The sequence below is a fragment of the Rhipicephalus microplus genome, chromosome 5 (genome assembly GCF_043290135.1).
Source record: "Rhipicephalus microplus isolate Deutch F79 chromosome 5, USDA_Rmic, whole genome shotgun sequence".
Taxonomy (NCBI): domain Eukaryota; kingdom Metazoa; phylum Arthropoda; class Arachnida; order Ixodida; family Ixodidae; genus Rhipicephalus; species Rhipicephalus microplus.
Window position 1 is genome coordinate 174,769,249 of NC_134704.1, and position 72,089 is coordinate 174,841,337.

Here is a 72,089-nt window from a genome sequence, read left to right on the forward strand (position 1 = left end):
AAATACTGCAAACACCCGATGTAATTTTTGCACATTGACCCGGGAACAGTACAGCACTTGCTTCACATACCACAGCTTAGACACAAAAAACCAGTTGCATGCAGTAGCCCTAGCAAACATGGACAGATAGGTTGCATTCCACCTATTCACTTTCTCTTTAATTTCTTTCGTTTGCTGTGTCCAATACTCATCAGTACTTTTGTATGACTCGAGCGGTACTCCAAGATATTTAACTGGCGTTCTTGTCCATTTAATGGCTGCAAAAATTCTGGTGTTGAAAGCCAATATCCATGCCAGAATCCTAGGCATTTACCCCAGTTTATATGGCTTCCTGTAACTTCGGCGAAAGATTTAGAAACTCTGATTGATTCTTCGATACCGTCATAGGAAGTGCTACAAATCGCAGCATCATCAGCGTATGTGAGTAATTTGACCTCTGATGATTGTACTCTAAATCCATTAATGATTTCATTCTGCAATATCGACTGACATAAAGTTTCAATATAGATGCAAAACAAAAGTGGACTAACAGGGCAACCTTGACGCACTGAGCGCTCGATTCTTATGGGGGGGCCCAATGTCTTGTTGATAATTAGTCTGGTACTACCGTTCCGATATGCCATGGCTACTCCATCAATAATTATCTTACCAACATTAATGTGCTTCAATACGGCAAACAAAAGAGCGTGGAAAACGCAATCAAACGCTTTCTCCAGATCCAGCTGGAGTATGGCCACACGAGCATGACAGGTGTCAACACATTCGAGCACGGATCGCATTTTATGAACGTTTGTAACTATGGACCGACCTTTTATTCCACACGTTTGGTGTGGACCGACGATATCTTTTATTACTGACTGAAGTCTGGCCGCCAAAATTTTCATTATTATTTTGTAGTCTACGTTTGTCAGTGCGATTGGCCTGTACGCTGTGACGTGCCTGAGCTTTTCAACCTCGTCTGTTTTCGGAATCAGAACGGTACGCGATTTACCAAAGGATGGTGGTAATCTCTTTTCCTCATATGCCTCATTAAAAACGCCCGCAAGTCTTGAAGACAATTCGCTTTTAAAACATTTGTACCACTTGGCACAAAGACCATCTGGTCCTGGAGATTTCCCAGGATTTGACTTATCAATCGCCCATTCAACTTCAGATGCAGATATAGATAATTCCAAAGCGATTTTCACTTCCTCACTCACTTGCGGCATGCGTCCTCAATATTCGTCTTTAAATCTTTCTAGGCCTGCCTGTCTACACGCAAAAAGGTTGTTTAAATGACTTGAAAATACGGATAAAATGCTGTCCGTATCAGTTACTTCGTGACCATCCTTCTCTATTTTTTCGATATGATTCCGTCGAGCGTTCGTTTTCTCCACCCCTAACGCTCTTTTGGATGGCGTCTCTCCAGCCGCTAAAGCCTCAGCCCTAGCACGGACGAGTGCACCGCGGTAGCGTTCCTCATCATGCAGTGCAAGTTTCTGCTTAATGTTGCGTATGTCAATTTTATACTCTCCCGGTTGTTTGCATTCCAAGTCTATTAGTCTTTCCAAAGTCATTCGGAGTTCTTTTTCCTTCTTTTTCCTTTCATAACTCAATGCGCAAGAACGATCAATAGCTTTTATTTTTATTCGCTGCTTGAACTCTTCCCATTGTTCTGCAAGTTTAGCTACATCATCCATTTTTATTTCATTGACGCAGTTCATAACCTGATCTAAGAAATATTCGTCAGTGATCAAAGTGGAATTCATCTTCCACAGCTCCCATGAGAAAGTTCCACCTTGTGTTTTTTCTCCCATATCACATTTAACTAAACAATGATCGCTAAAGTGTATTGGGTAAACAGCATATGTCCTGCAGTGGGCTATTAATTCAAGCGACACGTAAATGCGATCAAGGCGCGCATGGCCATTCCCCTGAAAATGTGTGAAACGCACCTCCCGCGTTCCCTCTATACAGCTGCCCACGTCTTCTAACTCGAATTGAGTAACTACGTCCGCTAGCGTCCTACTACTTTTATCGTAATTGGCGCGTCCATTTGCTCGATCTCGCACATTGAGGATGCAGTTAAAGTCACCAAGTAATACAGATTTCCTTTCCAAAGTGAGGTGCTGCTTTAGGCTTGAAAAAAAAGTGATCGCTCCTCACAAATGGTTGGTGCATAAATACACACTATACGCCACTAACGTTCATTGAATACAAAATCACAGGAAACCAATCTACCAGATGGGCAAGCGAAGGTGTCTTGCACTACCAGACCCGGTAACTTCTTAATGAACAAAACGCAGCCTGCAGACGTGCCTATTGCTTGACTTACAATTGCGTGGTAACGCGCCGTAAACCTCAGCACCATGCCCCGGGTCTCCTCCTCACCGTCTACTTTTGTTTCTTGTACAGCTAGTACATCCAGATCATGATCCACAAGTAGCCTGTAGACTTGGCTCTGTTTCCGCTTAGCGGCGAGACCTCGAACATTTAACGTTGCCACTCTAAGTTTCGGTGGAACAGCCATGTCTACACAGTGAAGAAGTTAGCCCGGGGCATGGTGCTTATCTTCAGCGTCTAGCATAGAGCTAGACATCTTCGGAGCCTCCAGGTGGACCCGTGCCACTGGAGGACTAAGGTGGCCAGTGTTTGTCCGATATCGGGTTGGGACGCAGCCTTGTGCTGCTGCGTCTGAACGAAGTCGCCTTCGCAGGTGGCCCCTCTTCTTGCTTTTCGCTGGACGCCTGACGCCGTCCTGCAGACTGCTCGCGGGGTCTTTTGCTTGGCACCCCACCACTGATACTCTCGCACGACACTAGAAGTTCGGTTAATTCCACCGGCTCAGGCTCCTTCGATGAGGTGCTTGTGAAGCCTTCTTCGGTTTGGCCGGCTGGCTCTTGAGTAACCACCTCCCCAGATGCTATGTCTGCTTTGGCTGTTGGTTCATCACCACCAGTCGGTGTAACTGTACCTGTTGAAGCTTCAGAGTTCACCGCGTCGCCTGCGCCTTTCGCCGCGTCTTCAGCCTCGGTCACGTCCATCACCAACTCTGCTGTGTCGTCACCTTCGGCTGATCCGATAGCCGATGCGTACGTGCGCATGCACGCATCTTCGCTGTGGCCGAACCGCCGACAACGCGAGCATCGGGGTACCTTACACTCTCTTCTAACATGGCCGGTACCTTGGCAGCGCAGACACTGCATTGGCCGACCAGGTGCAACCACAAGTGCCAGTTCACCAGCCACCCTGATTTGATGGGGGAGATCTTCAACCTTCACGCCACTCTTGAGCTTAAGAAGCACAGTCCGTGTGGTTGAACCCTTGTCACTGACATCTTGATCACGCCAATGCTCCCTTGTGACTTGTACGACCTTCCCATAAGCCGCCAACGCCGTTAGCACGTCTTCATCGTTGACGCCGTACAGCAGCCAATGAAGACGCAGTCGCACCTGCTGATCCTGGGGGTCTACAATGATGCAGCGTCGGCCCTTGACTTTCAGCTCCTTCACATCCAGCAAGCGTTTCGTAGCGTGCGCGTTGTTCATGGTGACTGCCCAGACATGATTTATCTGGTAGGCCCCCAGTGCCAACACCTCCGGCAGCAGTCCTGTAGGTCCGAGCGCGTCTCGGAAATCTTCGACTCGATACGGTCTGCCGCGCACATCACCGTGTAAAAACACGGTGTTTTGCGCGACGCGTCCCTTGGGCAGTGGTGGCAAAATAATCTCATATCCTGCGTCTTGGTCTTCGGTCATCCTGTTACCACGGCTAGTATGTGCCGCAAACGCCGCTCCTACGGAGCACATGATTCTTGCGTCCGACGCGCGTGAGTGCCGACGAAAGAATGTACTCGGCTACGAAACCGCGCGGAGCAACACCTCGTGTTTTCTTTACGGAATACTTGCCTAGCCTTCACAGCGTTGCACCTGATGTATGAAACGGAGTATACATGTCACAGTCAAGGCGCCAATACATTTCGACATGACGCCGTGCGCGTGACCGCCGGCGTTCATTTCGTCGCGTCACGCCGGCGTCGCCACGCCAGGCGCCGGTCCCGCCATATAGTCGCAGGCGCTCGCCGCGCTGCGTTGCTTTGAGGCATGCGCGTTTGAGCGCGTTCGCCGTTCTCCGTCATGAAAAGAGGGAGACGCAGTGTTGCGTGGGTAACGGATCGGCACATAGCAACGTAAGTCTAATGTATCGGCACAAAATGCAGCATGTCGCATTCCGCGCCGGTTGCGGTCGGGCCGTGCCGGCAGACCCTGGTCGCGCCTGGCGTCAGACTATAGAGAGCTCGCGTTTTGCTAATGTAGCGCTGCTATGCCCAGCGTGCGCGTGCGTCAACGCTGCAAATTTGGCCCATCATGATGCGCTAGTGGCCATTTTGCTAGCTCCACAAATCCAAAGTTTGGTGTTACGTGACGTCAATGAATAACGAAATATATGACTGATGCAAACATGATAATCCTGACACGCGTGTCATGTAACAACATGACAACATACCACGCTCATAGGCACCCGACAGTGAACCAGAGGGCGCAACTAAGCTCGTTGGGCTAAGGTCCCTAGATAAAACAAGGTAGCGTCAGTCATTGTTCTCGAGCCGTCCTCCTCACTCTCTCGATTACTCCTCTTTTTCTCTGATATCCGCGTTTGTAATTGGTGCATTACTTGCACGTGATCTTGCAAATAGCTGGTGGTGTTATTTATTATTATGCAAAAGGTTGAAAACGAGTACGCATGCGCATATGGCTCCAGTCGGATTCTCGCCGTGACCAAAGACAAAATCGTAGCCAGAACATAAAATGAAAAGGATGAGCGTTTCGGTGTGCGCTAAGTTGACCAAGATTGTTTCGCCATGCTCGTTCAATGCAACATCTGCATTTTTCAGCAATGCTGCGTTGCCGTAAACAACAGAAAATGGTTTCGCTCTCTTCAACTTACCTCGTGCTTTCCGAGATGAAGCGCACCATGAAGTGCAAATATGAACCATTTCACGCGAATGCTTTCGTGCAACTCCGTCAACGTATGTCGATGCGGATCTGCGAAGCGAGTTCACTTGTCGGTTTTTATTTAAATGCCAGGCGCGCGTCTAATGCGTGTCTAGTGCATGCCAGTTGGTACAAATACATGTGGGTATGCACGTATACAGAACAGCTGTAGGTTGTAATCAACGCATCTTCAGAAACATTTCACTCTTGGCCAGTTCCTGCTTGAGCCGAAACGCGCTGCTTCGAGACACCTCACCAGTAGAACTCTCACTTTTCAGGAAGTTCCCAGCACCGCATCAGAATCACTTGGCATCAGGATTGTCCAAATGGGTACATTTAAAAAAACGTCATCGCAGTGCTGCTGGACGAGTGTTCGTAACAGTCTGGTCGTAGTTTTTTTTTTCTTGCGTGTACACAAGCCGGTTGTAATCAATCGTCATAACGTCACGCCCTGTGGCCACTTACAGGATCCAGCAAGAAGCACGTCCACTGTGTCACAGCACGAACAAAACACAATCGGAGAAGTGGACTAGTTAGAACTGGACGAAATACCGCGGCCGTGGAACTAAAATGTACTACGCGAGACGCCATGGCTAGTGGTGTAAAGTATAGAACTGCCCAACGTTGCCGGTTGAGTAACGCACATCCCGCTTGCTCTTGTGTTGTGCCGTTTATGTTCATAAAGGTAACTGTTTATTCTACGTCTTATTTCGTTCCATTTTGTTTTATTTACATCTATTCACCGTAGCAACAGAACCCAAACATTCCCTATTGGATGAAAGTTTTAAACCTTCTAGGGGGCGCTTCAGGCAAATAAGCGAGGAGGAAAAGGGAGGGTGTCGCTACCTTGGAAACTTGTTTCATCTAGGGACCTTACTTTGGGCCGCCTCAGCATTGTTGGTACCGACCGCCAGGGATACTAAGAAAATGGAACGCTCGCAGAACACAGTGACACGCTGAAGTGTCAGTGCCCTTTTCGGCACGTTTGCAAAGAACGCTTCCTGGGCGCTTAAATAATCAGCCGTGACCACTTGCTCTTGACTAAAAAAGAAAATGATATGCACGTGCAAGTTCGGTTTTGATGCGTCTACTCGCTAGGCTACGCATTGGAAGACTAGGTTTTGCTGCGCCTACCCGCTGAGCTGTGTGTTCTGGCGCTACCATCAGATCTCGTAAACTGCATTGCCGGGTGCCTATAGCGTGCTCGCGGCTGTTTCGCTAGCTCCACATATAATAACTTTGACATCACGTGACGTGAATAGATGACGAAGGTAAACGACACATCCAAACATGATAATCATGACACGGAAGTCATGTACGGCATAATTGACCTCCACCTCGTAACGCTGTGCTGAATTTAAAGTGACATAACAAAATTTCTCATTCATGCTTCACATATCATCGATTCCCACAGTGAGTGGGATCTGGCAATTTTTTGTTATTGGCCGTGCCTCTTCCAGCGACTCGATTATCGCCGAATATCCTATCGCAACAACACAATCAGCAGTTTTCGTGGCTGCAAAGTTTACGAAGCAAATAAAACAAAAGCATGTTTCTATACTTACTGCATACGGCAGAGCGACCTTACTGTGCACGATATTGCAGAAAAAAGTCCACATCTTCACTTTTTCAAGACGCATGGCATGATGACGTGGAGCACAGTAGAGAAAACAACACAAACTGCGAAAACGCACGAGAATAAAATTCCAGTTCGAGTATTTCTTTCAAAAAAACGCACCCGGTAGTTCGCTGTGTCGAGCTACAGAACTGCTTAAACTATTAGAGTTTCTCAGACCCTTTTCGCATGTATATTTCTGAAGCGCAACTTCAGTTTCTCTCTCGTGGGAGATTCCCGGTGATTCTAAAGCTTTCAGTAATAATATTGGCCAAAAAAAAGTCAGCGTTTGTATAATGTACATATTCTCGACGTCGTTTTGATAAACGCTCACAGCGTTGCGGCAGAGTGTGTAAGACAGGTTTAAAAAAAGGTGAGAGAGCGCTCAGTGGTCGACCCTCAGTGGCACGAGCGGGACCCCGACCAATAATATCCCGAAAAGCTCGTTCTGTGCTACACTCTACAGTAATTCTTCATTACACTATTTTGCGGCAACCTCTTCACCAAACTCTCTCTCATTTAGCTTTGCCGGCCCTTCGCACCACCTTTTCATTTTCCGAGAAGCACCCTTCGTTCCCCCGCACTCTTCCTGCAGCCCCCGAAGCTTGTAGACGCTTCTCGCTTCCGAGCCCGATCGCACAGCAACCTCATCAATGGACGGCAGGAACATGGCTCCGTCCCCGGGACGAGCCCGAGGCCGCTCTCGAGGACGTCTGTCCACCACGCCATTGCAAACTCCGAGGTCCTCGGTGCCGCCATCTCCTGCACCGACGCCGACTCCCTCGGTCATGTCCGAAGTTGGCAGTCTGACGGAGTCCCTGGGTAGCCTGAGCCTCAGCCATGCAGAATCGCCCTCCGAGGTAAGAAAATTGATATACTTGTACGCCCAAGCTGCGCTTATTGTAGACATAAGGATTTTCTGTAGCGCTTTATTTTACTGTAGCTTCGAATCTTGAGAAACGCCGTTCACTTCCATTGCGCGAGCATCAAGAACCAACGACTGGGACGCGTTGCGCACTCCCCCCATCTCACTGGTAATCCTCGAGTCTGTCAAAACGAGTGGTGCCGCATTTATTTTGTAAATGGGCTATGGATAAGTTGCCGCACCTATCTGTGTTTGTCAACATGGGACGCGGGGTTCGACGGAAGGTAGTACGACTTCGGTCGAAACGGGAACGCAAGCACGCATGCGCTGTTTCGGACGTTGTAAACGAGAAGAAACCTTGCAAATATGCGAATGTTGATTAAAAAGTCATGAACATGCAACTGAAGCTCTTGCGCCTAGAGGAACACAGTGGGAAGGCTGTTCGCGTCGCCACTACAAATGGTAGGACTAGAGAAACACCCGAGCAATAACAACGCCTGGTGCTCGATTGCCGGAGGCGTACAGCAGCACCCACTTTTAGGCGTTTTTCGATACCTTAAATGTCAGATAACATTCTCGTTCGTTCTTTCTCTTTTTTTTTTGCCATCACCATCTACAGGACGGTGGGTCTTAGCTAGTGCGCTGCTGCAGAATAAGTTCATTTGAAAGCAGCATAAATCAGATCATTCTTGAACGCATATGGGCTTTTTAGGGTGTGCACGTTGCGCCTGGCAGTGTTTCTTGCGTATTTTTTTTTCGAATATAACATATTGGCGCTTGCCACACGCCTGTGGGTTTACCAATACTGTTCGCGCCAAGCAAACGCACTTGCCGACGCGGTTATCAAGAGTGTGTTATTGCATTTTTTGCTGCATTTTTGTGATATTTCTTGATCAAAAATGTTTTTTTAGCATTTTGTTTATCGATTTCTTGTTGCATTTGATTGTTAGCGCATATGCGCGTGCATGGGGTGAGGCAGAACGTGGTTGCGTCATGCGTTATTTCAGTATCTAGTTGCCTTTACACAGCGAAAAAATTCTTATGTGAACTACTTTAAGAGAGTTATTAGTGATTATAGTAAAGCTTTGGTTCTTGTTACGTTCCGGGAGTTATAGGATCAAGCAGGAAACACATGGACGCTAATCGTCTGTGAGCTTGAAATACTTTATCATACACACTAGAAGACATTTTTTTTTGTAATTATGATTTAGAATGTCCAGTTGACCACTTTCTGGCTTATACGTCCCGACGCAAGCACGTGGGGAACAAAAAAATGAGGCACTATAACATGGGTTTGTCATGTGTAATGCACCTATATGATATTTTGAGGTGAATGACGACCTCGTGAGCGTAGAAAACAATACGAATGCTTAATATCATGGTTTAAGCTTTAATAGTAATTTCACAACAGAATGTAGCAACACTTGTCTTATGGAAACAGCACCAAATTTTTTTGGTGAATCTGAGTGGTTGATTAGTCAGTACAATATTTCGTTTCAGTTTCGCACGTTTTAGTTTTGTGGAGCTAGAACCCATTGACCTTGATCTTCTTTCAAGACACCCCTAATTTTCCGCCAATCCGGTTGTTCGTGAGCAGGACTATATACGTGGCTCTTGGGCACGGTGGTCTTCCGTCACCGGCGCTGTTGTTCCTAGAGCTAAGTGGCCACCGTACTATCTTGTCGGCTAAAGTTGGACGAGGTGCGTTCCTTGCACAAGGTGCCAGAGTTGCTCTGTCGCGTTCATTTTATCACTGCTTTGTCTCGTGATTGCCTCTGGTCTCGCAAAATCACGTGGCTTGTGAAATTCAGGTGGTCTTTGACGTAACTTTTACTCTGGTAACATGGTGCTGATGAGGTTCAGCTTATGATGCCACTTTTAAAAAGCCCGTGATGACACTACAGTCTCTTCTCGTTTTTGCTGGAAAGCTTTCTCCGACTCCGCATGGCAACAGCACTTCACTGTCACCATTGACGTGTTCATGCGCGCTTGCTTCGAATTCTGCCTGCTTTGCGCTTAATTTCAGCATTCACTCAGTGGCATACATAGCATTTTATAACATCTTGTTAGCGTTCTGATGCTGCACTTCTCTGATATACGCGATGACGTTTAACTAAGTTTTCAGGCAGAGGGTGCGAAGGTTGACAAGATGTGCGAAGATATCTAAGGGTGCGAAGGTTGCTTTCGTTCCCTGGATTATAAACTCACTGATTAAGGTAGTCTTTTTCGATTGACGCCATTCATGCAGCATTTGTGTGTTACAGTGAGTTTACGCCACTTTTAATGACTCTCGTAATGCTGTTTTAGGTTTCTACGACGTGTTTTGCATGCCACCCTCGCTTATTTTTGGTTCAACGTAAGCCCCCTTGTTGTGGCACTTCTGATGCACCTCAACAGGTGATTTTACTGAATCGAGTGGCCTCTTCTCACTTTCCATGGTGCGCTGCCGACTGGTTGGTTGTTGGTTCCTCAGAGTCCTGCATGGCGGAACCCACCACAGGAGATCAGCCATGACACGAACGGTACCGACTGTGAGGTCACCGCTACCACAGTAGTCTTCGCTCTTGGGGGCTTAGATGCCTCACCTAACCCGACAATTCACAAGTCAGTGTTAACGCAAGTGTTGTAATCACGTGATCCAGGTTGAACATGTTAGTGTGATCTTATCAAGTATCTTGTGGTCACCGATCGCTAACATTTCTGACGTCACGCGAAGACTTATCGCATGAAATTGCCCCTTGGTCAAGTGCGTGTCGATCTCGGAGACATTGCAAAGCTGGTCAGGCACCGATGAGTTTGAAATGTTTATGATCCTCAAGGCAGCGAAAAACCACGCTAGCCACCGGAAGCCTTTTGGTAGGTGACTGGAACGGTTCATTACACCTGATTAAAAAAAACAGTTCTCTCTTCCGAGTTCTCCAATTCTTGAGGGTCATAGACTTATGTTTATGCGAACGACACTGCTTTTACTTTCTTGTGGCCATGTACACACATACATTTACACTACTTTGCAGTTATACTTAAGTGAAGTTGAAACTTGGCTGGATGAATCACATTTAAGCTTAATATTTTTGTTTTTTCCCCTGTTAAGGACCCTGTGCGCGTATCTATTAATTACAAACTGCGGGATATCCGGCAAGTCGATGCATCAAAATACCTCGGATTATATATATCCAAAATCTAAATCGGCTCCACCATATTCAATATATCGCAACAAAGAGAGCATACGCTATATAGGTGTTTTACGCTGGTTGAGAAGCCGCAGATATATTATGAGAAGTGCGCCCTTAGTGATGCGTAATTTGAACGCACAGACGGTATTGAAATTCAACTGTGTCGTTTCGCTAGTGTGCCATCATACAAGCGTGAAGAATGATGTTTGTTAGCAGTACCAACCTAGAATCATAAAGCAGACCTAGTGTTTATATTTCATTCGAACCACTGAAAAACCGTAGAGAGAGCATTTTCGACAACTGTGCTGGGTGCCGCTCTTCAGATGCCATGTGAGCACCTCATGGCGCATGCATTTGATACGCAGGTTGCTCGTCTTTCGAATTCTGGCTTTCCGAGTGACGTATTTTGTCCATGTCGGAAAAATTGTATGATAATAAAGCTCATGAAGTTTCATCACCGTGATTCCAGTGCCCCGGAAGCTAACAAGATAAAGAGGCACGCAGTTATCCTGTACATACGCAGAACCACGCATGGCTTGAATAACGTTGGTGCTCGTTACAGCGTAAACGTATTGTTCTCTTTGTGTAATAAAGCGGGTAATGTCTGTGCTTTCGTAGGCAGAGCAATGTCAGCAGCCTGGAAAAGGAAACAAATGTGTCTCCAATCATGCCCAAAGATTTACGCCATGCGCTATTTAGGCGAGGTTTATGCCAAGCCGCTGTCTTGCGGCTATGAATACGTAGATAAACAGGGCATTGCATAAAGGGGCGCTTACGAGAGAATGAGCTAACGCTTTCAGATGCTGCAGTCACGTCTCATTTGGCTGCTCGTTGCAGATGTTGTGGGTCTGCGCCTAACGTCGAGAAAATGACTATTAGATATAGACATGTTGATCAGCGCACGCGCCATAGAGCCGAAGCATTTCCCATTAGATCCAAAACAAGTGCATGAGTCATGCATCTATCACTCTTCTGATGACGAATATAACTTCCTGTAAGACAACACCTGAATCATGTGTTGCAGCAGATTAGCTTATGCGTACATTTTTGAGAGAAGGAGGAGAATGAAACTATATTAAGAAAATCAGATTTTTTCTGGCGTCTATATACGGCTGACATGCTGCTCTGTATATGGATGGGTAAGTGGTATAAAGATTTCAGAAGAGAAAAATATGAAATAAAATAGTTGCGACCTACTGAACCTGATAAATGTATTGAAAATTAAGGTATCAGGTAAATCAATTTCTGGTGGATCGTCGTTTTCTATAACTGTTCTTTCTTTTCCCGAACAAATTTCTGTTGGGATTTCAGTCCCTCAACGTGGCGCTAGCAGTCGGACGTCTGTAGTGCTGTAACGCCGGTTTTCGCAAAACGAAATTGGCCCCGCATGGTGGCTGCTTCAGTGACCGTAAGCATAGGTGTCCGAATAGATGAATTTGCGTGTGTTTCGTGCATGTCGCGTTGATGAACATGTGCGATTTTTCACTAGCTCATATTCACCATCATTTTGTACTGAATGCACAATTTGCTCCGATTACTAATGAATATATCAGGTATTTGGATGGTATCGTATCTAGAATTCACATATTGTGAGTCAGTTCAAGCTACCTTCCTGATAACGTTACATACCGCACGATAGAACATGTATTTATAGCGCAGAGGGGTGGGGCATGAGGCGCATATTCTTATCATGGATCATGATAGGACAGTCAGATACTATTGACGCGAAAGCCTTATAAATTATATTGACTACCTTCAATGATGTGCTACCATGATAATTATAGAAGCCCAAATTTTAAAAAAAGTGCTTCTTCCAGCGGACAAATAACTCCACACTCTATTGTTGATGCTGTTCTTTAAGACAGAAAAGACGCCATTTTCGTGACTTGCTTTGTTTTTTTTTGGTGACACAAAAGATTTACAAGTATATATATATATGAGAGAGGCCTAATGATATAATAACACTCCTGTAACTTCTCTTGTGAACTGAAGCGTGTTGAAGGATGTTTTATTCACCGTGAGGCGGGTGATAAGCCCTGCTATGTGAAGCTATGACAAGGCACGCGTAGCCTAGAAAAGAGCATAGCGTATACGAGTATTGGCGAGAAATGAAAGTGAAGGTGAGAAGGAGCGGAAATGAGGAGGGGTGAAAATAAAGCGTCACCTGTAGAACAGAGCACGCCTATTTCGCACCCAGACGCCTAGGCTGCCAGCGTATACTCTCGCACCCAGTCAGCCATCTTGTTTTGAACTGCCAAGGCATGCATTGTGGCGCCAAGGTAACATACATGTGGCATCTTTGGGACTTTGAAATATAATAAAGCGCTTATTCACGGTGCTACCACCTCAGTGTACTACTGCACCGTGATTTGACGCGGAAAAAAATGCAGCGCAAGAAGAAGATTACTCGGCACTGACTGTGAAGTTAAGAACATTATGCGGGAATTGTGCCAGCACAGTATTTTAAGGTGGTTCTGCAGTCTGCGATTCGCGTGCTGTAGACATTACGGACAGTTTGAGAATGGTCTTCTCAACGCTTCACACAAAAGCAGCCCTAATTCCAGAGAAGTAAAAGCGCGAATAATGCCTATCACACCTGACTTGAGTTATGAAGTTACGAGTTTGATTCGTGGAGCGTCAGCTCGCATGGCCGTGCAGGGTGTTGCTTCTCTCGCCGCGTTTGCAACAGATGGCGCGGTGCGCATTTACAATACGGTAGCGCGCAGCGAGCTCGCTGTGTTCTCTTGCATAGACGTGTGTAGTATAAGTATGTATACCAGGGTGGTCAGGAAGGGTAGTCAAGTTGGAGAGAGAAAGGAGAAAAAGATGAAATGTAGAGCATGCCCTTGTGCATTTAAGTGATGCGTTTTTGTAAAAAGGGAAGTGAGTCTGGGAGGGAGGGAAAAGCCTAGTGCTTTCATCACTCGTGGAACCACTAGTGCTTAGCTTCCCCATTGTTTTTATTTGTTTTTACTCACGAAATACGTTGCCGATTACATAGCACTGTCAATGTGAAACCGAGCTTCGTGATCCGAAGTTCGTCGTTTAGGTTTGGTAACCTGCACTCATACCTGTTTATGTTCAGTGTCAAGTTTTTTTAGGTTTCATAAGTAGTTTCAGAGTTTTAAAGTAAACCGATGTATATCTACTCTAACAAGTGTTATCATAGCTGCCATCGTTTCAGGGAAAACGAATTGCTGTTCTACGCCAGTGCAAGATCAAGTTGTCAGTGCTCCCGTCAGCGTTTAGAGCCAATCATGTGGGAGTTTAGGTTTGAATTAGCCTTCGTGAAATGCGAGTGTTGCTAGCTTGCTTTTACAGTACGCCACCTCTCATATCATAGCTCGTGCAATAAGAGACAGTGAAGGCAGCAGAAGTCTAACGTTTCTTCCTACTATATGCAGCGGTACATGGCCAGGGGGGCAGTGACTCCCGACACGGCGTCTTTGGCTGCCGCTGTCCGAGTGGGCCGTGGCGCCGCGCGTGGCCGCCGCGACGACTTCGCGATCGTTCCCACGCGGCCCACCCACATGACCGACAAGTGCGGCAACACGGGTGACCCGGTGCGCCTTTTGGCCAACTACTTCCGGCTAGTGTCCCTGCCCAAGTAGTGCATCCACCAGTACCACGTCGACTTCCTGCCGCTAGTCGAGTCGAGCCGCGTGCGGCGCGCCCTCATGAACGAGCACCGCGAGCGGTTTGGCCTGTGCTTCGTCTTCGACGGCATGTCCGACCTCAAGACGCCCACGCGGCTCGAAGCTGACGTGCTGGAGCTGAAGTCACTCCGGCCGTCTGACGGTGCTCCCATCGTGATCCGCATCAAGTGGGTCCAGCAGCTGGCGCCCAACAACTCGGAGGTGCTGCGGCTGCTCAACACGCAGATGCGACGCAACCTCGAGCGCCTGGGTTTCGTACAGATCAACCGGCACTTCTTCGACAAGTGCGCCGTGTCCGCCATCCCGCAGCATGGCCTCGAGCTGTGGCGGGGCCTGGTCACCGCCATCGGGCAGCACGAAACAGACGTCATGATGGTCACCGACACCGTGCACAAGGTGAGTGGCAACGAATGCTTCACCAGCGAGCGAGGACGCTATTTTCTACTTGATAGCCTACGGGCATTTGGATAGCGCTTATAACGACGCCCCTCCTGTTGCGAAGATTCGTTTATTGCGAAAAAAGATGGCCCAATGGTTAATACCAAATTGCTTGCTGCAACAGAGTGTCTCGAGGGAAGATAACATTTACGAGCCATGTAAGATCGATGACTGTGCAGGAATGTTGTGTCATAAAAGTGAGTTACCCCGATGTTTGGAAGCATTGTATCTCATATAATGTAACAGTATAGAAAGCGCAGCAATTTGGTTTGAGAACATATTCAGAAGCGTTTCGACACTCACTTATTGAACGAGAAAACCAAAGGCGAGAAGACAAACAGGCGCCTCTTTTACTCCTCACCTTCCGTTTTCTCGTTAACTGTTGGCGCGTATAAAATGTCTTGGAAAATATTCGTTGTATCTCCACCTCTCTTTGCACTTCTGTAAGGCAAAAAAGGCTGGTACTGGAAAGCTCGGAAGGAAAAAAAAACAGGATTATGCCATGAACATTGTCCACCACATTGCTCAAGGTGCACTATGGTACTGAATATTGTTAGTGTAATTACTTCGTTGTTCCACAAAACGCAGTCGATGACGTGGAGTCATGCTTATGTGAAGGCGCCTGTTGCATGATGTGAAGCTATGTAAGCAACTATCAACAGAAATAAAATGAAAACTTCCTAGGAGTGATACCACCCGTGAAAGTACGTCACCTACAATAGTGTGCTTTGCTCACAGTAAACAGTTTCGCATCTGCATTATGTTTCGGGAAGATCACTTGTCCGTGATTTCCAGAACTACCATGAGCTAAGCAGAAACACTGTTCGCAACTAATTATTTCGCCAAATAAAGCGAAAATTGGTATCAAAGCACGTCATACACATAGCTAACCAGTGAAGCTTAATTATGCTGTCCTAGTGTTTATGGTGTGCTGCGTCGATCTCGACGGTATTTCTTTTTTCGCTGTTATTGGTACACCTGTACCGAAATCTTAGTGTTCGCTGCTCATGTTTCTTATTCCTTATTTCTAGTGGACTCATATTGAGTAAAGCGGTTCGACCAATTACTGTGGCTCAAGATGTCTAATTTTCACACATTCAGTACTTTGTGCTTTATAAAATATTAACTATGAAACAATGGGCAGATTCCAAGCAGCTTGAAAATTGACAATATGCGAAGCATCTGCATGCAAGCTGACTGTGTTGTACTTTATTGAGCGAAACGTTACGATTGTGCGTTAAAGATGTGTGCAAATGCTCATGCACACATACGTTAAGCAGCCGCATATTTTTTTTTTAAATCAGCAGTAGCAATGCAAACAGGAACATGGATATTAGCAACACCAAAAGCTGTAAGCTATGTAAAGCACTGCTCGTTGCAAGGATCTTGGCCTTGGCCACAGCTACCTAACTAAACTCAAGTGAATGGCACCTGACTACAATTGATGTTAACCCGATGTGACAGCTGTGTCGTAGGAGTACATATTTATTATTTCCGAAATTGGAAACCCAGCACTGCAACCACAGTTGGCGTTTTACGAACATTAGGGTCTATTTGAAAGGTAGTTCGAAGATGTGGCTTGTCTATGTGACAATATACTTGATTGCCACGCAGAACTCTGGGGTTCGATTTCGGCTGGGACCCTGCGATTTATTCTTTGCATTCGTCCGGACAATGGTGCCAATGTCCACCTTTTCTTAACGATCAAGCGTTGAAACTAGCCATGTGTGTTCTCACCGTTCATGGGTAGGTATAAACTGTCAAGCACATGAGAACATACTCGCATACCTGTGGCACATACCACCTCCCGGGTATGTGCCTCTCTTTTACAGCGAAAGTGGTTATGAGATCACAACACCAGGCACGAATGGCGCCGTAGTTGTCCGCCGTCGGCCACCTCCGGTGTCTGTAACCTTTATCGCACGACACAAGAAAAAAAAAACCTCAGCACATAAAAACCCCAAAGACACAGTGGGGATTCTTCGCATTACTACTCGTACAGGCTAGAGATAGGTAATACAACAAATTTAATTACTGAATAATAATAATTAAATGCTTACATGGATGATAAATGTAGCTCGATATTATTTTAGTCTGACTGATGAATTCCTCTATAGCGTAGTAAACATCCCTGTTTCTGTAGCTCAGAGTAGAGGTGCCTAGTTATAGAACAGCTGACTCGGATATTTCCAGACTTAAGTTTCGAAGAGGTGGTGCTATGCTATGAATGTTCTTCTGAATGACGTATACCGGCGACAGGATAGAAAGCAATGACTGATTTGTTTCCTCCTCCTTACAGAAGAGGCACAGAAGAGACAATGCTTGACTTGCTTTATGCAGGTAAAAGTTGAGGGAGGTAACCCGGCAGTGGAGTTTGGTTATGAGCACTTACATTATCTTGGACGTTCTTGATCAACTATTTATTACATATGGCACACACGCATTTCAGGCATAATTTCTCATCGTCACCGGCCACTGCATGAACAATTGGCACAAAGTTCCCTGCAAGTGTTTACCAAACACCACACTTGTCAGAAGATTGACGAAAATAGCATAGCGGATGCTAGCCTACTACCCAAAATTTCTATTGTTAATGCCGTAGTGGGTAGCAAGCATGTGTGCTTGCAGCAGTTACCCAATGAGTGTTCATAAGAGGCTCTGAAAGGCCGCTTTTCAAGCTTTCGCTGTGACTGTGCGGTGCCTTCCACGCAGGCTTGGTGTGATTTTTTTAAAACTGTTTGACGACGTACGCGACCAGATTGTGACATTATTCATGTCATGACCAGCGAGTCGTACTTGTGAAATCGTTTCAGCCTCCCGTACTAATTCTGGTATACCCAAGGTAAAGGGGTGATAGTGAAATCACCGAGGCGTAAGCTGATAGATAGATAGATAGATAGATAGATAGATAGATAGATAGATAGATAGATAAATAGACAGACAGACAGACAGACAGACAGACAGACAGACAGACAGACAGAGAGACAGACAGACAGACAGACAGACAGACAGACAGACAGACAGACAGACAGACAGACAGACAGATAGACAGATAGATAGATAGATAGATAGATAGATAGATAGATAGATAGATAGATAGATAGATAGATAGATAGACGAAGGAATGGACAGGTGGGTGGATGGACGGGTAGATGGACGGATGGATCGACGGATGGATCGACTGACAGATGCTCTACAGTGCCTACAGTATGCAAAGAAATGTTTCTCATAATTGTACGTTAGAAAAGTCTGATATGGTTATTAAAGACGTCGTAGTGCAGGGATTCAGAAATTTTCACCAGCTGGTGTATCTTAACGTGAAGTGACATCGCACAGTACAAGGGCCTCTACCGTTTCTCCTCTATCGATTTGCAACCGCCACTGCCAAAGTCAAACCCGCGACCTTCGGATTTGCAGCTGAGCGCCGTTCCATTGAGGCGGACGTCATTTAATAACTAATGTAGTTAATCTTTCAAAGGTGAATTGTGTATGTGGGGCGCATCGAAGTACATGCCATAGGGATTCAAGTGGCTACACCGACTGCATGAACGATGACATCCGAGCACTGAGTGGCCGCTGACACACCATCGAGCACAATCAGCAAACATAAATCAACATGGTGGCTGAGGCTTGGACAAGCCAACACGTATTCTTTTGTACCTCGGTATCGTCTCTAAGGTGTTCCTGGCTAGCCGCCGCCAGAACCCTGCAATACGTATTGTCGAAGTTGAAATTTTCCTGAATTGTGTGATTTCAAATATGGGCCTTATGTGTATTCCAGCAGATCGTCTTTAGCCAGCCAACACGAATGAAGAGTGCATAGGAAGTGTGCTACTTTTATTTTTACCTTGTACACAAAACGGAGCCTTACCTAACGTGACAGCAGTCGTCAACTGGGAATAAAGAGGTCTTTAAAGAGCTCAAAATACACTTTTATTTTATCAGAAGAGTTAACATATCCACTTCGGTGGAACAGCAGTCACCATGCTCGGCTGCTGGCCTGGAAGTCGTGGATTCAATCCCCGCCGCCGGGGTCGCATTGAGATGAAGGCGAAATGGTAGACGTTCATGTTCTGTGTGATATCAGTGCATATTGAAAAGCGACAGATGATGACCATTCACGGAGGCCTCCAGTACAGCACCCCATAATCGTGTCGGGGTTTTGGGACGTAAGAGGCCTTACAAAAGAGTTGAGCAGCAGTGAAAATAAATCCTCACTTACGTGCGACTGTCTGCTCATGTCCCGCCAGCAAGGGTCAAAAGTTACTCAAACATTGCTCCATTTTGTGGAAATGTAGCATTAGTTTATAGCCAAATAGGGCTAAACGTGTGTACTTGTATTATATTGCATCTTATGTATTCACCATCTGGCATTGGAATGGTTCATAGCGTTATGATTATTATAATATCTAGAGAATTTTGGCAACAGTTTCCGGCAGATCACTTGAGAGAAATTATTTTACTGAGTTTGTAGCACCCTACGTCACCCCTATTGAGCGGCCTTCTTTCTAAATTTGTTGCGCTCATGCTCGCAAGTTTAGTTTATGAAATTCACAGTTCAGTTATAATGGCAATTATTTCTATTGGGCAGTTGCAGCTTTACCACAACAATGCTGAAATTTCGGAGAGGAGTCAGTCATTTTTTGTTCATTTAATTACCGAGCCCTACGTATCGCACAGCACGCTCTCTATACATTCGATGAAAAGCAAACATTGTGCATGATCCAGGTTCTTCGACGCGACAGCGTGCTCGACATACTGCAGCACGTGTCGGCCTTGAAGAACTACCGGGAGGAGGCCATAAAGCGGATCGCCGGCTGCATCGTCATGACGCCGTACAACAACAAGACCTACCGTGTGGACGACATCGATTGGAACAAAAATCCTCTGAGCGTGTTCGAGTCCAAGGAGGGGAGCAAGTCCTACTTGGACTACTACCGGGTGCGTAGCACAACCAACTTTTAAGTCATTTTTCATTCAAGCGTATATAGTTGGAAGATGCGAAATAGGTGGGCATGCATTCGGGGGGGAAGAGAGAGCTGTGCGCATCCCTCACCCTCTTGGCAGCTAAACGAAGTTGTCTCCTTCCCCATATAGTTACGCCTGTTCCGCCGTTGTTGAATGGGCAACATTTTTCTTAGTTAAAATAAATAGTCCCACCCTTAGCGCATGACGCTTCACGAATCGCACTCAGCAAGAGTTTGAGAGTACTTCGAATGTGAGCGGAGTTCCAGGTATTTGTCGCATGATTCAGCCACCCCCTCTCTCCTTTCGTGCCGGTGAGCACGCTGAAAGCTAAGCAGATGAGGTAACCACAAGGACGCGAAAATATGCGCCTTCTTCTCGTCAGTGCGCGTCATGGCCTTGAACTTTTTATTCTCCTGTTTTTCTCTTTTAACATTTTAACGCGCGACTTACATGAAGGGCGATCGCACATGGGGGCTGGTGACGCGTTCAACGGCGACCACGGTAACTGCGCGGCGAATGAGCCAGCCGCCGTGTACGTCGGCATATGACGCCTAAATTTGGATGCATCTCCATGACGTCGTCTAGAAAAAAGAGGGAGCTCTTTGTAGCTGATTTCGGCAGTTAATTATTTTATTTTATTTTAATACATACTGCGGACACTAAGTGGTCCAAGCAAGAAGAGCACGTCACGCATACCACAGGCGTAATGACGTACATCATACGAAAAACACACTTTGTTTTACACGCTACAATACACTTCGTTATGTAACAACATCACGCTTCGCTCTATACACTACAATAAACTTCAATATGCAAAGCAACAACACACCCGGTTCTACAACACTACATTACACTATGTTCCATAACACAAGTAGTAACTTACGTCAAACAACGACAATACATTGCATTAATCTTGAATGGTAGGCCACACGTTGCTCTATAACGTGTGGCGCGTGTGTTCTTGGGAGCCTCTACTACGAATTGGCAACGCTTTCTCAGCATGCTCAGAAATTGTTCGGGACCCCATTTTATTGTAGGCTTTTCATAACGAGGGCGGCAAAGGACGTCATTTGTTTCATTCCAAGAAGTATTCTTACCTTTTCCTACAAAAAGCCGCCTAGTAAAGGCCGCTCGTTGGGATGAGAAAGTTATCGCTTCATTGTTAATTTTAGCATGTATGGTGCAGCTTGCGTTTTTCGAATTCGGCCAACGTGGTGAAGAGGCTGTGGTTAAGCACGGCGCCCTGTACTGCAGGAAGAACCCGAGTGGTTACGCAACATTGTAATTATGTATTTCGACAATGAGTACGACATTCTTACTCGTCAGACAACTCGACTCGAGGACGAGTAAACTTGCCGGCACGGGCTCTTAGCCAGCTGACAGTGCTTTTGCCTGGTAAGGGCATGGCTGATTCCAACAAAACAAAACCATAAACCTGAGGAAGGAAGGTAGTATTTATGCTTCCATTGAATAGTTTTTTCTGTCGCCGAGCCGCGCCGGCATACGTACGTCAGGCATTTTCACCGTTAAAGTAACTCTCACATCAGAAATGATGATGATGATGCGCCCGCACTGATGAGAACAATTGTTCTCAGTCTGCCAATCGTGATAATATTTAGAAAGTCACTTTTTTAGCGGTAAATACGAGGTAAAAATGTTTTAGCTCTACGTTGGAGGAAGGGGAACTGCCGCTGTAGCGCAAAATCATTGAAAAACAATTTAGTAGCTAGTGAGAGTGCAGGATAATCCTTAACTTCTTACAGAAATAGACAACGCATGTCACTGTACTATATATATAATATGAACTCTGATCGTAATTATCTAAAACACTGAACCGCGATGGCTCTCCTGACAACTATGACTTTAGGAACCCCGTTAGAGTAATTAATGTAAAGGAAACATTTTCATTAAGGCGGGCCCCTTAGATGCTTCATAAAAAGCTAAAAAAACTGGTGTATTATATTAGCGTCTCCCATCGGTGTCACCACCGCCTATACAGAAAAGTGATCATCACAAGATAATGTCGCAGGTAGCTGAAATCTGGGACGTCGTCGCATGACATCATCACTGGAAACCGATCACAGAGGCAATAGAAAACAGTGTTTGTATGCCTGGAATCCTTGAGGTTATGCAAAGCCGCATAAGGCGCCGATTACTTTTCGGGGGGTAGCGAGGCAAAAACTGTACTTTGACTGAGAACAAAAAGATAATGGCTCACATGTTCTCTTGAATGAGCACATCAGGTGCCTTGCGAGCTTTTGTAGTCTAATTTAAAGAGCTCTGTCTCCTTTGAAAAAGCTGCATCTTGACTGCTCAGGAAATTAATTGTTGCTGGTTTGGAATAATTTTGTCCTGCATTTTCATTATACCAAGTTACAGTCATTCCATATCTCAGTTGGTCTGTGTACATGCTTGTGTTGTACAACAGGAATTTTCGTGTGTGACACGCAGGAGCAGTACGAGAAGTGCATCCGCGACATGCAACAGCCGCTGCTGGTGTGCCGTCCCAAAGAGAAGGACATCCGTGCCGGAAGAACCGACAACATCTACCTCCTTCCCGAGCTGTGCGTGCTTACCGGACTCACTGACGAGGTATACGCGCCCGAATATGCATCGCGCCTATGATTTCGGTTTCGCATAGTTGAGGTTTCACTATTGCTAGAGTGCTCTATTCACCATCGATTCCACTTAACCATGCGCACAAAAAACGCTACAGACTTCTTTGTTATTTGGTTTTGTTTAATACTACAGTTGATGATAACAAGCACAGGAAAAGGCCTATAAAGGGCCTCTAAATCACCCCTAGTTTAATAGCGAGACACTATTTTCTTTTCCGCCGTTACTAGCCTTCCAAGAAGCGCCATCGCCACCTCGTCACTTTTTTATTAACTGAATAAGTGTAACTTCCACACTTAGCATTGAGGCACTTAAGATTTTGCGCTTTTCGGCTACACTCTGCTCTCTCTTTAATCATTACAATGTCGAAAACGCAGAAAACGAAGTGAGATCGGTTTATCCCCCAAGGTAGTCATAAATTACATGGACATAGCGTGCATGCGACTGCATGATAAAGAGTATGAAACAATACAGCAAAGACATCTCTCGTATATTATTGATTGGACAGCTTGTTTCATCCTGGCATAACTTCAAAAAACTGCTAACGTATACATATATAATGAATTGCGCCACGAGAACTGGGAACACCAGGGGAAAATAAAACAGTTTTTCGTTTATTGAGAAGCTGTATAAGGACCCTTTATTACTGGAGTTTTAATACAAGAAATTGGGTATATTGTAACCAGCAATCCTAAACTTACGACGAAGAAAAAAAATGCTGCAGTAGCAAAGGTAATGCGGACCTTGTTTCCAGTCACTTTGGTAAAGTTCCCACAGTATCAACAGTTCTTCGTATTAGTACTTAACTATAGAGTTTTATACAATAACACCTAGATGTAAATCTGGCACTAGTGTCTTTACGGGCTCCTTCAGCGGTGTTTCTACCTCAATGGTAATTATGGCAAGCACAGACTTCAGGTGTGCTTCGGTTGGATTACGTTCTTAAAATTCGCGACGCGTGTTTGCCGAGTGTAGAACAGTGATACGGAGTTATTTCTAACTCAAACTTTTTTTAATACTTTTGTACTTAAACCTTATAGCAAAACGTTTCCTTGATGATTTGGTATACATGTGAAACTTGGACAAATTCGCTCACCATGGTATGCATTGCTCTGCCTTTGCGATCCCGATTTGGCATCAAAATAAAATGAACTGTTGTTTTGCAACACTTCAAAACAAACATGCTTTTTTCCCTAAAAAGTATGAATTATTTATTCATGGAAATAACGGTACAGTATCAAGTGAGAAACATTGATATGTCGTCTGCAGCGATGCCAGGTGCGTCTGTCCAAATGGTCTGCCCAGAAGGCACCTCTCGTTTTGTTGCGAAATCAAGCCAGAGCAGCGTGACGATGTGTGTACTTAGCTTCATCGTCGTGTTTCAGTCGATTTAAGTGAGTTTTTGCAAGACACGTTTATAAGAAAATGTGAAGGTCATGCCAAAATTTGAGGACTTTTAAGCTTCACCTCTATGAAATGAACGCGATAGTGAAATCTGGCCCCTGGTGCACCCTTCAATTGCTAACTGCATACCTAATATGTTTTGTTACACACACACACACATACACACAAACACACACGCACATGCACACACATGCACACACATGCGCACACACACACGCGCGCGCGCGCAAGCGCGACGTTTCTATGGTAAGGCTGTGACTGTGCAGTGTAGCCATGTGCGCGTGAATGGTACATACAACTTTTTTATCTAAAGCAAGAGTAGCATGGCCTCTAAGATACACGCCACGCGCTCGCCATTTTAGGAGGTCATAAAAAGTCTCACAGTGCCTCACAGATGGCAGCGCATTATCTAGACTTTGCTGTTTCCTTGATCAACGCCTCTGGAAAGGCATGACATGTTTTCCGCTAGATGGACATAGCTGTCCATTTTTAGAGCTGTTTGAAAGTTCCTGTGTGTTTTTAGCAGCGATGGCTGCACTATATCGGCCTTTTTCGTAGTTTGCTGGACTCCCCAATGCGCCTACAAGTCGTCGAATGGGCTCGTTTTCGTCGTGACACCTGTCGAACAATATGCGTTAAAGAGATTCCTTCCACTGCATGGCATTGATGTAGTGTTTTTTTTTTCGAAGAAGCTGCAAGTAACATTGTGGCTTTGTGCTAGGACAGCTGGTTGTCACGCAAACGGCCCGGGTTCGATCCTGAATGGGACCGAAAATTTTATTCTATAGATTATTTGCTTCTTTCTCGAATTCTCACTCACGGACGATTTTTCGCTCACAACTAACGGTGCCGACGTTAACGGTTGAATTCCTGCGTCATGAGCGGTCTAACTCTATCACGTCAATATTCTACGCTATCATGGGACGCCATATATATGAGCAGCTGTGAGTGGAGGACGCTTCGCTTGAAATGTGAAATAATTTCGCGAAGCCTCAACGTCACAGCGAATCGCGAGACTTGGCGGCCTTCACCATTTTGAACAAGAAGGGCAGTGCTTCAGTACTTTGCACCGCACAACTGAAACTGCAGAAATAAATCCACTGACAGTTCGCTGTCCAATCCTTCCCATAATTCCTATGGGGTACAACGGTTGCCGTGCCAGCTTTTCTGCTTATTATTATTTGAAACTGTGCCTACTAAACCAAACGTTGTCTGTCATGCAGTATAGAAGTACTGAGGTGAAATATTATGTTTATACTAAAAATACAATCGGCAAAGTAGAAAAGAATCCGGTAGTCTTGCATAAGCAATATGTGTTCTCAGTAGCATGTACTAATGACTCGTCAGAAATGGCTCTGAGTGCAGAAGTCGCTTCCCTTTGTCGATGTATACGCGCGTACTATAAGTTGTTGGCTTGAGATGAACGTGATCTCTTTGATGATGCGCGATTGTTCCTCCCGTCAACTACATTATCAAACTGCCTTTTTTTGTCCTCAACATCCTTCACTTAAATGGACGTAAGAATGGACTTGGTAATGAAATATCGCGCAACCTTGTGGTGCATGAAAACAAACAGACTAAGAAAGACGATGGGCTGGTGCACGTACTTTCAATAGAAGGTTTTTTCGACAGAGCTGGAACTTATATATACGTAAAACCATGCGGGCAGGCACTGAGAGATCAGGCTCGGTAAAGAAGTTACATATAATGCCGCGATATCTGCCATAAAACAGGATGTATAAAGATGTTGACATGCTGCACACCGACACTTGAAGAGCCACACTGCTACGTTTTATGTATGAACGAAAACTCTTTCTTGTGTTACACAATGGAAGCTGGACTGATGCAAGCATCTGCCGCTTTTGCGATTTCATGGCCTTAATGACGTCGCAAGTTGTCGTATTGTTGCCAGCGCCGATGACTATGCAATTAGCAAGTGAAGGTGCACAACAACATTTTCTGTGGTGTTCACATGCCTGTTAAGACGCTCACGAAGCCATTTTCTAACGCACTTTCCTGGTTGTACTAAATATTTTGTCCACATGACCAAGGGAAAGAATACACGAGACGTTTCCGACATGAATTGAGAATGAGATTCTGTTCTGTAGCACATGAAAGATTGCCAGAATTGTAACATGTGCAGTGTAGTTGTATAACTGTAGACATAACTGTTTTCAATCACTAGTGTTTGGAAGATACAATCTACGATGATGTAAGTGTGCAATGCAATATTGCACCGCGACATCCTAGAGTCTGCATCATAATATCTCCAAAATGACAAAAAGTTACACGTGTCTCGGTACGACATGCTCAATGAAAGTCGGCCACTTTAAAATTGAAAACATTTTGAAGAAGCAACGTCATGGGGAGGAATAACCGATGTTTGAGTTACGTCTGCTAGTGCTGTGTTTTTTATACCCAATATCCTGTCTGGGTAGATAATGCAACCTATTTATGAAATGACTGCATCATATTCTCAAGTGACGCACTCGTCCACCATGCAACACTGTTGGCACCAGTTATTCATATCACGGGGCTACAAGTACGTACGCATGAAATGAAGACGCAAGACCTTAGGACACCTTAAAAGAAAAAAAAATTATTACACTTTGGGGCTATCATGTTCTTAACTTGTTCTGTGTCGTCATTGTTAACCCAGCGAAGCCTCTTCACTCACCTCTCTTTTTCTTATCAATCGCAGATGCGCGCAAACGTGTCGGTGATGCGTGATTTGGCTCAGCACACGCGTGTCGAGCCGACGAAGCGCGTGCAGAACCTCCTCGAGTTTATCGGGCGCATCAACGGCCATGCTGAGATCCGCCAGGAGATGAACCGCTGGGGCCTCGTGTTCGACGACGCCCTGGTCTCCATTGAGGGCCGCGTCCTGCCCACGGAGCGCATCCGCCAGGGTGACCGCAGTCACCGCTCCGATCCGCGGACGGCGGACTTCTCGCGTGAGACATGCGACCAGCCTCTGCACATCACTGTCAACATCCAGTCGTGGCTGGTGATCTGTCCTAAGCGCGACGAGTCCAATACCACAGAGTTCGTGCGCACCTTGCTGAGTGTGTGCCCTCCCATGGGGCTGGGCCTGGGCCAGCCGCAGATTGTGCAACTGGAGGACGACCGGGCAGGCAACTACGTGCGCGCACTGCACGACGTCGGCGCCTCTGGGAACCTGCAGCTGGCGATGCTAGTGCTGGCCAACAACCGCAAGGACCGCTACGACATGATCAAGAAGCAGGCCTGCGTCGACCTCGGGCTGCACACCCAGGTTAGCTGCCGCGCGTTTTTCTAAAAATGTCCGAGTACAGTTGCTTGCTATAACCTAGCGGATGAGAGACGCAAGAAGGAACGATCAACACCGAAAGCGCCAACTTTCGATCAGTGAACGTAGTGTGTGTTCATCATCCCTTCCTGGGTTCGTATTCCTTATGAGCAATGTTGCCGAATAGTTGTGGTGCAAGTTTAAGAACCTCAGGTGGTCTGACTTTCCGGAGCCCCTCACTACAGCGTCGCTCACATGGTGGTTTTGGGACGTTAAACTGCACATATCAATCAGTCAGTATTGGATGTTGAAGAATGATTACCCCTATATTCTCAAACAAGCCTCAATTCAAGGTATGAGCATATAGCCGGCAAAGTTCATCACATTACCTCCGCTGTAATCAAGTAATGATGCCGACTACGGCCTATTCGCAGTGACCGTTTCTGCCCAATGCTTCATCTGCTTTCTACTTACTACAATCATACAGGAGGGTAGAGACGAGTGATCTCTAGAATGCTTCGTTTATACTCCAGCAAGAACATCTTCGCTAATACGAACCTTTCGCCCTGGAAAATTGTGCGTGCTTCTTTAAAATAAATTCTGTCGTAGAGCGAAGCGAAGGGATCAAAATTTTGCCCGAGTTTATCAGTATTTCTATAATTTATGTAGTTTCGGAACTATATACTGCCCAACTTCAACACTTTTCGAAGTAGCCATGAATAGGATTCACAAAAAGAGCTTATTGTCTGACGAATTCACCGCTGCAAAATCTGTCGTGTACGAGTCCGATACGTCCTACACGAGCCGAGTTATGCAAATTTGACGCGCTCTGGAATTTCATTCTCCCTTCTCTTGTCCCGAAGAAGGGATGGCACGGGGGCACATTAGATGTCACGCGCGCATCGTGATCTTGACCCTACAGTTTTATCTTTCTTGTTTTTTCTTTCATTCCAATAGCAAGTATATGGACACTTTCGGCTGCAATTTGCCCGCGTCGTCGGTGGCGATGTTGGTGGCCACCGTCATTCCACGTATATATATATATATATATATATATATATATATATATATATATATATATATATATATATATATATATATGTATGTCAAGCGAGTGTCTTCTGTGGATCCAATGATAAATAGAAATTGGCTTGAGCGGACAAACGTTCGCTCAAGGCGAAGGCCGGACCCCAGCCGAAACATAAGAATCATAAAAGTTTTCCTACGTTTGTCCGCTCAAGCCAATTTCTATATATATATATATATATACCAAAAACAAAAGTGATGCTGGGTCCGGGTAAGATTATCCGTATAGGGAAGAAGACGCACGTACGAAGTTATTTTATTGACGTTGCGGCCACGGGTCCGGCCTTCATCATTCTGATGAAGGCCGGACCCGCGGCCGAAACGGAAATAAAATCACTTCGTACGTGCGTCTTCTTCCCTATATATATATATATATATATATATATATATATATATATATATATATATATATATATATATATATATATATATATATATATATATATATTTAAATATATATATATATATATATATATATATATATATATAAGGTAAAGAAGTGCACACTCAAGACTCAAGAGTTTGTTTTTTCTGTATTTTGACACAATATCAATGAGATCTAACAGACAATAGACAATGTGCCAAGGATTGTATAGGGCAAGTTATAATACCAAATTGTTATGCAAATGTGATGAAAGAAAAGTGTGTGAAAAGATAACTTGCCGTGAGCAGGAACCGAACCTGTGACCTTCGAATAACGCAATCGATGCTCTACCAGTGAGCTACCACTGCAGCTATCTCCCCAGCCACTTTCTTGGGTTTATGTGTGAATTTAAACTTGGGAGTGTCAGTCAGCGCTACCTGTAGATATGGCGGCGAGTGTGGCTCACTCTTTATGAGTCTGTTTGGCGTCACGTAGCACGTGAACTTATTGCGAGCTGGCAGTTGATCAGTAGTCCCTCGTGTACTACCTAACGGCACTAAGTCTGCCAGTACGAGACACTCGTCAATGAATAAGTAAGTGTCAGAATAAGGGAGGTGCAAACGGTACTCCATACAAAGTTTTCAGAAACATGGAAGGTGAGGCTCTTGATGCACTTCTGCAGGCTATTCTTAATGTGTGGAAAACTTTGGACCTCCCATCTGATTGTAAACACTCATGTTCGTCCCAATTCTAAAACGCGGAAAGTCTCCAAATAGCCTGCAATCCTTACGGCCAATTTCATTGACTGCTACTGTCTGCAAGCTTGCTGAAAAGATGCTGGCCACACGTGTTTTCTGGAGACTTGAACGACAAAAGAAGTACCATCCGGATCAAATCGAGTTCCATTCTCACTTGGGGACTGAAGACGGCCTTTCTATTTTGTCGAATGACGTTTTACAAGTTTCTCCACACAGCCACGCAGGACGCACTGTAATAGCAACGGACGTAACGAAAGCTTACGACAACATAAACCATGACGTCATTTTAACCAACCTCTTCGAGCTTAGATTTCCACTGCGAGTAGTAAAATTTATTTAATCTTTTCTTCACAACCGCACATTTGCGATAAGAGTAGATGTAAAGCATGAAGGTTGCTTCATGGCCAACAGAAGTGTCTCGCAAGGATTTCTTTTCGCTCCTCTCCTGTTGAACATTGCTCTAATACCTAAAGAATGGCAACTATACTTAATTCCAGACGTGAGATTTCTAATATACGCTGATGATGTGACTTCATTGTATCTGCATAAAGACGTCTCAAGATAAGCACAACAGCTTCAGAAAGCCCTTGATGTTCTTCAGAGCTACACTCTGAACGCAGGGTTAGACGCGTCAACCCAAAAATCATGCTAAGTTCAGGTAGCTAACAAAGCACGACGCCGAAAATCAAGCAGTCCCCGTTTACATTTACACTAGGTGCAGTGACCATTCCTGAGGTTTCGGAGGTCCGCATACTAGGTCTTCATATTCACCAGTCCGGCAATGGAGTGCACTGTATTCGAAAAGTCAGACAGAGGTTCACAAAAACACTTCATCTGATTCGCCGCATTGCATCGAAAGCAGCTGGATCTCGTACACATGTAGCTCGACAGCTCGTCCGTACAGTTCTGCAGCCAAGAGTTTTATACCTGCTACAATTTCACTGGTTAACTTTGGCTCAGTTTGCACAGTTGGAGACTATTAACCCTGATGCTATGTGCACAACAACAGCGTTACCTCGCATCACTCCCATACCAACTTTACAGGAGCACACCCAGCTTAACACAATTGCAGAGCTGGTTTCACAAAAAGAAAAAAGCTCGTCTAATCAAAAGGCAACTTGTACCGGTTGTTGCTGCGTTGCATGCTCACTTTGAACGTGGCTCTCACATTGACAACCAGCCCGAGTCTATGCCTCCCTGGGAATTCGCCACCATCACATCTAAAAAAACAACAAAGTTACGGTGCTCCGATACATAATCTACTATTGACGAATGCTCCATCATTGAGGCCCCATGCGCTAATAACTGCAAACTATACACAGATGCTGCTATCCTACAAGACAGCGGAAGGACATCATTCCTGAGTACTACGCATACTTTGTCAGAGGCCATCAGCGTTATCTGGCTAAGGAAGCCACTCCTCTTGTGATGGAACTTCAAGCCATCCACGACGCAATCCAGGATGCCACCTCTAAGCTACCCAAAATTGAGCAGATTGACGTGTACACTAATTCCCTTGGAGCCATCAAGGAGCTCAAGAAAATACACAAGGCGATAAAGATCTGCGAGGCAATTCATAAGCTGAACCATAATATGGCTACTTGTGTAAAAGTACATTGGTTTCAAGGCCATGCTGCGAACCCACACAACATTGCTGCTGACCAGCAGGCGCACTGCCCTCCAGACATAGACCTTCCAGCCATTCCCCTTCCACCTCAGCCCCTAAACTTACTCCGTATCCGTAAAAACGTTCTCCGGCAGGATACACGCGCTCTCATTCCACCGTGTGTCTGCTCCCTCCCCTCTCACCTTACTAGGGCGGAGGAAGTTGTGCTTAAAAGGCTTCGGGTAGGGGTGGCCCTTACACCGGCCGTTATATTGTCATGGAACTGGTCACATTTACGAGTTAGTGATACGTGTCCGTATTGTCCCACTCCTGCGATGCAGGCAGACACATACCACCTTTTATGGACATGTAAATGGTTGCAGCCAAAACGCTCCCGTCACCTCGCTCAAGCCGGCCTTCGCTACAGCGACACAGCTAGTTACAACCGCTGGATACATGACAACAGATTCCACAAGACACTACTTCACTTTACATCGGCCTGACAGCACACATTTAAAAAAATAGTATGCCTTGAAGGCAAGTCTTTGTCGCAATAGAAAAAGCGAGCCTGTGACCTTCGAAGGTCGCAGGTTCAATTTCGGATCACGGCAAGTTATCTTTTAACCCACTTTTCGTTCTTCACATTCACATTAAAATTTGGTCTAATAGCTTCCCCTGTACATTCCTTAGCACAATTGTCTGTTAATTTCATATATATATATATATATATATATATATATATATATATATATATATATATATATATATATATATATATATATTCATCTCCCACGCGTACTCTGCCCCACGGAGGGGGTAGGGGTGGACGCTCGCGCATGTGCGCACTTATCTTGCGGTAGGGAGAATCATATGTCTTGGGCTTTCACCGGAACCTGTATTAGTTACGGGGCATCAAAGGTCACCGTACTCGCTGCAAAGTCTTCGTTGACAGAAAGGGCATGTTTTCCAGACACAGCAAAGTAACAACTGAGACATTCGCGTTCATCTGCACACGTGAGTACGTTCCTTGTGCCATTTGTGCGTGAGCAACGCGGGGAACGTTTTGATCTGCTTTCGATTCGTCGCGTCACACTCTGATTTGTTGGTATCGGAATAATTGCTTCGCCTTTACGACAAAACTGAATTTTTAATCGGATGCGCGGCGTTTCTGTGCGAACGCGTTGCGGCGCGTGGTTCAGTCGCCGTCTTCCGCGGCAGCCCCAATAGTGACCGAGCGTGCGTGCTCAAATCAGCCAGTAGCTTATACTAGGCCTGGGACGCTGCGATTTCGGGCCTGAAGCGTCATTTCTAGAGAGAAAAGAACGCGATATTTAGCTGACTTTCAGAAATTGTCGTCATTTTGCCGCCTGATGCTGCGCTATGTTATTCGGCAGTGTTTTCTGGCCATACCCAAAAAGTCTTGCAGGTTCTCTTTAACTGGCCTTATCACGAGCTAACTTGCTGTAGCTTGCTGTTCCGGCAGACTTCAAGTCTTCACGTAGTACGCGACGAGTGAACGCTCACCACCGTAGCTCATTTGGTAGATGATCGTTCGCATTACCCGTAAGTTGCAGATCCGGTCCCAGTCCGCAAGTTGTCTCTTCAGGCTCTTAACTTTCTTCGCATATATGTCGCTTTTACTACTTTATGCTCAATATAGTTAAGTTAACGTCGCTTATGCCTTCCGGGGCTTCGTCAACTGCTAGTATTCAATTAACGCTTTCCTTTTGTGCATTTTGTCGTCTTAGTGACGTTTTCTGGCACGGGATTCTGCGGCCTTCAACATTCTGCGGCTTGAATGTTGTTTCAACAAGAATGAAGTAAACATAAGTTTACTCATGTATAAGCCAAGTACAAAACGTTTTGTAATGTGTTAAACGATGATCTAAAAAAGGCAAAGTTGTCATTTTACAGAAAAAAATGTTTTCAAACATAGGTAACAATCCTAAGCAGATATGAAAAATAATTAAAAGCTAATTGGTAGCCAAGCTAACACAACACCCCTCGGAATGCTGATTACAGGTATTACTTTAACGGCGCTGCGTTAGCCAACAAACTTAATGAACATTTTCTAGAAGCGGGTAAATATGTAGCCCCAGCTCCCTTACCGAATAGTACCTCCCTTATGTCATGCATTCACACATGAAAATATGGCTGGATATTTTTCACGCCAACAAAAGAAGCAGAAGTTACAACCATTATTGATTCAGTGAAAAATACTTACGCTCCTGGTGATGATGACATCTCACCATTTCAAGTTCAGATTTTCATTGGTTGTTTAATAGAACCTTTGACTTATATATTTCATCAGATGTTGGGCTGACGTGCTCCCAGATAGATTAAAGATAGCCCATGTTACTGTTGTGTTTAAGGGGAAGGGAAAAGAAAACTAAATTCGGCAACCGCCAGCCGATTTCTGTTCTGCCAGTTTTTTTTAGTGTTAATAAGAAATAATATACACGCGTTTTTTTAGCTACTTTTCCGCAAATTATTTGATAAGCAGTCATCATTATTGTTTTCAACCTGGGAAATCCATGCAGACCGCTTTGCTTAATATAAAAATGTCTTAATTCGAAACATTGAAATGAAGCAATTTACTATCAAGCTATTTTTGACTTCAACAAAGCGTTACATTCGCTTCAACATATTATACTGTTAAAAATTAGGAAATTACGGATTTCGTGGCATTGCTAAGAGTCTTATGGAAAGCTATTCGACTGGACGACAACAATACACAAAGCTACATAATGAAACTTGCTCTAACTACGGAACAATAAAATATGGTGTACCTCAGGATCAATAGTAGGACCTCTTCTATTCACTATATATATAAATGATGTTGTAAACATTCCTTTATCTTCGAACATTATCCCATATGCAGACGACACTAACATCTCTTGTTTTTCTGGCTTCAGCCTAGAAGAACTTGAGCAGAGAATGAATAGCTGGCTTGAAAAATAGAGGGATGACTTAGAGTAAATAAACTGAGATTAAACGTAGAAGAAAAAGAATTTCATTTTATACCGTGCTAAAAACAAAGCAATTAACCACAACCCAAAACTCTATTTGGCAATTCAGAAATACCATGCAATAGTAGTTGTAAGCTTCTGGGCGTACATGTCCACAATGACTTGAGCTGGTCTGATCACGTCATTCATATAAAAATGAAAATTACTCGATTCATAGGTGTTCCAAGCCGTATTAATCATCAGCTTCCACATTCGGTTGCAAAGCAACTATAATTTTCCCTTGCTCATTCGCACCTCACTGCAACTTAGTTTAGGGCACATGTAACAAGACTGATGCACAAAAAAATTATCGCAATGCAACAGAAAGCATTGAAACTAATAGCAAGATGGCCAGATAGCCATAACAATTTATTTTGTTTTTCATGCATTATGCTTCACTGAATGCTATAAACTTAAACTGATAGTTTTCATTTAAAACCACATAAAACAGGACTTTGCTTCATTCAGCAATATGTACCTAACTCGGGACATCGAATATAACTTGTGAAGAACGTCGCTTGTTTCAACTAGGTGTAGGACAAATTATGGCACGCAATCACTTGACCATCAAATAGTCGACTTATGTAACAGTATTCTTTCTGTTAGCAAATTATCACAGATGAGCAGATCTGTATATCGTTTTAAAAAGAAAGTAAGATTGCTCTTTGATCCAGAATAAAACGCTTCTTTGCTCGATGTTTATGTACGCGCATTTGTATTTTACCAGTTCAAATATCTACATTTGTTCTCTAATTGTACTCCACTGCGTTTCAAGTGTATAGTTACATAAAATGTCTGCTCAAGGTGAATTTTGATTCTGCGTTTTTTAAAGGGATGTTTTTGAATTGTGCTGCACTGGGTATTTTTGCTTACCTTACCGCTGTCCTTGTTTTGTTTTGTTGACGTGCCGGGGTATAGGCTAAAAGTCAGGAAATAGTCAAGTCTGTTTCCTTTTGCCTGATCTCTGTGGCATGTAACTGTGACATGCCAGAATAAAGAGTAATAATACTATTATTAAAAATAATTCAACATTTAGTAAACATTAGGCAGTCTTATGCCTAATGGGTGCCTCTTTTTATTTGTTCCTTAATTGGCGGTGTATGGCAGTGCTGCATGCATGCGCTTGGCAAAAAAAAAATATAGTCGAGTACGCATGATCATTCAAATGTGCTATGTTGCTTTTTTTTCTTTTAAATTTACCTCGCTACTGCTGCATGTGACTACCTTTTTGCTTATAGTTCTGTCTTTTCTGGCAAAAAACTCTCTTTATTCATTCAATATAGACGCAGCTAACATAAAGCTGCAACGCTCAGTATTTTTTTTCTTTTCAGCCTTGATTATGAGTAGCTAGTTGCTCAACGCTACATTAAGTTCACTTCCGCAGAAATTACGGTTTTTATACCAGTTTATAAATCCAACAGAGTGAACCCGAACCAATACGCCTGCTTCTTCAGTCGTTGTGTGACAAATACTATTCGTATGCTGTCGAACATATAACGAAGGCGCTTGAGCGTAGGGAGTGACTTAGTTGTGATGCCTACTATCGCAGCTAGAAAATACTGCTGCACTGCGCGCTACGCTTTTTTCTATTACTTATCTGATATTTGTAGGAAGGTACTGCACTAGCAAAGATATTCTGAGTTAATGAGATTGAGTGGCCTAAATTTATTTACATAAATGCAACTTTCCGTTTGCCTGCCTTTTCCAAGTTTGCCCTGATCCCACTGCCGCTGATGACACCTGTTTATATGTCCGAAGTTACTTGCGTGTTCGTCGCCTTCAACATAAAGGGGAGGCAAGGGAACTACAGCCTGCGCGTGCAACGGCGTGGTGCCCCAAACATAATCCCGTTGGTGTAATCGACTCCTGACGTTCATTAAGGCTTGTCAGGTATGTGACTGAAGAAATAATCAGGAAAGAAAGGAAAATATGATTGTTAGCCCCTTGATATGGTGTTTTAGAATGGTGTAGGGGAATCGAGAAGAGCCGACTGATATGGTTTCCGAAACTGCGCAACGCCTAGTTGAATACCTGCTATCCCACGTCGACGCCGCGAGGTGACGCCAGGAGAATGTAATCTGTAGAGTAACTGTATATGGTCCACAGTCACACAAGTAAGCTCTAGTGTATGCGAAACGTGGAGCTTTTGCTAACCAGAAAAATCAAGTACGTGCTGTGTTGCGCTAAAAACAATATACGCGTGCATCTGCCTGGCATGTTTTGTGACCATTTTCTCTGGGTTAATGCAGGCGTAGAAAAATGCACAAAATCAGGACAATCTTCGAGCTAACTGGAAAATAAAAGCTGACCTAACAAGTGTGGGCCGCACGGTAGCGCGGTTGATTAAAAAACTGAACAATCATAAACACCGCAGAAGTGATTGCAGAAGTGGGTAAATTGCTCAATTAATTTTGCATTAACAATTTCCTTGAACATCAGGACTCGCATTCCCAAGCAGGCGAGCTATCACGGCCTCTGTGCCGGAAAACTTCAAACGAGAGTTCTGATATTGCAAGGCTTCATTCAATGAAACGTGCTTTGGTTTACGAAAATATATATTCACTCCTAACTTCTTTCAAGTACTACTACGGCGATTTCTCCCTGCTCTCGTAGTGTTTACCAAAGGTAGTGAAATTTCTCAACACTGCTAAAGAAAAAAAAACTTGTGCTGGCTACAATCAATCTTTTCTTTAAGACGACGGCGTTACAGAGCTCATTTCGCAGATATTCAGGGGGCGCTTGCATGGTGAGTGAAAAGTTGGCATAGTTTGTGAGCGGAAATTCGTGATAGAGGCAGATAAATCAATAATAAAAACCTTCGGCTAGAGTGAGAATGAACCCTGACAAAAAATGACGCCAGGCCTACGTGGAAGGTGCTGCAAAGTCACAGCGAAAGCTGGAAGAGTGGCACTTCACAGCCTTTTTCTAAACACTGATTGGGGAGCTGCTGCAAGCACGCTTGCTCGGTACTCACAATGGCATTATTGATAATAATTTGTAGATCAGCATTTGCTATGCTGCTTTCTTTAATTCTTCTGAGGAGTTTTGTATCCTCTAAACACCATTGGCTTTAAGACGTAAAGCGCCTCATAATATTAGGCAATTTTATCTTAACAATATTGCGCCCCCTTCCCCGTTCAGCTCAAACAATCAGCGTTATACCGGAGCGCAATGCACGCTGTCGGTTTTAGCCAAGTGTCGTTTGGTCAAGGCAGCCGCGACGCCATTGGTGCATGAAAGTATGAAGTATGTTGTAAAGGAAAGTAAAGCGTTTTCTTACGTTGCCGCAAGAAAAAAACTTTTTTTAAACATTGGGAATTCAGTTATTTTTTGACGCATAAGCATGTTTTATTTTTTGTCACCTTCACTTGGAGCTGCACTACAATCTAAGCCTTCAAGGCAGCCTAAATACGTTGTAAACACCCTGCCCTAGGGCATCTCATTTGCCGCGTTGCCTTGTGGCAAATCAAACAAAAGAGGTTTTCTGAATGGGAAGAAGAGTGGCTGCTGCTAAAAACTAAATCATTACAATTCCATAAAATCGCCTACTAAATTTTGCAAAGTCCCTTTGACGGAAGTACCAAACAAGCATCTCGAGACGCTCCCTTATGGTCCGAAGGGTGAGCTCCCGATCGTTTCGTAGAACTTCAACACACGTGCGCGGATTTTCGAAAGAATCGGCTGCGGTGACTTTTCGGAGAAGGCACAGGTTCTCTTGTATCCTGAATTGCAGTCGGTGCTTGCGTGTTTGCCGAACAACCGTTGCGTTTTTCGAGCAGCGTGGACTCGCGGTACAGGAGGCTGCCATTTCTACTGCTGCTGCTCACGTCACGTGATCCCTCGCTCGCTACCATCCACGCTGAGGGTCCGCTCACACAGCGCTTAAACGTCTGATGCATTCATAGTGGCGTAACCACCGACTGGCTGAGAGGAGCGCGTGTTGGATTCCGGACGTATGTGTGTTGGAAAAACGATCGAAGATGAAGGAGGCGAAGAACTGGGCTTGGGATTCACGCGCTGCAGCAGCAACCAACTAAGTCGGACTTCGAATTATTGCAAATAAACTCCCTTTTCTACGTAACGGGAGGCTCAATTGTCTTCAAGTGGTGCCAAAAACCATCGGAACAATGAACCATGTCGATGAACTCAAGTTAATCGGCTTCTTGCTTACGAATTTGACCGACCGACTTACAGCTGCTCACCGCATTGACGAAACAAGGAAGCTCTCAAACTGGAGCGTAAATCCGAGAGAGCCGAATTACACGCGTTATAAACTAAGCAGAAGCAACGCTCACTCAAGAAAGAGTCACGTAAGAGGAGCTTTGCATTCTCAACGAACGTATCAAGCAGCCGCACACCAACTTGAGGGCCACCGACTTCAACATCGTTCCTCTGCTATCACCCACGGAAGCAGAAGCAGAGTTTGACCAGGTTGTGGAATATAACGATCTAGCCAAAACAACGTCAGCGAAGCTCAAGTATAGGCTACGGCAACTTCAAGATTCCCGGAACCATGCACCACCACTGGCAGCACCTACTGAACCAATGTTACGCATGCTCCAGCCCACCGTTCATCTTCCGAAAATCGACCTCATGAAGTTCGATGGGGAACCGTCATTGTGGACACCTTTTTGTTAGCAGTTTAATCAACTGATGCACAACAACGGTGCGCTCACCGACGTAGACCGGTTCGCCTATCTCCGTTCGGTTCTGACAGGTGACGCTGCACCGGCTATCGCGGGACTTCCAGCAACGGCAAGCTGCTTTTCTGAAGCCCCGGACATTTTAAAACAACGCTTTGTCAAGATCGATGCCATTATTCAGGCTCACATGCAGCGACTCATCGACATGCAACCTGTGGAGTCCTCCAATAATCTTCGAGGATTTCGATGCATTTATGCCACGGTCCGAGCCCAAACTCGTGCCCTCAAGACTCTCGGAGCATCGGAGGACAGTTGCTCTACGGTGTTCTACCCCATCCTTCTGAAGTCGCTTCCTCACAATATCGTTCTCGACTTCAACATGCCCATCGCACGGCAACGCACAGAGCACCCAGGATGGCTCACCGAAGGACCGAACACAAGCATTGATTCTTCGCTGACCTTTATTCAGACCGTAGTTGAGTCTCGCGAAAGAACTGATATCCTGTACGTGTCTGCAAAAGAGCATATGTCGAAGGGCCAAGGTATAGATTTAAGCACTAGCGCGACTGCTTCTTCATGACGTCAACGTTTCACAACCGACTCCTTAACTACATCGGCGAAACCAGTTCCAAGCAAAAACGCCTGCTTTTTACAGGGAAACTTGTTATGAGATCATTGTTCGGGTCACGCGCAGTTGCATATTGTCCGCCATAGCCGGCACCACCCCCAGTGTCCGTAACAACATCGCGCAAAATTATAAAAAAAACCTAGGGCCTAGGTCGTTCGCTGCGACACTAATAACCGTGTGAATTAGTAACCTCTTCCGTGTGCGCAGGTGCGCGAGTGGGAGATCGAACAGATCGTCACCGCCCTGGACGTACTCTTCCCCGGCGTGGAGCACAAGCTAGCCTTCGTGGTCGTCACCAAGCGCATCTCCACGCGCTTCTTCCTGCAAGACCCGCGCCGGGGCTACAACAACCCTCTTCCGGGCACCGTGGTGGACACCGAAGTGACCCGGCCCGAGCGCTACGACTACTTCCTCGTCTCGCAGAGTGTCCGCCAGGGCACCGTGGCGCCCACACACTACAACGTCATCCACGACACCACGGGCCTTAAGCCGGACCACATGCAGCGCCTGTCGTACAAGATGACCCACCTGTACTTCAACTGGCCGGGCACCATCCGCGTGCCGGCGCCCTGCCAGTACGCCCACAAGCTGGCCTTCCTGGCCGGACAGTCGCTGCACAGCGAGCACAACGCCAAGCTCGCCCCTACCTTGTTCTACCTGTAACCGCGTGAGAGGCTTGTCGAGATGTATGGATGGCACTAGTTTATACAGATCGCGACTGACAGGCATCTTTGTTTAGTCTTAACGCAAACAAAACCTTTATCTCAGGTTTAGATGAGGTGCTTCATTAGAGCAGCTTTTTATATAACACTTCTAGAACGAAGAAAGAATATTGATGTATGTGTGGTCTACTCCAGATTCGGTTATTAGTAGGCTAGCTTTAAAACCTTTTTTATTCATTGTTCTTACATCATGCCGACTCCTCAAGAATTTTGCTTGGTAATTCTCAAGAGCGTGTTTCTAAAAGCCTCTTATTCGTAAATACTATGCCGGAGAATTAGTTACATCTTAATGTTCGATCTTGTACAGATTTATGCCGCTTGCCAGAGTACAGTTTCTTCTCGGGTTCTTTCAAAAACATCTTTCAGAACATCTTGAAAAAAGAACCATAATCGTTTTTTTACTCTACCGGTGTAACCGCCTTGAATTATTACCTAAGTACTGTAATGTCCCTAAAATAAAGCGCTACTCTTTGTGAGAGTTTAGTGAAGGGAGCGTGGCACCTTATTTTGTAGCTTTATCACAGTTCGTGAATGTCTGGAAGCACTTTTGCAAGGTATGCAATTGGCTTACCTGATTCTATTTCTCCCACATTACATCCCATCACTCTGTAAACATATGAACTGTCCGTCCATCTCTCTGGCATATGTTCATTTTTTTGTTTTCATTCAATCGGCTCCTTTTTCTTGTCTGTTACAAACTTTTGAAAGCTGGCTGTATATTTCAGTTTTTTGTTTTTTATTGTTCCGGAACAACACTGCTTTAAAATGGTCTGGTTCAAAAGCCCTGACATAATAGTTCAAGCTTTCTAACTACAATGACCAGTATTTTCTTGCTATGGAGAATATTGATCCGCAAATCATATCGTGGCTGCTAAGCACACGTTTCAATTGTACGAATTACTATTTTTCAGAGAAGTGCCTGTATGATAAAATTTCTAATTGCTGAAATGACTACAATTTATTCATTTAACACACAGTACTTTGAGCAGTGGCACGCGCACACATTGTGCGAAAGAAAAAAAAACATGTGCAAGGAAATTACATGAACGAACATATGCGCTTAATCTGTGAACCTTACATCTATGGGTCCGGTAACAATAGCACCATGGCTGTGGACTGGTATTCGTGAGTTTGAGCATATTGTGCTACCTAATGTGCTTGTTTTCAGAATGAATGCAGTTTTGGAATCATTGATTTCGTAACTTTTTCACTACCGAGGTCTCCTCCAATTGGATATTCTTCTGATTATGCTTCGTTTTGTTCTTTACAGCCTTTTGTCATTCATTTACAAATAAAGTTTGCGTTACGTTTGGGAAGTTGCGTTTTTGTGTAATAGTGACCTGCGAAGGATGCTTGACATGAGTGATGTCGCCAAGAGTTCTTGGTTGTCGCCTCGGACTTATAACAAATATTGGCGAAACGGATAAGTGACTCAAGTTTTCTTTGAAATGCACAGCATTTTCTAAACTTCAGCGACTTCGAGTGTATCTCTCTATCTATCTATGTATTTATCTATATATTTATCTATTTATCTATCTTTCTATCTATCCACCTACAACTTTTATCGGCTCTCCTGGCCGTTTCCATAATGGTATTAATAACAAAATGGGTATGGCATAACAATACTGTATTACGTGCATAACTGGCTAGTCGTAACATAAAAATTACGACATTTATGCCATAAATGTCACGATTCACATTTCATGATCTTGCTGCTCTTGTGGTGGTTTCATTCACATGACGTATTACAAGACTGGTGTTGTATGACCCGACTACATAGTGGGCATAAATGACAAACCCTAACCTACAACGAAGGTAAATAACACGTCCGAATTTGATAATCATGACATGCGTGTTATGTAAAACATGGCAACATGCTACGCTCATAGCGCGCTCGCGGTTCTTTCTCTAGCTTCACATATACTAAATTTGGTATCGCGGGGCATGAATGAGTGACGAAGGTATAGTACTGGTGCAAACATGGTAATCAAATTTGGTACTACGTAATGCGAACGGTAATTGGCCATTGTAGGGAAGGTAAATGACACGTCGAAACATGATAATCGTGGGAAACGTATTTAACTGTAAGTATAATAAAAGCGCATAAACCGGACGTTTTCCAGCCGACTGGGTCTCCTTCCTCAGAAGGGACTGGGGCTACGTTGCAGCGGCGTCATAAAGGCACTCGCGGGGCGGGTAATGCCCCTCTCCCTCCCCCCCGTTTTGCCGCGGAGCGTAGTCCATGTGCATACACCGGGAGAAGGGTTCCGAGAGCGGTTGATATCGAAATGTTCATGGACTGATTTTTGGGCTTTCACGTCTCAAAACCACCATATGATTATGAGAGACGCCGTAGGGGAGGGCTCCGGAAATTTCGACCACCTGGGGTTCTTTAACGTGCACCCAAATCTGAGCACACTGGCCTACAACATTTCCACCTCCATGAAAAATGCAGCCACCGCAGCCGGGATTTCATCCCGCGACCTGCTGGTCAGCAGCCGTACCTTAGCCATTAGACCACCGCGGCGGGGCAATGTTCATGGACTGTCGTGCGGTTTAACGGAATTTAGGAGCGCCCTTTCGAGGACGATAATTCGAGGAGGACCAGTGAAGCGAAATGGTTAGAGCAATGAAACGTGCAGTTACGACTACATTCCACGCTTTTCTGTTAACTTCTTGTGCACTTTACCGGTACCATCTGAAGGATGTTGTCGGACGAATTTTCTCAATTTTGACGTTTTGAAAAGCGCACGCATGTGTTCGTTTCGATATCCTTGTTGCGATGCGCTGATGGAACCTGCACAACGTCTAAGTGCATTGAATTGTGCACTGTTACGAGTCTGATAATAATAGTGACCCAAGCGCTCTTTAAAGGAAGTTCAATGCTTGTGTTTCATTGAAGAAGCATCTCCATGGTGCTTACAAGCACGCAATTATGACGGCGTGACATGTTTGCAAACCATCGCTACGTTAAAAATTCGGTACCATGCAGCCGCGACGGTACGCTACTTGCTAGTGGCCCACTTCTGCGGCAAATCAGTGAAACAGGCTCAGCACAAAGTATCTCGGAGTGCCGTACACTTTGTACATAAATTCGAGTTCGCGCTGTTTTCTGTAGCACGCGCACGATTACGCAAGGAGTGGTTGATGCACGGTCGAACAGCTGACACCACCACCCTTTGCACTACGGCAAGAAATGAGGTAGGAAACATTTAGTGGTTCCTATTGTTTGAGAAGGTACTTTGGTCCGATATACATTCGACAAAAGTTCATCCGGTGAAAGCGGCACGGGTCGTACGTCCGTGTGCCCTATCTATTTCTATGCGGGTTCACGGGTTGATCATTCTCCCGCAGCCATGTTTAATTCCACGGCGCGCCACATATAGCCCGTGGGCATTGCGAATATGCCACGACTCGAGTAGTAGCCTTATCCTGCAGCTAGTCTCGCTTTCAAGGATGGTCATTGCATCAAAATATATCCGGTGGCCGAACATCTTAGCATGCCTGGCGACTGCGCTGCGCTCTTTGTAGAGCTTCCGCACGTGGTTCGCGTGTTTGAGTCACGCTAGCTCCACATATTGCCACTTGGCCACTAGTTACGGCAAGCGCAAGCCATGGCTGCCCGCGAGAATGAAATACGATGTTCTGGGGCAGCGCGTGCTCTGGCTAGTCGTAGATTATTGAACAGCCATCTTGCCAGTTTTCGGTGCGTCTCCCCGCCGGCTCAGTTCTTCTTAGTTGAAAACCTTTTGTAGCACGTGACAAGATATCAAATTTGGGGTCAGGTTACGTGAATGAATGACAAAGGTAAATGAAGCGTCGAAACATGATAATCATGACATGGTAGTCGTGTACGGTAGAATTTACATCCGCTTCGTAACGTTGTGCTGATTTTAAAGTGTGTGATGAGCGAGACAGAGAACAAGAGACAACACCCGATCCTGGGCCGGCTGTTCTTATTCTCACTTTTGTTCTTCTCTTCTTTGCTCTAGCTACCCGCGCGCCGAAGCGCCAGCGTCTTTCTTGGTCATGACACTCGGCCATGACTGCGCGCGCGCGGAGCTGGCGGCAAAGTTTCTGGTGGGCAGGCTTGGCTGCATCGTGGTGGTCAGCCCGGACCACAATGCAACATGGAGCGACGGTCTGGGGGAAGCGTCTCTGGTGGACGGCACTGACTGCCTCGAGCTGGTCGCTCTTTTACACGCCACGATGTTCCTTGAAAAAGTGCTGTGGACTCCAGCGGCCGGCACAGCCTGCCCCGTTGCGGCCGACGCTCTCGGCCATGCCGTGATTTGGTCTCAGTATCGGCCAGAAGTAGATCTGGTGGTCGATACTGGCTGCATCTCGGAGGTCGGCCTCGGCCACGCTGGAGCTGGGTGCCGAATTCTGCCACAAGTTTATCGGGAGGCCGAGACTGGCTGCATCGTTGTGGTCGGTCTCGGCCATCTCCGGCAGGACATTCTCTGACGCTGTCATCGTATTGGCTGCGTCTGTGGGGTCCCTCTCGTGGACGCGATGATTCGGCTTGCGGGGCTGTTGAACACTCTGATCGGTGACCATGGCTTTTTCGTAGCGGTCACAGTACGCTTAGCAGGCAATGCCGTTGGTACAGTTTGGGGCATTGGTCTTCATTGCCGTCGGCGTTCTGGACAGGCTGCGATGCCCATTGCTGAGGCTCGAGGGTGGTCTTGTTGCCTTTTGTCAGACTGGAGGACTGCGATGAGACATCGAGCTGCCGCCCCACTTCAGCTAGATATATGGTAGTGGGCGCGTTGACGAAGGGTCCAGCTACCCTGTGCCCCTCTGTATCTCCCCCCACGAAAGAGGACGGGGTGGCCGATGGCTGACACCAATCTGGGTTCGGTAACAGCGACGAGTCTGGAAGCTCATGTAGAGAACTGCAGTGCTCAGCTGGAGCCTCGAGATGAAACCCTTCTTGAAGTCCAGCTTCGGTACCGGTCAGGTTGGACTGGGTGGTGGAAGGGAGATTGGAGAGTGTCCGGCCGAAGGCAGCTATGAGCTTGGAGCTCCACACCACCCAGGACTGCTGCTTGAAGGCTTCATACCGGTGCCACGCCGCTGCACCTTCCCGAAGACGGTCTATGGCCACATACCATTTCTGATTTTCTGTTCAGGCCTCGCACATTGCTATCGCGTTTACGGTTGACACCCAACCGTCGGCATCGTTCCGGACCCCGTGGAATTCCGGTAGTTCGCAGATAGCTGATGATTGTGAGGTGGCAGATGGCAACGCAGAGATCACCGACGCGAAGCAGTCGAGCTGGTGTGAGAGCTCGATGAGACAAGACCGAAGCTGGCTGCGTTGCTCCGCTTTGCTTGCCTCAAGGTCGTATGAGGCAGCTACATCCAACGCTGCGTTAGTGTCACACAATGCTGGCAACATTGTAGGAGCACGCTCGGCGATCAACGCTGTCAGTTCGTGAGTCTCGATGCAGATTAGTGCAATGGTACGCCGCAGGTCCGCGATGCTGTCGGGCATTAAGCCCGAAGAGTCAGTGGTCGTGGTCTTTGAGTAAGTAGCAATTGCAGCCCTCACCCCGGTGTGGTCGACGAGCAGTGAAGCCTGGACGGCGTTCCGTGGTGGCTCGTTTGTTGAAAGAGTACCGCAACGGGAATGTAGACCATGGGAAACGTGAGCGGCATTCCCAGGGGACAGGAGCCGGTGTGGATCCCTGCCGTGAAACGGTAGCAGGGTTTCAATCAGGTCATGTCCTAGAATCACAGGGGAGGCCTGGACGCAGTCCACAGGTGGTCTGAAGGGTGGCTGAAGCGGCGGGTGGGACCCCATCGCTAAGGAAGCGTGAACGGCGTTCCTTGATGGAGAAGCCCGCACTGTCGACGAACCACGAAGACACGTACCGGTGGCTTTCCGCAGAGGGCTAACTTGCCGGCTTGCGCTGACGGCAGAATCCATAGCCAAGGACGCGTGGACGGCGTCCCTTGTGAAATGGTACCGGTAACGTGTACTGCAGCCGCCGAGGAGGCCTTGACGCCGTACCCGAACGGTGGTGGCAGTGGCAGCAGGTGAACAGCTGCCAAGGAGGCCTTGACGCCGTCCTCAAGGGGCGCTTATCGCAGCTGTCCTGGTTGCCGAAGCCGGGACGTAAGCGTTCTTCGTCGACTGCGCCATTGTGATGAGCGAGACAGAGCACAAGAGACAACACCCGATCATGGGCCAGCTGTCTTGTCTTGTCTTGTCTCTTAAGAGATCTTGGCTCATACCCACATGGGGGATTGGCCACACTGTACCTCATAATAGATCATTTTTTACAACGCTTGCTAAAAATAATAAAGAGAAATTAGATAGGAACAATAATAACGTTCCTTTGAAAAAACGCAAAAAAATTGCAGAAAAATGCGATAAACCTGAATATATTGTCACGTCGCTCCAGGGGATGTCGACAAGGTCTATTGATGTCCGAGCAACAGGGCTCTAACCAAGCGCGTCGGTTGGGCCATAGCCTCCTATATTTTTTTGTGCCCGCGCATTAGCGCTAAATACATACGCGCCATCCGTCCCTTATAGTTTTGGCGCTCGCCGCCAGATGCCGCACCGATCCCATAATAACAGCAGACGACGCGGCCTATGCACGCTTGCGTTTATGACGGTCTAGAAACCGTCTACATTGCATTGGATTATGCGTATACGTTAAGAAGTGCGCACACACCAAATTTTTAACACAAGCACTGTATGCAGAATGCAATGTGAGCTTTGTTATTTGATTTCGCGCTCAAAGCTTGAGCACTTTTCGAGACAATGGTTTGACATGAAAATCTTTTGCCAAGTCGTGTTTGTCAGTCACACTCGTCGCGAAGTTCAGAAAAAGTGGGCGGAGAAACTTCACGAGCACAACCTCCAAAAGTTTTTTATGATGTCCCGGGGTCGAGCACTTGAGTTTGTCACGTTTCTGTAGTATTTGCGCGGCGTTGTCAACGGCAGCCTTCAGTGGCTGATTCATCTTTCTCGCTCTTGCGAGGAAAACTTCCGCGTAATTCTTTAGAGAATTTAGAACCATTACGAGCTCAGTTGACGGATACAGGAGTCCACCTCTGTCCTGGTGCCTAATTAATGCATCCGATGGCGCAGAGGTGTTTGGTTTAGTCACCAAAGTGAAGCATTCATCACAGGAAATGGTTTCGTGGACTGTTCTTGCAATATAGCCACCAACCATTGCTAGTGCAGCAACATCTGGCGTTTCCTTATCTTTCCCGCAGCATGTGCATTGTTCTTCTTCTTTACTGAATCTTGCTTTATAACTACGCGTTCTAAGGCAACCCGATCTCGCTTCAAACAGTAAAGCGCTTCCCCTTGAATTATCGTAAAATGCCTCCCTCCTTATTTCATTTTTGCCCTTTCGGTAGTTACTCAAAGCCGGTTTTTTCTCCATAGCTGCCATCCATTCTCTCGTTTTGCGCCTCGGCGCTCCGCCAGGAGCGCTCGCATCCCATAATAGCTCGGGGGACGGCGCTGAGGGACCGACCGCTCGGGCACAAAGTTATAGAGGAGGCTATGGTTGGGCTTGTCCTCTAGAGCGGGGGTTCACGTGCACTTCTTTCTTCTTCGTGGTGTGTGCCTTCACCTTGGCATACGACCCACTACTAGAAGCAGGTGGCAATATTCCTCCTCAACGAAAAAAGAAAGAGCATCGTCCCGATGCTGTAAAGTTATTGAAAAAAAAACCAAAACAAAGTAGGTTAAACAATGAAAAAGGGCACCAATAATCAAATGTTAGACGCGATAAGTTCACCAATGATGAGGCAATTGTCGGAGCACAAATAAAAAAAAACACAGGAAAAGTGGTCTTTTAGGAACGCGCAAAATAGGGCTTCATGCGCACCACGTGAACTATGTCAGAGGTCGGTTGTTTTCGTTGTGCCCATCGTGACGACGTAGCGTCCGGAACCACTTCGTAGTTTACGTCGCTCACGCGGCGTATTACTTTATACGGACCGAAGTATCTGCTGAGCAACTTTTCGGAGAGGCCACGGCGTCGAACAGGGGTCCAAACCCAAACTTGGTCTCCCGGACTGTAAGATACGTCATTGTGACGCTTATTGTAACGTCGTGCATCGACCTGTTGCTGCTGACCAATGTGTAGCCGGGCGAGCTGGCGAGTTTTCTCGGCACGCTCTGCAAATTCTTCTGCGTCAGTTGTTAATCGATCAGCGCCTTCATAAGGAAGCATCGCATCCAGCATCGTCTGAACTTCGCGGCCGTAGAGAAGGCGAAACGGTGTAAATCGGGTTGTTTATTGAACGGCGGTGTTATAAGCGAACGTCACATAAGGCAAAATGCGATCCCATGTTTTGTGTTGGACATCGATGTACATGGAGATCATGTTTGTGACTGTCTTATTTAGTCGCTCGGTTAAGCCGTTGCTCTGCGGATGGTAAGCAGTCGTCGTTCGATGCCTAGTGTTACTTAGCCGAAAAACTTCATCAATAAGTTGTGCAGTGAACGCTGTTCCTCTGTCGGTTATCACTGTAGATGGAGCACCGTGGCGCAGAACAATGTGGCACATGAAGAACTGTGCTACCTCAGAAGCCGTGGCTCGTGGTATCGCCTGTGTCTCAGCATAGCGGGTCAAATAGTCAGTTGCAACAATGACCCATTTGTTGCCGTCGGACGATAAAGGAAATGGGCCGAGAATGTCCATGCCGACTTGATCAAATGGCTTGTGGGGTGGATCAATTGGCTGAAGTAATCCAGCCGGCTTGCTTGGTGGCGACTTTCGACGCTGGCATTCACGACAGCTTTTAACGTACTGCTTCACGTTTGCTGAAAGTCCGGGCCAGTAGTACGCCTCACTTACTCTGGCGAGCGTTCGCGAGTAACCTAGATGACCAGATGTGGGTTCATCATGGCACGCGGAGAGGACTTCGTCCCGCATGTCCTTCGGAACGACGAGGAGGTAAGCGCGGCTCGTAGAACGGGCGTTTTTTTATACAGGACATTACCTCGGAGGCAGAAAGACGTCATGACACGAAATAGATGGCGAGGTATAACGGCGCTATGACCCTCCAGATAGTCGATGAGCGGTCAAATCTCTTCATCCTCTCGCTGGCGTCTGCTCAAGTCAGATGAGCTAAGGGCGCCCAGGAAACCGTCATCGTCGTCTTCTTCTTGATTGACTAAAGGTATGGGTGCACGCGACAGCGTATCAGCGTCTTCATGCTTCCGTCCAGACTTATATACGATGGTAACATCAAATTCCTGTAGACGCAAGCTCCATCGGGCCAGTCGTCCAGAAGGATCACGAATGTTTACCAACCAGCAGAGGGCATGGTGGTCCGTCACCACTTTAAATGGACGACCATAGAGGTACGGGCGAAACTTGGTGATCGCCCACACTACTGCGAGACACTCTTTTTCTGTGGTCGTGTAATTCACCTCGGTACGGGACAGTGAGCGGCTGGCATAGGCAATGACTCGTTCTTTGCCGTGTTGATGCTGGACGAGCACTGCGCCGAGGCCGATGTTACTGGCGTCAGTGTGCACCTCTGTGTCAGCATCATCGTCAAAATGCGCAAGAACAGGGGCTGACTGCATCCGCTGTCGTAGCTCGGCAAAAGCAGCCTGTTGTTCGGTAGCCCATACAAACGGTGTGTCGTCGCGTGTAAGGCGAGTCAAGGGTTCCGCTATCTTCGAAAACCCTCTAATAAATCGTCGATAGTAGGCGCACAAGCCCAGAAAGCGTCGAACAGCCTTTTTGTCTGTAGGATGCGGAAACGCGGCTACAGCGGCAAGTTTGTCGGGGTCGGGTCGAACTCCTTTCGCGTTGACTACATGGCCAAGGAATTTGAGCTCTTCATAACCAAAGTGACACTTCTGCGGTTTGAGTGTAAGATCTGCTGATTGAATAGCCTGTAGCACACTCCTGAGGCGATGAAGATGTTGCTGGAAGGTTTCAGAAAAAACGACAACATCATCAAGGTATACGAGACAAGTTTGCCACTTCAGACCAGTAAGCACAGTGTCCATCATTCGCTGGAAGGTTGCGGGCGCTGAGCACGAACCAAAAGGAAGGACTCGAAATTCATACAGACCATCAGGGGTAACAAAGGCCGTTTTCTCGCGATCTCGCTCGTCAACCTCGATCTGCCAGTAGCCGCTTTTTAAATCCAAAGAGGAAACATAGTGGGCACGGCGTAATCTGTCTAACGAGTCGTCGATGCGTGGCAGCGGGTACACGTCCTTTTTAGTCACGCTGTTCAGCTTCCGGTAATCGACGCAAAAACGTAGCGTTCCGTCTTTCTTCTTGACTAGGACGACCGGAGAGGACCACGCACTGTTGGAAGGCTCGACGATGCCGTCGTCAAGCATTTCTCGAACTTGCGTACGAATGGCTTCTCGTTCCTTCGCTGACACACGGTAAGGCTGTTGGTGTACTGGGCGAGCGTCGTCGTAAGTGATGATTCTGTGCCTAGTGATCGAAGTCTGGCGCACCTTAGAGGAAGCAGCGAAGCATGACTTGAATTCAAGCAAGAGTTTTCGCTGTGCTGTCTGGTTCTCTGGTGTGAGGTTAGAATTAATGTCGATATTGTTTAGAGACGTATCGGCGGCCTCCACTGCGTCCGACGAGAAGCAGATGGGAACGGTACTTAATTCATCTGCAAACGCTAACGAAGTGCCACGAAAAAGGTGTCGGTGTTCGTTGCTGAAATTTGTAACGAGCAGTTGAGATCGGCCATCACGTAGCTGTATGATACTCCTAGCCACACAAACACCTTGAGACAGCAAGTGTTCAAAATTACTTTCTGCAATCGCTTCACCATTTCGCAATCCACAGCATGTGACGTCGACAATAACACTGGCTCTTGGAGGAAGCGTTATACTTTCAGCAGAAACACGAAGAATGTCGGCACGTTGTTGGTCGTCCTGCTTGTCGATTGCTCGGTCGGCTGAGAAGGTGATGCGATTCTCTTGAAGGTCAATGACAGCTCCATACTCCTGCAGGAAGTCAACACCAAGAATAACGTCGCGTGAACATTCACGGAGCACAAGGAAACTTGCTACAAAAGTATAACCGCAGACCCGAACTCTGCTCGTGCAGGTTCCAAGCGGAGAGACGGTGTGGCCACCAGCCGTTCGAATCACAGAGCCATGCCAGGGCGTGATTACCTTCTTTAGTAGTCTGGTCATTTTCCCGCTTAGTATAGAATAGTCAGCCCCGGTATCAACTAAAGCACCTACTGCATAGCCGTCTATCAGCACCGGTATATCCAGAGAAAGCCGCACATATCGCTCAGTCGAATCCACACCCTTTACTGTTAGCGTCGATCGGAGGTCTTCAGCACGTTGACTGCCAGCGACCTAGCCTCCAAGGGTCGCTTGCGTTAGTTTTCTCGGCGGGGACTGGGGGACCGTGCGCCAGCATGGCGCTGTGGCGAAGATGAAAAGCGCCTCGGCGACGGTGAGCGCGGCTGCCGTCCAGAAGGCGGTGGCATGCGCTGTTGAGCCAGGTAGTCCTCAATGTCCCGGGGTCGCTGGCCATACCGAGGAGGCGCTGAATATACTGAAAAGCCGCGCAGCCCGAGGCGCCGGTATGGACACTGGCGGTACAAATGGTCCGCTTCACCGCAGTGGAAGCACAAAGGCCGGCGATCAGGAGTGCGCCAAACATCAGATTTCCGAGGCGAAGCACGTCTGTCGTCAAGGTAGTGCGCTGGTTGTTCCGCAAGATGCACAGGGTTGGCGTAAACGAGGGGTGGGGGCGCGCGTGTGTTCTCGTAGTACCGTAGAGGCTGCGCCGACTGAAGTGAAACTGTAGGAGGTGCCTGAACAAACAGCGGGGAAGAGGAAGTTGGGCGCTTCAAGGCTTCCGCATAAGTCGCACGGTGGTAGTCAGCCGGGGCCGGTGCGGCGTTATCCAGACTCACAGGGTCACGCAGGGCATGATGCAGCTCGTCCTTGACGATACTTGCAATAGAACTCACCGTAGGTAGTGGTGGTGTGGCAGCCTTTTGCAGCTCCTCGCGTACTATAGAGCGGATGAGGTCGCGCAGACACTCGGTGTTGTTCCCAAAAGTCGTGGGAACTTGAGCAGTGGACGTGCTCACTTGCCGGTCATACAGGGTGGATCGATGCTGAAGCATCTTTTCCATCGTGACGGCTTCAGACAAAAACTCGGCGACCGTGCTCGGAGAGCTCCGTACAAGGCCAGCGAAAAGCTGCTCCTTAACTCCCCGCATCAGGTGACGCAACTTCTTTTCCTCTGTCATACCTGGATCAGCCCGTCGGAACAGGCGCGTCATATCTTCCACATATGTCATGACAGTTTCGTTGGGCATCTGGATGCGGGCCTGGATCGCTCGCTCCGCTCGTTCGTGGCGATCAGCACTTCTGTAAATGTCCAACAGCCGGCGGCGGAATTCGGGCCACGATGTCATCTGTTCCTCGTGATTCATGTACCAGGTACGTGCTCCATCCTCCAAACAGAAGTACACACGCCGTAGTTTCGCCGCGTCGTTCCAGTCGTTCAAAGCAGCCACGCGTTCGAAGTCGACCAACCAGTCCTCGATGTCTTCGAGCTCGGTGCCATGAAACGGTGTCGGAACCTGTGGACTTTCGAGGGTGTACCGAGTCACCGGGGGGTTTCCCGTTCCTGTTAAAGTGGTTTGAACGGACGTGCTCATCATACTGGTGTGAACTGTGGGGTCAGCTTCGGCTGGCAATCCCCTGATCCTGCGGCTTGTCCGATGAACGGGAGTGTAGACTCGCACTGGGCTTGTGGTGCTGCTTCCAGGAGGGGTCTGAAACATCCCTGAGGGTGGAAGCTTGGGCTAGTTGGTGCGTATTCATATTTGCAAGGTGTTTCAGCGCGCGAACAAAGGAAAAAAGGGACAGGGTAGACAGAAACAGCGCTCTTTCTGTCTACCCTGTCCCTTTTTTCCTTTGTTCGCGCGCTGAAACACCTTGCAAATATGAATCCCTGAGGGGCTACCCAGCACCTCCACCAATTGTCACGTCGCTCCAGGGGATGTCGACAAGGTCTATTGATGTCCGAGCAACAGGGCTCTAACCAAGCGCGTCGGTTGGGCTTGTCTTCTAGAGCGGGGGTTCACGCGCACTTCTTTCTTCTTCGTGGTGTGTGCCTTCACCTTGGCATACGACCCACTACTAGAAGCAGGTGGCAATATAAAACAAATTAACAAGAATGAGGAAGGGGGAGACAGAATTGTATATATCTGGCAGTACCACTAGCAGCGTATCCTTCCGGTTGCCTGAATGAATTTATGTAGCGCTGACAGAATAGCACTGTGGCCCACACCCAACTGACTGGCTCCAAACGATAATAGGGTGAATGTATTGACTCGCAATCCGAGCATACCAATCGGTCTTTCAAGAATTATTCGGCGCAGTGAGGCGAAGCGGCGGCATGTGAGAAGAAAATGATCTATTGTTTCCGGTTCATTGCAAACTACACATAGGTCAGTTAATGAAAATCCTGATTTGTTGAGATAAAAATTTAACAGAGGAACTCTACAGCGAAAGCTTGTGAGGGTCACCTCACATTGACGGGAAAGGAATTTTGCGGTGTTTCATGTGAATTGCAAGTGCCGAAATTCTTCAGATTGTAGAAGCGACGTTTCATTCATTTTTAAAATTAACAGGCGTTTGAATCGTTCGGCAGTAATAAAAAGAAACTGTGGAGCTACTAGCACCACCGGGAAATTTAAAGATGCCGAAGCGAGCGAATCAGCAATTTCATTTAGTTCAATTCCAGCATGCCCGGGGACCCAAATAAACCGAACTTCTGATAGGCTATGGGGTACGAGAGACCAAAATATCCTGAGAAGAGGAGACTTCTTTGCGGACGTTAGATGTGTACATACAGACAAAGCATCCGAAATAATAATAGCTTTTGATTGCTGATAATTTAGTTTTCGAAGAGCCAATGTAATAGCCAGGAATTCTGCGAGATAAATTGGTGTGAAGTCAGGTAATCGTAGCGCAAAAGACCAATTAAGCTGATGAGAAAAAATACCTACTCCAGCCTTCTGAAGATTTTGCGTTGCGTCCGTCGAAATTACTACGTATTTAGGAAAATGACTGAAATGGTCTTGAAGGAGGCCCTCCAGAACATGCTTTGGAAGTAACTTGGCACTTTTCGGAAAAATATCATCGAAAATTAAGTCAACTGGCACCGAGCATTGGGTTTGGGGAGACTTGACTAATTGCTGTTCCTACGTTCTACAGGTGCCCTTCCTCGACGGACTAGGATACATTCCGATAGTGACTGCAGCACCGCATTCTTGACATAGACCTGCGCCTGCGCGGATCTCCAGTCTACGCATCGGGAAGCGGTGCCCTTCCTTGACGGACTAGGATACATTCCGATAGTGACTGCAGCACCGCATTCTTGTCGTAGACCTGCGCCTGCGCGGATCTCCGGTCTACGCATCAAAAGCAGTGACCGGTGGCCCGCCCGCACCAAAGCAGTGGTGGTTGCGGATGCGAGCACTTGACTAATTGCTGTTCCTACGTTCTACAGGTCAGTTGGTTTTCCTCAAGCTTTGGTATTACGTTTTGTCTTATACCGCAACCACCACCGCTGCTGCTGCTGCTTTTTGTGTTATTGGGACATTCGTGTATTCACGTTATAAGTTTCTTAGCACTGCTGCCAGGCCTGCATTGTTCTGTTCATAGCAATGACGAAGGATTTTGTGAAAGCTCTCGATGATTTCAAGCGTGAAATGAGACTTGAAATGCGCTCTGTTAAAGAAAGTGTGAAGTTTTGTAGCGACACTTGCGATGAAACCAAGGCGATTAACTCCGAACTGAAAGCTTTGAGGCAGGAACTGAGCGTCCTGCTCAAAAGTAACGAAGATCTCAAGAAAGAAAACAAGCAGCTAGCGCAACGAGTTGATGAGCTCGAACAATATAGCCGTTTGAATAATCTAGAGCTTAAGGGCGTGAAGGCAGCAGACAATGCTAATGATGTCATACGAAAACTTGGCGAAGTTATTGACGAACCAGTTTGTGCTGCTGACATTGACACATGTCACAAGATAGCAACACGAGTAACGGGCGAGAGCAACATTATCGTTCGCTTCGTGCGCCGAGACAAGCGACAGGCCGTTCTTGCGAAAGCTAGGAAACGACAGATCACAAATCAAATGCTAGGGCTTCCTGGATCCGATAGGGTGTACGTTAACGAACATTTAACCCGTGCTAATAAGCAACTGCTGGGAGCCACAATTGCCCGCAAGAAAGAAATGTCTTGGAAATTCGTTTGGACAAGCGGGGGCAAGATTTTCGCCAGACGGAATGAATCTTCCAATGCCGTCAGGATTGCCGGTGAGAGCGATTTGTGCAAAATATCACAATAGCTGTATTATTTCTCGCTTGAGGAATCATGGCTATGTTCCAAATACCGACTTGTTCTTTATACAACTCTGAATCTTTCAACGCTAAGTTCCATAACCGACGCCAGGAACTGTCTGTTATTCACTTTAACATAAGAAGCCTCAAAAACAAAGGCGACCGCCTCGATCACCTTTTTACCTTACTAACAACAGAATTTGATGTATTAGTATTTTCTGAGACATGGTTGCTCACACATGATGACCGCCTTCATTTCAATAACTACGCTTATAACGGTCTCCTACGTCCCAATGGAAGAGGTGGAGGCCTTGCTATATATGCTAAATGCTGCTACCCGCACTCTGTTCTTGAGGACTACTCAATAATGAGCCCCAGTGTTGAATGTTTAGCGGTATCACTGCCCAATGTAATTGTCGTAGCAATTTATAGGCCACCGACTGGAAATAAGCGAGAGTTTCTAGATTTCCTTGAAAAAATGCTTGAAAATTTGAATTCTAGCACTCTTCCATTTGTACTCATGGGCGACATTAATATAAATCTATTGCATGACGACCCGTGCACTGCCGATTTCAACGGTGTTATTTCATCTTTCGCATGTTACAATCACATTACTTTGCCTACTAGAATTACTCTTGACACAGCCACCCTTTTAGATGTTTGTGTTACAAACATTGAACCGCGTAATATTGAATCTGGATTACTGAGTTCGGACATTAGCGACCATATTCCAATTTTTTGTTTTATCAACAGAGTGCGCGAACGCAAGGTTACAGTTGATAGATATATGACGCGGCAAATAAATGATAAGAATTTAAACAAGTTTCAATGCCTCATTCGGAATATAAACTGGCATAACATATACAGTATTGATGACGTAAACAGGGCGTACTCAGAATTTATTAAGAAGTTTTTAAATGCCTATAATGACGCTTTTCCTCTAATTAGAAGAAGAGTAAATAGGAAGAAGTTCAGAAAGCCGTGGATAACCAAACATTTGCATGAAAAAATCTGCACTAAGAACAAAATGTACCACTCCTTTATTCAGAATCGGGATCCCAACATTCTAAAAGAGTATAAAAAGTATCGAAATCAACTGAGTAAAGAATTAAAGACAGCAAAAACAAATTATTTTATCGAGCGTTTTACGAGAATCCAAAACGACAGTGGTAAAGTATGGAGAGAAGTAGCTAATCTAACGAAAGGGAAAGATAATAATGCGCTGAACGAGATAAGTACGCCGGACGGAAATTTGTGTGGTTTTGATTTAGCTTGTGCTTTTAATAAGTACTTTGTCAATGTTGGTAAACCGCTCGGTGATACACCTGAACCTGATAATGTATTGATTAACAATATTACTTCTTTATCGAAGTCTGTGTTTTTTTCACCCAGTTCCTCTCAAGAAATAGTGATTTTAATCAACAAGTTAAAAAATGATGTATCTGCAGGTCATGACGATATAAAATCTGTCCCCATTAAGCGCGTTGCGCCTTTGATATCTGATGTATTGTCTTATCTTGTAAACCTAATGTTTACTACTGGTGTGTTTCCTGATGACCTAAAAATCGCCAAGGTTTGTCCGATATACAAAAGTGGCAATCGAATGGAAATGTCAAACTACCGACCAATTTCTGTGTTACCAGTATTTTCCAAATTATTTGAAGGAGTTATCAATTGCAGGCTCGAATGTTTTTTCACTAAACACAACCTGATATCTGCTTGCCAGTACGGTTTTCTGAAGAAAAAATCTGCAGAGCAGGCGCTACTCGTTATTAAAGACAAAATACTTGAAAATATAGAACACAAACACTACACTCTTGGTCTCTTTTTAGATTTTCGAAAGGCGTTTGACTGCGTACAGCACAATATCCTTTTAGAAAAGTTGAATTACTATGGTGTACGTGGTGTCACACATAACTTAGTGCAGGATTATTTACGTCATAGGATGCAGTACGTACGGGTGAATGATGTTGCATCTAACCGACTAACTGTCACTTGTGGAGTCCCTCAGGGCTCTATATTAGGACCTCTATTGTTTTTAATATATATTAATGATATTACTAAACTACCAGGCTCTCATGACATGATTATGTATGCGGATGATACGAACATATTTTTTACAGCCAAATCTCTTGTACAAGCGGAAGCTACGGTAAACCGGTACTTAGGAAACTTGCAGTCATGGCTACAACGCAACATGTTTTCCTTAAATTTATCCAAAACTAGCTACATTATTTTTAGGCCAATTAATACTGCTGATTCATATAAGGCCAATATTCAATTTGGTCGGGTAAGAATACATGAGGTCGACTGCATTAAATTTCTTGGTGTCTGGTTCCACCAGAACCTTTCATGGAACACACATGTGTCAAAATTAGCATCTGAAATAAGTAAAAGTGTTGGCTGTCTCTACAAAGTAGCTTGTCTGGTACCCGTGTGGTTGAGACTGCAGATGTATTATGCGCTTGTGTATTCTAAGTTAACCTATTGTATTCTCGTATGGGGAACAACTACGCCTACTAACTATCAAAAACTACTAGTACTCCAAAAGAGAGCCTTGCGGTGCATTCATGGGTACCGTGGCAGACCCAAAGACTTTTCCACGTTGCCATTGTTCCGTACTTACGATCTGCTTAAAGCGAACCAAGTCTACCTCTTTCGACTGTTGCAATATATTAAGAGCAATCAACTGCACACTCAAGACTTTACTTTGTCTAACGATGCATATCACTTTCGAAAACAAATCCACCGGGTCCCCAAAACGCGCACAAACTATGGCAAACAAAAATTAAATTATCAGGTCACTGTGGTTATTAATAAAATGTTGACGGATGTTGATTTTGATGTTGCATTGAAATTATTCAAAAAACAAACAAAGAAATATTTACTCGAATCTGATTTGTGCTTTGTATAAGCTTGTATTAAGTTTATCTTCTGTATATTTATAATGCTTTGTATTTTGTCTACGCTGCATGCTTGGCAGCATTGTGTTACACTGGCAAATGCAGCTAACACTGCAATTATGTGTTTTCGTTTATTTATGTCAGACTGTACAAGGGAGCCGAGGCCTCTGTCAGGCACTCCAGCCTTTAGCCCCGGCTACCCCCTTTGTGTGAAAGGAAAAATAAACTTCACTTCACTTCAAAATGCCGGAGGGAAACGCGAAGATTTGATAACAGAGACTCGACGAAAATGACTTGGGGTCTTTGATAACAAAACCACGGGCGCTGAAAGAAAGAAACTGAATGTTTGATGAAAATTGTCTGTGAACAGAAAAGGGGCGCATAGTAAAGTTTTAAAAATGTTTGCACAGTAAGCTGTCAAAATCTAGCATCAAGTGGAATGATTCTAGCTTCCAAATAAAGCACGCTATTCGCGACACACCTAGGTAGCCCGAGACACAGCCGCAGAGCTTCCCTTTCTAGCAATATAAGAGGTCTTAATTTGTACTCAGCAATTCCAAAAAACAGAACGCAGCCAAACTCCAGAATTGGGCGTACCTAAAGTTTGTATATCTTAAGTAACGTATTCCTGCGCATCCCTGAATTTTTATTGCAAAACCGGCGGAGCAATCCTACGGCGCTTTCTGCTTTACGGGTGTTTGATTCTATTTGTTGCTGCCAATTTAAATTGTCCACGTAAACAATACCAAGATAATTTAGCGCTGTTGCTTGTGGAATCGGATCATTTCGATAATGCAGTGAAAGAAATACGGGAACGGATAGAGGGAATACAAGCAGAGCACATTTGCTAACATTATGTGAAAAAGACAGCCCGCCAAGCCATACCTTAAGCTCACTCAAATATGACTGTAAGATTTGATACAAACTATTGATATCTCGGGATGACGAGAAAAAAGCATTATCATCGGCGTAGACGTAAAGAGGAACATTTTTATGAACGGGAATGGATGATAATAATATATTAAATAAAAGAGGTGACAGGACTGATCCTTGCGGAACACCTCTTGTTTGCTTATATGAGGCAGAAGTAATTCCCTCGTGGCAACAAAAGAATTGTCTCTCAAAAAGAAACTCCTGAACCTAATATATAATGTACTTGGGAACATCACAGTCCACTAATCTTGAAATTAATGAACTGTATTCCACACTATCGTAGGCTTTTGCGATATCTAACGTGACTAATGCAGAAAGCTCACCAGATACTTTTGCAAGGTGAATTCGGCTTTCCAAATCAACATGAGCCGACCATATAGAGCACCCCTGTCAAAATCTTACTTGCCTTGGTGAAAGAATGTCCTGACGAGCGATGAGCCTTCTATGAAGAATTCTTTCAATTATTTTAACTAGGTTTGAAGTAAGTGAAATTGGCCGAATGTTATCCAGGACATATCCGAGGCTTGGACTTTTTCGCAGCAACACAACTTTAGCAATTTTCCATGCACTTGGAATCTATGTGTGCTGTAAGGAGCAGTTAACAATATTCAAAAGCTCCTCGGGATGGGAATTAAATATCAATCTATTCATAGAGTTTGTATTCTGATCTGGAGCGGGAGCTGCTTGCTTTACAGTTAGTATGACGTCTGCCAGTTCAGCCATAGTGACTTCCCGAAGTCCGAGGTTGCGCTTTTGAATGTCACAGGTCTCAAGCATGACGAAGCGAAACGCGCTTCAAGTCCTTTCGCGATGCCCTCTAACAAATCTGTTGTCTCTTTAGGAGACAGCACTACTGAATGTGAATATGCTGGTGCCTTCGTCGATTTTTCGTTCCGTAGAAACCTGTACAGGGCAGATCTTTTACCAGGTTTTGATAAACGCGAATGTAAGTCTGAATTGTGTTTATCTTTAGCTATTGCAACTGTACGTTTAAACAGCGCTGCGTGGAATTTATAGTCAACCCAATTTTTCGGAGTATGGTTGTGGCGTAAACGTTTCCAAGCAGCCTTACGTCGCCTATACGCAAGCGTACAATCTTCATTCCACCAAGCTGAATTTGACGGTGTGCTGCCGTACTTAACAGAAAACTCTGCCAGCTGGACAAAGTCACTTAGACGCGCTACGACTGAAGCAGCTCGTTGCTGTCCGACGCGTCCTCTCAATGACGAGAGCGCGGAGTTTAAAACAGTTTTATAAATTTTATAGTTGGTGAACCGTTGTTGCCGGATACCAGAGGTAAGTTGTGGTAGCATTATTTCATAGTAATTGGTACATGATCACTACTCGTCCCATTATCAAACGTTTCCCACGATGAAATCATAAACTAGCCACACGAAAATGTTAGGTCTAATGTTGATGAGCTTATCCCGCGTAGAAAGGTAACTTGTCCAGAGTTATGGCAGGGAAAATTATTATCCTGCAACCAATTCCACAATTTTTTGTCACAGCCATCTGTTTTAAGCCCCCAAGAAGTGTGATGCGAGTTAAAATCCCCAGCCAATAAAATTGAATTTGACGAAGAATTCTTGATAACACAATCTAGGTGATCTGTGCGTCTTACTCCATTCGGAAAGAACGCATTAATCACTGTAATCCTCTTAGAGTCAGGTAACAAACAATCTATTCCTAACAATTCATAATCGGGACAAATATGTTCAAAAGTTACAGTAACATGATGACACATTTTTGAAGATATTAGAACCAATAATCCACCTCCTCTACCTGGCCGATCCAGTCTAAAAGTTCGAAAATATTTCAGAGTAAATATTTTGTTTACTGAAAGCCAAGACTCTTGAAGTAAAATTATATTAGGATTTGTTTGCTGTATGAGATAAATAAGATCTCTGTAAGCGGAAGATACGGAGCGACAATTCCACTGAAGAACTTTTACAGGCGCTATGATGGACTTAATATAGTTGACTCTACTGCAGAACGCAAAACGTTCTGCTCATTGTTGGTATCAGTAATAGCTTTTTTGGTTTTGACATTCGCAAACTGGTTGGAGACAATGAAGCATTGCGTCGTTTATGAATGATATTACCAAGCCTCATGTCACCAAACGACCCACTGGGCCCCATAGGGGTCGGCGACTGAGCGCTGACGAGCGTTTCAGGGGTAACATCTTCTTGACGCCGATTATTTTGTTCATTGTCGAGGTGCTCAGCTTCACCCTGGACCGTGACATTGTGTGCAGCGAAGGAGGGAATAAGGCTGTTTAACCTGGCGGCGAGCATCTCGGTCAGACCTTCAGCAAAGGTGCTAAAAAGCCGTTCCATAATCATCGGCATGGCCTTATCTATCGCTGCCGACACTGCGGAAGCGACCGTCGCTTCAATTGACCCACACTGGCGTGACGTAGAAGCAGCGTACCCCACTTCGCGCTCTTTAATGAAGGAAGTTGCCTCAGACTGAGAACAACGGCATTTCTCCATTATACCTAGAATTTGTGTTTCACGTTTTCGAGCAGGGCAGCTATTGTCCGTGGCTGTGTGTGCTCCATCACATAGGCAACACCTGCAGTTGTCTACCTGACAATTTGATGCGGCATGTGCCCCACCGCAATTCGCACATCTCAATGAGGACCTGCAAGCATTACAGCTATGTCCAAATCGCCATCAGTTACGGCATTGCAGTGGGCGAGGTGTCAATGCCTCTACACGGAATAGATAAGGCCAGGCCTTCAGCTCAGAGGGGCGTGTGAGACCAGCAAAGGTAACAATGACGCTTTCAGTAGGGACTCGCGTATCACCTACAGGTCTGGTGCATCTGTAGACAGATGTCACGCCAGCCGGAGAGACCATCTTTAAGAATGCTTCAGGACTAATGTTAGTTTGAACACCACGAACAATGCCCTTCACGCAAGCAAGATGAGGGGGGATAAAAGCGCGAACAACAATGAACGCAAATCTCGTGGCGGCCAGTAAGTCTGTTAAGCATTGAATATTTGAAGACCTGCATAGTATGCCAGTCTTGCCGAAACGCCTCACCTCCGAGATGTCCGGAAAATTACCGCTTATGTTGCGAAGTTCTTCTTGAAACACCTCCGTTTCACTCAACTGAATGGCTCCACCAGCAGTGGGCACAAGCGCGACAGGCAAACCGCTTACGCCGTTCTTGAGGAAACACCCCAGTGGTACCGATTCAGCAGGGCGACTGGCCGACCAGGGCGAGCCCTGGCCGGGGCCGGAGACCGGCATTGATGGCTCCTGGAAAATCAGCAAAAAGAAATTCTACCGCTAATAAAGAACCAAATGTGATCAGTGTGGCCAATCCCCTCTCACAGCCGTGCAATCGAAAGCGCCAACTCTGTTCTTATTCTCACTTCGTTCTTCTCTTCTTTGCTATAGCTACCTGCGCGCCGAAGCGCCAGCGTCTTTCTTGGTCCTGACAAGTGATATATCGTTCTCCTCTTTCGTGCTTTGGATATCATCAATTCCTACTGTGCGTGGGATCTGCCATTTTTTATGATAAGATCAACTCAATTCAAGTAGATTTAACATTCGGCTAACATAAAAAATTGGCAGCATATCCACGGAGTGAATGACGGAGAGTGGGGCGAAGATTCGTCCATCGATTCGTTCTTAATTCCGTCCGTCCATGTGTCCGTCTGTGTGACCGCCCATGCGTCCATCCGCCCGTCCGTGCGTGCGTCTATTCGTGCGTTCGTCCCTGCGTTCGTCCATGCATCCGCTCCTGCATCCGTTCATGCGTCCGTCCATGCATCTGTCTGTGTGTCAGTTCGTCCATCTATTCAACACTCCAAGTACCGCCATCTCGCATCTTTTCATTATATATTCCCCGTATTGAAGTACCGCCATCCAGCAGACATTCCAAGGACTAAACGAGAGGTGGCACACGCACACTTTTTTACGGCTTGCGCTTCAGGTCTACTTCCCACCTTTAACCCCCTCGAGTTCACGGTATATACTAGTTCACTGTATTCATGGCACTGCGGCCCAACGCTCGCTAAACTTTTCTAAAACTAAGTAGGTTACGCCCAGCGAGTATAACGTAGCAACCTTTTCCTGTCAGACAGTGCTCATTTACATGCCATTAGCTGCTAATGGGAAATGAGAGACATGAGAATTCGGTTTTTACTTCCTTACGGCTTGCGCTTCGTATCTACTTTCCACCTTTCACCACCTCGAGTTCATGGTGTATACTATTTCATTGTATTTATGGGACTGCGGCTCAACGCTTGCTAAACCTTTCTAAAACTAAGGAGGTTACACCCAGCGAGTTTAACGTAGCAACCCTTTCTTGTCAGATAGCGCTCAATGTATACATGCCAATGGCTGCTAATGGGGATCGAAGCGTGCGCATTAACTAAAAGCTAATGCTCCTGTTTCTCATTCCCCATTAGCAATCATTGACATGTCCATTGAGCACTAATTTTTATTGTTCAACAACGCACAGAAGGAATCTCTCACCGGCACCACCTTGGAGGTCAAAATGTTACACACTACAACGGCTACGAGGTACGAACGGGTGCCGCTATAAAAAGCTTTGCCCCAAAAAGATAGCTCTCTTTTCATTTTTTCTTGTAAGCGTGGTGGCACACATGTCACCGCTCCGTTGTTAAAGGGACTCTCCTAGCATCCATACATCCATGCATAACTCTACGTACTGCGAACGCGTTCGTTTCATAATGGCCTCGGGCATAAAGCGAGCATCGCCGCGACAAAATAATGTGCACGCTGCGTGCAGGGCACAGTGCGGAACCCGAATGGTGGGTGATTGTTCTGTCTCCTGTGTCTTCGTCGCTCGGGCGCTTGCTGGTGTCGTTCTGCACTGTGTGCTTGCGGGAGAAGTCTTATAAAAAGCGAAAAAAAAGATAACGGCAATAGGCGCACATATACAGCAATTTTGTGCGGTGCCTGATGCCCGTGTGAAAATTATTGTGAGGGCATTATTAGATGGGAAGCAGCTGTTTGGCTATCCTGTTTCCGTTTCAGTTTAGTGAGCGTAGTTAGGTGGGGAGTTTCATATAAAGAGAAGTATACAGAAAGAGGTCCCTTAGTGAGAACACTGCAAGGAACCTCTTGTTATAAAATACATAAATAAAATTAAAATAGAAGCATAATCGCGCAAACGAAGCGCAAAGATGCGTACAAATTAATAAGAGGCATTATGGTATGCAATAACATTAAAAATATCTGACATTGCAATACACATAAAAATAAATTTATAAAGTAAGGCTAATTAGGTGCAAATGAAGAAATCACTAGGAGTATACCCTAATAAATATTCCAGAAAGAAAAAAAGTAACTGAAATAGATAAAGAAGACATGACAGTGTAAAAAAAGGCAGTGACAGTAACTACACATAAGTCAGAACTTTAAAGAAGGATTCGGGTATAGGCAAACTGAATACTTAAAGGCATTTATTGAGGTTTTAGTCTCTACAGGAAGTGATCCATACCATGATGGAAAAGAAGTTCACTGTTTTCAGTCCGTAATTTGTGCGCGCCTTGGGCAGTTGGTTATTCTTTTTAAAATAAGAAACGTGTATTACTAGAGGAAGGTCCAATTCATTATCTACAGAATACAAAGGATTCGGGTTATGTACCAGGTGGTAGGCGAATTCAGCTAAGTTAAAGACGATTATATTTGCAATAGGAAAAATATTTAGCAAAGAATGTAGTAGCGCTGAATGAGCATGATAATCACTGTGAGTTATTATGCGGGAGATTTTTCTTGAATATGTGCTAATGGGCTTACGTACAAGTTTTTTGTATAAGTGCCCAATATTCAATACAGTATTTGAAATGACTGTGAAGGAGGGCAAAATAAAGAGCAGATAGTGTAAGGAGCGTAAAAAATTCGTGGGCTCTGAGCAGAACATGAATACCATAGGCAGTTTTCCTTTTTATTACCTCAATATGGAGATTATTTTGAAAAAACAATCAAGTTCTTCGATAGAAATGTGCATTTGTCAGATGAAAATATTTCATAGTTATTAACATACACCGGTAGTGCATTATCTTGCTTTTTTGAAAGAGAACTGAAAATAACAAACTTTATCTTGTAAGGAATATTAAGAACCTTGTTGTTAAGATAACAACTAAAGATGCTCTGAAGATCCCTGTTTAGCTGGCAGGTCAGGGAGGGAATGGAATCGTTAGCATTGAATATGGTGGTGTCGTCTTCGTAAAGCAAGGCTTGTGTGTGAGGTGATAAACAGTCTGTCAGGTCATTTATGTAAATAAGAAATAGAAGAGGACCTAATAGTGATTTTTGTGGGACCCCTAAATTGGAGTTTTGGAGCCCGACAGCCCGTCTGAAATGCATACAACTTGTGCACGATTTATTAAATACCTAGAAATGAATTCTTGTGGCTGACCAGTTATACCATAGAAAGAGAGCTTGTCCAAAAGAATAACGTGGTTGATAGAATGAAACGTTTGACTGAAGTCAATGAAGACTGATCCAAGGAATTTTCCATCATCAATTGTGTTTCTGATATTCTCAGAAAGAGCAACTAGTGCTATATTGGTGGAAAGCCCTTGACGAAAGCCAAATTGATGGGGCGACAAGAGCTGAAATTTGTCAAGGGTTATTGTAAGGCGGATGGAAAATAAGTTTTCAACAACCTTACTGAAAAAAGAATAATAGCGATGGGCCTATATATGTTTATAGGTGACTTATCACCCTTCTGATCATTATCTTGCTTTTCTATCTTGCTTTTCTTCAGTTCGGAAAGAAAGATAAAGTGCGTAAAGATTAAGTTAATGATGTGGGCGAAAATAGGGGCGATGACATCAGCAATGTCCTTTATGTATCTGGTGGATATGTTTTCAAGTCCACCACTCGTTGTTTTCAAACTTAAGATAGTGTTGCGAATTTCAGCTGGGCAGGTTGTAAAAAGATGAAAAGATTTCAATGAATGCCGCAGGTCGTTAAAGGAGCACTGACATCAATTTCCAAGATATCGATATGTGCCCATTATTCGATCAGTTGGTAGTAGCGATGACGTGTACGATCCGAGTGTTCATATCGTGGCGCCGACTGGCGCCGAATCACAGAAACGCACTCGCTCGTCGCGTCTTTTTCGTCACACCGGTTCGAATGATTTTGTGAAATTATCAAGTTAGAAACCACCTTTAGAAGAACGGCGAAAGAAAAGAGCATGAATAAATATGTGCTTGTCGGTCAGCATGTCGGGGAGAATTGTTGTGAGTTGCAGGTGAGTTGCAGTCGTCTAGTTCGAAGCACGGAAAAAGCGCAATGAGGGTGCCTTTCTATATCACGTATGGGTTACACATTAACACGACCACAAGCTATCAAATGTGAAACAGCGTATTGTCCGATATCATCGCTAACAAATAACACGCAGGCATCGTTGAAATTTAGTTCATCTGTTGACTTTGCGTCCACGTTAAAGTGGTAATACTGTGTTAACCGCGACAGCCGGGATAGGTGAAGCAATCTAGAGGCAGAAAAAAGAACCTGGAAAGCAGGAAACGTATTCTATTTCTCCGCTGTTGCTTATTCGCGATAGCTGTATTGCATTGACCCCTCTACGTATACCTCAAAGCTTTGCACGCCAAAACTAACTGAGACACACGAGCGAACATGGCTGAAGCACGCATCCTCGTGCTGTAGTGTACGGCTTGGAACGGCGTCCATTTTGAAATCATTGGTCTGCAAAAGGTCGATTGAAGCAAAAAGAATTTGTGACGTCACGACTAACGGGAATTCCAAGCTGCAGACTATCGTATTGAACCCGAGTCGGCACTTTGCACGGCGACGACAACAATGCAGGTGACAAGGCATGGCTGAATGTGTCCGCCTAGCAGATGAAATGTTTGCGGAGCAGCTGAGCCTGATGTCACACTTTTCTGTAGAGAAGTGGTCAGCTGTGGTGTGATCTGGAGGTGACCACGAGGTAGCGCCACTGCTGGTGCTGCCAGCACAAAAATTGGTGGGATTGCCAACCGTTTTTAATAGTGCTTGATACCACTGATATAAATCAATAAAAGTGATAGTTATTCATTCCTCAGTTGCGTTTTAGGTGGCTAATCGCTGCTATGGTGTCTATAGCTCCTCGCTGGCGCAAAAATCTTGGCATGAGTAAATTCATGTCACTGCTTCTTTAATACATAATTACTCGGATTTAGCGCTGATACTAGAAAAAATACTACCTGAAAGCATTGGCAATGACATCAGAAGTGTGAAACGTCCTTCCATCGAGACTCATTTCAGTGATACAAGCCGCAGCTTTATTTTTATTCAGAAAAGAGTCAAGTATTTGCCACTGCTTTCCCGCAGTCTTGCCAGCTTGCATTATTAAATTTTATAGCGATTTCGTTGCACTTTCTTTAATAAGATTTTAATGTATTGCTGCAATTTTGCAACGTTACCACAAAGCCATATTATAAGGTTTTTTTAGATTTTCTGTATAGATTATCTGTTTTTCGTAAACAGGCCAGAAGTCCCGGTGTTAACCAAGGGTTCTAACGAGAAGCGTGTTTTCTTTGGCACAAAAGAGTTGAGGACGAAAAAGTTATGATATTATATATAAGGGAAGAAAGTTCTCTGTAGGCTGTCTCAGGGTCAGTGCAAGAATTAACATGGGAACAGTTTATTGCACCTATTGAATCAGTAAACTTTTTTTGTCAAAGATTTACTTGTAGAAGCAAGTATTTGTAGGAGTATCCACGCGATTAAAGCGAAGTGCTACAGAGAAGTGGTCCGTAATAGCGGCATGGACTTATTTCAGTCATACAAGCCGCAGCTTTATTTTTATTCAGAAAAGAGTCAAGTATACGCCACTGTTTTCCCGTATTCTTACCAGCTTGCATTATTAAATTTTATAGCGATTTCGTTTCACTTTCTTCAATGGGATTTTAATGTATTGCCGTAATTTTGCAACGTTACCACAAAGCCATATTATAAGGTTTTTTTTTTTAGGTTTTCTGTATAGATTGTCTGTTTTTCGTGAACAGGCCAGAAGTCCTGGTGTTAACCAAGGGTTCTAAGGAGAAGCCTGTTTTCTTCGGCACAAAAGAGTTGAGGTCGAAAAAGTTATGATATTAGATATAAGGGAACAAAGTTCTCTGTAGGCTGTCTCAGGGTCAGTGCAAGAAATAACATGGGACCAGTTTATTGCACCTATTGAATCAGTAAACTTTTTTTATCAAAGATTGACTTGTAGAAGCAAGTATTTGTAGGAGTAACCACGCGATTAAAGCGAAGTGCTACAGAGAAGTGGTCCGTAATAGCGGCACGCATTATAAAAGCCTCAGGAGGGACCAGAAGACTTGTTAAGACATCATCAAAAAAAGTACGAGAAGTGTTACCCACAGAGAGAGTAGATTCGTTTTAAAAGGAGTCGCGACTCTACAGAAAAGTGTTTTGTATTGACTGAAACTTGAATCATCCAAAACATTGATATTGATGTCCCCTATGAAGATTATGTTTTCGCTTTCTTGCGTGAGTGAATGAAGCGAGACGTCAAGAGCAGAGCCAAAAGTTAGCCATAGAAGAGATAGGGGAACGGTATATGCAACCGAATACCATTTTGCGTGAGTTGCTATTGAAATCAGGACTACCACATACTGTCCAAACTGTCTCACAATCGGGACCATCAAGAACCAAGTCAGTTCTACGTTTGTAGCTAACATTGTTAGATATAAATATCGCAGCGCCGCCGTGGCACGAGGATGCACGGTGGTTGTACTCTGCGTTATAGTTCGGAAATCAAAGCACGTTTTAGTGAGAGTCGGTAAGCCGTGTCTCCGAAACACAGATTATCGCACACGGAGAGTGTAAACACAAAAAAAGGCGTGAAAATAATCGAAATGGTTGTATAAGCTGTACGCATTAAAATGAATTATTCAAATGTAGGTCTGATATGATGAACACCGAAGGTTATCAGTAACATTTTAAGGCATTGAAACGTCAAGATATGATATGAACCTAGTTCGAAATACGCTTAGGTCATCTTCGTCTCGAATTCGGAATCGGAATACACCGCAGTCAGTTGTTTTGCGGGCTTTGATTTGACAATCATTCGTTCACGCGAATTTCCATTTCTTTTGTTTTTTCAGGCTAAGGGCCATCGCGGAAATCTTCTTGTTCGGCTGGGACAAGTGATCATTTACATATACGGGCCGGACATCATTTCCTGAAAAATCAAGATAGCGTGTCTCCAGCTGTGTCTTCCGTGCTTTGCGTACAAATGGAGCCTTCCTTGAGCGGTAACAAAAGCGTGCTATTATATTTTTTGTAGTATAGCCTGAGGGTACGCGACGAACTATGTCAACGTCAGAGTCGTAAAGAAGGTATTGAATTTTGCTATCGATGCGCTTAAGAATCGCTAGGCCACATTCACCCAGAGTGAACGGAGCTCCTTTGATTTCTACGTTATTTTTACGGAATATTGTTACATCTCAGCAATTCTTTTTTTCTAATTCTGAGTTCAGAGCATTTAAAGCCTTGTTTGCAACTAGCAAATGATTATGTTTTTCTTTGAGCTTTTCTACTGTTCTCGGAGGAAGTTCATACTGATTTTCATTTCGTCGATTTCTTTTTTTCAACTTCTCTATTCGCTGGTCAGGGTCAGCATCCATCCGAGATTTAACGCAAGAAACAACATCTTCGACAACCAAACCAACTTTACCCTGCAGCACATTTTCTAACACCTCTAAACGTTTTACAAGCTCAGCGCACGTAAGCATCACGAAGTTGTACAAAGCTCTAGGAGCAGCAGTAGTGGCATAAGACAAGAATGTAAAAAGAAAATGGGAGTCACACCTGTAGGAAGAATACGATTCCGTAGGCTATTCGTAGCGACAACCACTTCTGCTAAACTGGCTGGCTGGGAAAACCTGCAGAGCTTTTCATGCAGGAGTCCGGAAGTACGAGTCGATTATCTGCGTAGGTTATTAGCCCCGAGAACGAACACTGGCGGTGCGGCAGTTATGGCGAACTGACGTCATGGGAAGGACTTGTTGGCTCCGTGGCCGAGGATCGCCTTTTTCTGTGCCCGCTCTTATGCGATGCAGTGGCGATAATTGCTCATTGTTCCGATACAAGCCTATACCAAGGTAAAAGTCAGCTGTTAAAAATGTTAGCAAGAGTTATGTAGCTGCAGAAAGTTGCGATAATGTGATGGGCAAACTTTCTTCCCAACGGAAGAATCACTGTGAAAATTCTGAAGCAACGACTGCAAGACGTTTATTGCTTTTACCGCTTACGCCGAGAAGTCAGTCTTTAAATGCTTTACGCTCATGGTCCCAACTTTATTTACAACTTGGCGTGCACTCCTAAGTTGGAACATGTGTCCGAAGGGATTACAAATGAAATTATGGTGTTTTCAATTCCCTAAATAAATCGTGGTTTTTATGTAGATTATTCAGGGGATTTGACAAAATAGTGTTTTCTGCTAAAAGAGACGTTATATGAATTTACGGGAAAATCTTTCAATATATCTAAAGTAACACGCTCGCATACAAAATGCACAGGCAAATGCTCAAATGATATTTGTACCTAATTTACGTAAGTTTTTCTTCCAAACAGCTAGTCACCTGCAATTATGTGGCCGCATATTCCGATTTGCTGGATCTGCTGGTCAGATCAAACGCCACGCCACAAGCGGTAATGTTTAATTCACGTGCGAGCACAACTGATAGCTATTGTTTCCAAAGCAAACGCCTGGAAGTCACAATGAGCGTTGTGAATGGTTTTATGAGCACTCTCGGCGACGTAGCCCGCATGATAATTAAATGTTATTCGCCCGATTGACTCAGTGTCTGATCTCCAATTTCACATCCACGTACAGGTTGATGAAACTTGTAGATAATCACGTGCAAGAAACTATATTTCACGAGGGGGCTATTTAAATTAGTACACTTACTTGTGTAACAGCTGCTGCGTCGTTGCTACGATACTGCATGAAGTTGGCGCCATAGACCTCAACTAGTTTTCAGTGAGATGAAGCCCTGGAAATACTGCTCGAAAAGTATGGAATGAAATACACGAGGAGTGAGGGAGTATAAATATAAAAAAACAAATACAACAGTTGTGGTCGTGTTCTTGAGCAAGCGCTTTGAAGATATGTTGCGAGCCTCAATACTGCATCGTCTTTTGTAATTGCGCGTGGAGCTTGGAACAAAAGCCAAAAAAAAACTACTACTCGTGGCTAGATAGGCGCATGTGCCCAATAGATATCTTGGCAAAGTGAAGACATACCTCTGAAAGAAAGCGCTCGTAAAGAAATCAAATATATCTTAATGTAAATATGCTGCTCTTACGAGTAAAAACAACGACTTGAATACGGTACACGCTGTAGTATAATTTTGACCACCTGGCATGTTCTTGCTTCTTCACTGCTGTCTGAATGCGGCTTCCACGGTCGATAATCGAGCCCATTCCCGAGTTGCAGCGCGACATCAACAAACCTGATCAAAGTTAGTCTGATATAGCGCCGTAATCATTGGCGACTGCACAGAACAAAAGTTTGCCGTCGTTATCGATGCTGCTCGAGTCAAACGAAAAGTGATCGCAAACAGCAGAACAGCGTACGATGTGAGTGCGTGTTATGTAGGCGCTTAACGGCGACCGTCGAAGGGTCCTTGCCGTGACATCACCCAGGCCTCCCACCAGGAGCCGCCACTCCAACTTCTCGGGGCTAATAAGGTCGCGCTGCCGAGAGCCATATCCCGGCTGCGGCGGCTGCATTTCCGATGGAGGCGGAAATGTTGTAGGCCCGTGTGCTCAGATTTGGGTGCACGTTAAAGAACCCCAGGTGGTCGAAATTTCCGGAGCCCTCCACTACGGCGTCTCTCATAATCATATAGTGGTTTTGGGACGTTAAACACCACATATCAATCAATCAATCACCGCAGGTGTTGAAGCGGTGCCAAGCAGCTTACGCCGCAGCTGCGTGTTGACGTCACACCCTCTCGCAGTGCGCGCCCACGTCACTCTCTCTCTTGCCTGCTGCGCGCTTGCCGCAGCGTCTGCAGATGCCAACTCGTTCGTTCACCGCAACACCTGTTTCAAAGACCTAATGTACGCATTGAGACATATCTGTACGTGTCAGCTGTCTCTC

The 72,089-nt window shown here is 45.3% G+C and overlaps 1 pseudogene; it reads left to right on the forward strand.

Moving 5' to 3' along the window:
- Window positions 1-7,191: 7,191 nt before the first annotated feature.
- On the forward strand, window positions 7,192-41,082 carry LOC119173620 (piwi-like protein 1; annotated as a pseudogene).
- The last annotated feature ends 31,007 nt before the right edge of the window (window positions 41,083-72,089 follow it).